General features: G+C 41.4%; 1 protein-coding gene and 1 non-coding gene across 3 annotated transcripts; both read left to right on the forward strand.

Annotated features, from left to right (window-relative positions):
• Positions 1-25,145: 25,145 nt before the first annotated feature.
• On the forward strand, positions 25,146-54,655 carry F9 (coagulation factor IX). Of its 2 annotated transcripts, XM_065900453.1 has the most exons (8): positions 25,146-25,252; positions 30,483-30,646; positions 30,849-30,873; positions 35,513-35,626; positions 41,979-42,107; positions 44,531-44,736; positions 52,058-52,172; positions 52,839-54,655. In XM_065900453.1, exons 1-8 carry the CDS (start codon positions 25,165-25,167, stop codon positions 53,384-53,386), a joined length of 1,389 nt encoding a protein of 462 aa, XP_065756525.1. In that variant the 5' UTR covers positions 25,146-25,164; the 3' UTR covers positions 53,387-54,655. The 2 variants fall into 2 exon arrangements, with proteins under 2 accessions (XP_065756525.1, XP_065756526.1); XM_065900454.1 differs by lacking the exon at positions 35,513-35,626 and having other exon boundaries at positions 25,165-25,252; positions 52,839-53,386.
• On the forward strand, positions 43,971-44,043 carry TRNAK-CUU (transfer RNA lysine (anticodon CUU)). The gene has a single exon. It is a non-coding gene; the product is annotated as a tRNA-Lys (tRNA).
• Positions 54,656-60,948: the final 6,293 nt, after the last annotated feature.

Raw genomic sequence — 60,948 nt, forward strand, 5'->3', positions numbered from 1 at the left:
GAAAAACTGAAACCATTTCCTCTAAGATCAAAACAAGACAAGGTTATCCACTCTCACCACTATGATTCAACATAGCTTTGGAAGTTTTAGCCACAGCAATCAAAGAAACACAAATAAAAGGAATCCATATCAGAAAAGAAGAAGTAAAACTGTCACTGTTTGCAGATGACATTATACTATACACAGAGAATCCTAAAGATGCTACCAAAAAACATCTAGAGCTAACCAATGGATCTGGTAAAGGAGCAGGGTACAAAATTAATGCACAGAAATCTCTTGCATTCCTATACACTAACGGTGAAAAATCTGAAAGAGAACTTAAGGAAACACTCCCATTTACCACTGCAACAAAAAGAATAAAATACCTAGGAATACACCTACCTAAGGAGACAAAAGACCTGTATGCAGAAAACTATAAGACACTGATGAAAGAAATTAAAGATGATACCAACAAATGGAGAGATATACCATGTTCTTGGATTGGAAGAATCAACATTGTGAAAATGAATCTACTACCCAAAGCAATCTACAGATTCAGTGCAATCCCTATCAAACTACCAATGGCATTTTTCACAGAACTAGAACAAAAATTTTCACAATTTGCATGGAAACATAAAAGACCCCAAATCGCCAAAGCAATCTTGAGAAAGAAAAACGGAGCTGGAGGAAGCAGGCTCCCTGACATCAGACTATACTATAAAGCTACAGTAATCAAGACAGTATGGTACTGGCACAAAAACAGAAAGATCAATGGAACATAGTAGAAAGCCCAGAGGTAAACCCACACACGTATGGTCCCCTTATTTTTGATAAAGGAGGCCAGAATATACAGTGGAGAAAAGACAGCCTCTTCAATAAGTGGTGCTGGGTAAACTGGACAGCTACATGTAAAAGAATGAAAGTAGAACACTCCCTAACACCATACCCAAAAATAAACCCAAAATGAATTAAAGACCTAAATGTGAGGCCAGATACTATAAAACTCTTAGAGGAAAACATAGGCAGAACACTCTATGAGATAAATCACAGCAAGATCCTTTTTGACCCACCTCCTAGAGAAATGGAAATAAAAACAAAAATAAACAAATGGGACCTAATGAAACTTCAAAGCTTTTGCACAGCAAAGGAAACCATAAACAAGACAAAAAGACAACCCTCAGAATGGGAGAAAATATTTGCAAACTAATCAACGGACAAAGGATTAATCTCCAAAATATATAAACAGCTCATGCAGCTCAATATTAAAAAAACAAACAACCTAATCCAAAAATGGGCAGAAGACCTAAACAGACATTTGTCCAAAGAAGACATACAGATGGCCAACAAACACATGAAAGAATGCTCAACATCACTAATCATTAGAGAAATGCAAATCAAAACTACAATGAGGTATCACTTCACACCGGTCAGAATGGCCAGCATCAAAAAATCTACAAACAATAAATGCTGGAGAGGGTGTGGACAAAAGGGAACACTCTTGCACTGTTGGTGGGAATGTAAATTTATACAGCCACTATGGAGAACAGTATGGAGGTTCCTTAAAAAACTAAAAGTAGAACTACCATACAAGCCAGCAATCCCACTACTGGGCATATACCCTGAGAAAACCATAATTCAAAAAGAGTCATGTATCACAATGTTCATTGCAGCTCTATTTACAATAGCCAGGACATGGAAGCAACCTAAGTGTCCATCGACAGATGAATGGATAAAGAATATGGGGCACATATATACAATGGAATATTACTCAGTCATAAAAGGAAACAAAATTGAGTTATTTGTAGTGAGGTGGATGGACCTAGAGACTGTCATACAGAGTGAAGTAAGTCAGAAGGAGAAAAACAAATACCGTATGCTAACACATATATATGGAATCTAAAAAAAAACAGAAAAAATAGTTCTGAAGAACCTAGGGACAGGACTGGAAGACGCAGACGTCGAGAATGGACTTGAGGACACGGGGAGGGGGAAGGGTAAGATGGGACGAAGTGAGAGAGTGGCATGGACATATATACACTACCAAATGTAAAATGGATGGCTAGTGGGAAAAAGCCGCATAGCACAGGGAGATCAGCTCGGTGCTTTGTAACACCTAGAGGGGTGGGATAGGGAGGATGGGAGGGAGACGCAAGAGGGAGGAGATATGGGGATATATGTATATGTGTAGCCGTTTCACTTTGTTATAAAGCAGAAACTAACACACCATTGTAAAGCAATTATACTCCAATAAAGATGTTAAAAAAAAAAAGAGTGCAAAAGCTGTATACTGAAAACTATAAGACATTTTGAAAGAAATTTTAAAAGACCTAAATAAATGGGAATGCATCCCATGTTCTTGGATTGGACAATTAATATTGTTGAAATGGCAATATTCCCCAAATTTATCTATAGATTCAATGCAATTCCTGTCAATAACAGCCAGTTTTTGTGCAACAATTGACAAGTTCATCCCAAAATTCATACGGAAATGCAAGGGACCTAGAATAACCACAACACTCACAAAAAAGAACAAAGATGGACGACTCATTCTTCTTGATTTCAAATTTTACTACAAAGCTACAAGAATTAAGACACTGTGATACTGACATATGGATAGACATATAGATCAATGGAACAGAATTGCGAGCTCAACCGTTTTGACAGTCTCTGGAAGTATTAAACATAGAATTACCATATAACCCACCAATCCCACTCCTAAGTGTATACCAAAAGAACTGAATACATATGCCCACATAAAGCCCTTACATGAATGTCCACAGCAGCATCACTCACGATAACCAAAAAGTGGAAACAACCCAAATGTCCATCACCTAATAAGTGGGTAAACAAAATATTGTATATACATACATTGGGATATTTTTCAGCCATAAAAAGGAATAAAGGATTGATAAATGCTACAACATGGATGACCTTATAAACATTATGCTAAGTGAAAGAGGCCAAACATGAAAGACCATATTTTATATGATTATGTTTATATAAAATGTTCCCATTAGGCAAACCCATAGATACAGAAAGAGGATTATATTTTCTAGGGTCTTGGGGTGAAAAAGAATTGGAAGAGACTAATGGATGCAAAGTTTCTTTTGGGGGTGATGAAAATGTTTTAAAATTAGTGGCAATGGTGTCACAACTCTGTGGATATGCTAAAAACCACTGAGTTGTACACTTATACACAAGAATATTATAGTATGTAAATTATATCTTAGTAAAGCTGTTCTAATTTTTTAAAGATAACTACAATACACTTATAGAAACACTTTTAAAAAATATAAAGACACAGAAAGGTCTAAATTAAAAGGATAGATAAAATACATCATTCAAACATTAACCAAAAGAAGTCTGGCATAACTACAGTAATATCAGGCAAAGTAAATTTTAAGGTAGTAAGCATTATTAGAGATAAAGAGCAACATTTTGTAGCGATAAAGAGGTCAATAACCAGGAGTGGAACTGCTGGGTCACATGGTAGTTCTATTTTTAGTTTTTTTGAGAAACCTCCATACTGTCTTCCACAGTGGCTGCACCAATTCACATTCCCACCAACAGTGCACAAGGGTTCCCTTTTCTCCGCACCCTCGCCAACACTTGTTATTTGTGGTCTTTTTGATGACAGCGATTCTGACAGGTGTGAGGTGATATTGCACTGTGGTTTTGATTTGCATTTCCTGATGATTAGATGTTCAGCATCTTTTCATGTGCCTGTTGGCCATCTGCATTTCTTCTTTGGAAAAATGTCTATTCAGGTGTTCTGCCCATTTTTCAATCAAGTCATTTTTTTTCTGATGTTGAGTAGTATGAACCGTTTATATACGTTGGATATTAATCCCTTATTGGTCATATCATTTACAAATATTGTCTCCCATTCAATAGGTTGTCTTTTTGTTTTGTCAATGGTTTCTTTTGCTGTGCAAAAGCTTTTAAGTTTAATTAGGTCTTATTTGTTTACCCAGCAATTCCACTCCTGGATATATATCTGAAAAAAACTAAAACATAAATTTGAAAAGACAAATACACTCCAATGTTCACAGCAGCATTATTTACCATTGCCAAAATTTGGGAGCAACCTAAGTGTCCATCAACAGATGAATGGATAAAGAAGATGTGGCATACACACACACACACACACACACACACACACACACACACAATGGAATATTACCCAGCCATAAAAAAAGAACAAAATAATGCTATTTGCAGCAACATGGACAGACTTGGAGGGCATTATGTTAAGTGAAATAAGTCAGAGAAAGACAAATACTGTATGATATCACTTATATGTGGAATCTAAAAACTACAACAAACTAGTGAATATAACAAAAAAGAAGCAGACTCACAGATGCAGAGAACAAACTAGTGGTTACCAGTGGGGAGAGGGGGGAGGGGCAATGTAGGAGTGGCGGAGTGGAAACCACAACCTACTGGGTGTAAGACAGGCTCAAGAATGTATTGTACAACAAGGGGAATATAGCCAATGTTTTGTAATAACTGTAAATGGAAAGTAACCTTTAAAATTGTATAAAATTTTTAAAAATTAAAAAATAAATAAAATTTTAAAAAAATTTAAAAGAGGTCAATACCTCTTCAATATCTTTATAATGATAAAGAGCTCAATACCATCAGTAAAAAGATATCACTATCCTAAAACTGTATACACATAATAATATAGCTTCTAAGTATATTATATATATCAAAAATCCTGAGAAAACTAAAGAGAAATAGCACAATCATAAAGGAATACTTAGCCATCAATATTTTTTAATTGAGGTATAGTTGATTTACATGTTAATTTCTGCTGTACAGAAAAGTGACTCAGTTATACATATATATATACATTCTTTTTTATATTATTTTCCCTTATGGTTTATCCCAGGATATTGAATATAGTTCCCTGTGCTATACAGTGGAACCTCACTGTCCATCTCCATCAATCTTCATAGCTAATAAAACAGGCAGACAAAACTATCAGTATATACATAAAAGTTCTGAAGAGCACAATTAACAAACTCGATGTAATATTCATTTATAGAGCTCTGCATCCAAAAAAGCCAGAATTCACATTTTTATCAAGGGCACATGGAGCAGTTATTAAAATCCACTATATGCTGAGCCATGAAAAAAAACCTCAACACACTATAAAATACTAAAACCATTCAGAATATGTTTTCTAACCAAAATAGAAATTAATAACAAAAATATAAATAGAAATTAATAACAGAAATAAAAAAATAATAGAAATTTAAAACAGGCAAAAACCCCAACTGAGCAGAAATTATATAATACAAACAAAATAAACATGGCCCATGCATGACTGTGGTTTAACCATCAATCAGTTCAAGTCTTTAAGCCTTTGCTCTGCTCCTTTGAGTCTGCTCTGTAACTATATGGTTCAAGGGTCAGCTTGAGACTTTCCTGGTGTTCATACACAGAATTAGGAGATCCCTTTCTCCAGCTCTCCCCTCTGGGAATTATACCTCACTCTCCAGTCATGGATGCCTGGATTTCTTTCCCTGGTTCTCCTAGCCAGAAAGCACCATTTCTTTTTTTTTTTTTTTTTTGCTGTACGCGGGCCTCTCACTGCTGTGGCCTCTCCCGCTGCGGAGCACAGGCTCCGGATGCGCAGGCTCAGCGGCCATGGCTCACGGGCCCAGCTGCTCTGCGGCACGTGGGATCTTCCTGGACTGGGGCACGAACCCGTGTCTCCTGCATTGGCAGGCGGATTCTTAACCACTGCGCCACCAGGGAAGCCCACCATTTCTTTTTTTATTTATTTTTATTTTGGGCTGCGTTGGATCTTCATTGCTGCGCGCGGGCTCTCTCCAGCTGCGGCAAGCGAAGGCCACTCCTCGCTGCAGTGCACAGGCCTCTCACTGCGGCGGCCTCTCCCGCTGCGGAGCACGGGCTCCAGGCATGCGGGCTCAGCGGTTGTGGCGCACGGGCCCAGCCGCTCCGTGGCCCTCGGGACCCTCCTGGACCAGGGCCCGAATCCGTGTCCCCTGTATCGGACGGTGGACTCCCAACCACTGTGCCACCAGGGAAGCCCCCAGAAAGCACCATTTCTATCAGAATTGAAGCCGCTTTTGCTGCCCTGTCTCACTGAACAACTGATGCCTGCCCTTGGGGCAAAGCCACAAAGACAAAAACAAATAGCACAAAACTGATGCCCATGCACATTGCTTCTGTGAATTTCAGCTCTTCTCCGCAGTTTGTCTGCCTATATTTTAAAATCAGAATCCTCAGGTAGCTGTTTTTTGTATTTTGTCAAGTAAATATTTACCTCTATAACTCCTCTATCGAGGGGTTATACCACTACTTCAGAAGTTACAGGTCCCACTCTGGGATTTTAATTTGCATTTATCTGATGACAGTGAAGCAGGATGACCATAGATTTCTCATCAGAAAATATGAAGACTATAAGACAGTGGAATAGCATACTGAAAGTGATAAAAGAAAAAAAGACAGGTCACCCACAATTCTATATCCAGTGAAAATATCCCTTAGGAATGAAGGTAAAATAAACAAATTTTTAGAAAAAGGAGAACTAAGAAGACACATTGCAGTGTTCTTTAGACTGAAGGGAAATAGTACTGGAAGGAAGCTTGGATCTTCAAGAACAAATGAGAAGCATTAGAAATGGTTTACTTCTTGGGGCTTCCCTGGTGGCGCAGTGGTTAAGAATCCGCCTGCCAATGCAGGAGACACGGGTTCGAGCCCTGGTCCGGGAAGATCCCACATGCCGCGGAGCAACTAAGCCCACACGCCACAACTACTGAGCCTGCACGCTAGAGCCCCCGAGCCACAACTACTGAAGGCCACTGCAATGAGACGCCCGCACGCCTTAACGAAGAGTAGTCCCCACTCACCGCAACTAGGGAAAGCCCACGCCCAGCAACGAAGACCCAATGCAGCCAAAAATTAAGTAAAGAAATAAATTTATTTAAAAAAAAGAAATGGCTTACTTCTTAAATTCTTTAAAACATATATGATTGTTTAAAGAAAAAGTATAATATTTTCTTGTCTGATTTTGAAAGTAGGTAGATGTAATACATAGGTAATTATAACATAAAGGATGAGAATGGGGATTAAGGGGACCTATATGGTTGAAAAGTTTCTACATTTTACATGAAATGGTATGATATTAATTCTAAATAGATTGGTAAAGTTTAGGAATTTATATTTTAATTGCTAGTACAACCACTAAAAGCTAACACATAACTATAGCTAAAAAGCCAATAGATAAAATAGAATACTAAAATACATTCAAATAATCAAAATGAAAGCAGAAAACAGGATAGGAACAACAACAAAAAAGAAACAAGAGACAAACAGGAAACAAAAAATAAAATGGCAAACCTAAATCCAACCATATCAATAGTTACATTAAACCGTAATGGTATAAGCATTTCAATTAAAGGAACAGATTCTCAGAATGGATAAAAAAGCAAAACTGAACCATATGCTGGCAACAAGAGACAACCTAAAAATAAAAACACTGACAGGTCAAAAGTAAATGACTGGGAAAAAAATATACCGTGTAAACAGTAAGCATAAGATGGCTGGAGGGACAGAGGTATAGTGACCATATATATCCTGTTTGCTTGGGAGGCGCTGGGTCCTAACCACTGGACCGCCAGGGAATTCCCCCCAAGTAACTATTAACCTAGAATTCTATAGCCTACAGAAATACTTCTTCTGAATCAATGCAAAACAGAGACAACTACAGGCAATTATAATATTAATAATAATTGCCATTATTAGCCTATACTTTTACTAAAAAGTATTTACTAATAAAGACTTATTTAAAGCCAAAAATATATACACCAGATGGAATATCTGAGGTGTAAAAAAGAATGAAGAATAAAGTAATAAAAATGTGGGCAAATATAAATGAACACTGACTAAAAAGCAATAATAATAATGTCTAGTGGTATTAAAAAGAGAAATGAGACATGATAGATTTTAATACCAGCCAATAAAATATATAAGCTTGAGGTGGGGAGGAGAGGACAAAATATGAGTTCCAAAATTCCTGCAGTATCTGGGAGTAGGAGAAAGGTTTTGACTCACTTTAGACTTTCATGTTATTTATCCATGTTATAATTTACAGGCTAACAGCTAAATAAATAGAAAGAGTATATAACTTTCTAAGTGGTAAAGAGAAAATAATAGAATGATTAAAAATAATTAACTGAAAGAAAGGCAAGGAAGAAAACAAAAAAAATAAATTTAATCCCAAATATATCTGTAAATACATTAAATATAAGTGGGCCAAATGTTCCAATAATAGACAAAGACAGTCAGATTGGGGTTTTTAAAAATCAGTAGTTTGGGGGTGGTGTTATTGCGATGAAGCTGAGATTCAAAAAGGTTAATTAACTTGCCCAAGTTCACCTAGCCATTAAGTGACTAAACTGAGATCTGAACCCAGGTTGTCTAACTAAAGTCCATGCTCTTTTCACTACTACACGCTGCCTCCTCATGCATCGATTTGGCTGTAATCACATGTGTAATGTTTGATTTTCTATACACTAAGTCACAGAGCCACAGCTTAACCTAGCATATGAAACTCCACTATTTGTCTTAAAAGCAACGATCAGTTGGTGGTCAGACTTTTTGGCCACCAGATGTCCTGATGCCCTGATGCATTTTTTCACACCTGAGAAACAGAACATAAAATTCTATTCATAAAATTTCATAACTCACAAGGTTCTCCCCTACAGGATAAAGAGCAGTTCACAAAACATTTTCACATCCATTCTTTCATTTAATCTTCTCACCACTAGCGTGAGGTATATAGCCATTATCACCCCCATTTTTATAGATGACGAAACTAGGATCCAGCAAGGTGAGGCATCTTACCCAAGGTCCCACACAATTAATAACAGATCTGCAACTTGAACCCATGTCTTCTGTCCCAACAGTCTGCCCTGAGTTCACTACTACACCGAAAGTTACGAGACCTGTCACTACATGGCATGTAAAAGAGAAGCTGTTCCAACTCACACAAGAGGTGTGAAGAAAAAGACAGTTGCTAGCTGTGATTAGACAAATCCATTTCTTCCTGTTGTCTCCATGATACCACAACACCTCCATCACAGCACAGAGATGGCTGAATACCTGTCTATGCAACATGACCTATAAGCAGTGCAAGTTCAGACAGGAGCCATACAGGACCTCTACAGTGAGCTAGTCGAGGGGAGAAGAAAGCTGTGAACAGGCAAAAGTTTGGTCTCTGAACAGAGTGGTGGACAGTCCACCACACATAGCCCAAAGGCTCATGGGGAGCTATGATTCTCAAGTACAGCCAGCCTCCATAGGCCAATGCAGCTGCAGCACACACCAGCACCTCAGAAGTAGAAACTGTGAGCACCTGAGATTATAAGGGCCAGGGCCAGGCTCCGGGGAAAGAGTGGGTAAAGGACTACAGACTGGTAGAAGATGGTTTAGAGGAGCATGGAGAACTTGTGGGCCAGGTGGAGGGAAATGAGGCAACAGCCCAGTCACATGGCCTGGTTGGATGGGTTCACCTCAGGCATAGTGGATATAAGCCTGGTAACAAAAGTAGGTCCAGACCTCACCTGATGGTAGGGATGGGACGACTTAATATCCTTTCTGCCTCATAGTGGACTGAGGCTGAGTCCATGGGCTGGAGGCTGGAGAAGGCAGAGGCTGACAATCAGAGCTGTCTTTGGGCAGAAAGAATGCTCAGAGGTTTACTGAACAGAAGGAAATAATATGGTTTCCCTGCAGAGTTTGATATATGGGGTTGGAACAATTCTGTGACCTACTGTTTTGCCCCTGTAACATAAACTCACCTCTAAAAACCAGTGCAATGACTTCTAAGACATTCCTCCATCGTTTCTTATGGCTGCTTCTCTTGGAGAAACGCAGGAGAGTGTTCTAGGGGACACCAACAGAGACAGAATGCTGGAGGCTTTGTCTCCCTGAGCGAGGCAAGACCCAGAGAGAAGTAAAAAGGATGAGATTAAATTCTGCCAGCGAAGCCTCTGGAGAGCATCCTTGGCATGAGATTCCCTTGCCCAGCTGCACAGGCCCACTCTTTGGGCTTTCACCTTCCAAGTACACTGCTTTGTCTTGCTAACCAAGAGGCCATTTGACAGCAATAATTATTTCCCAGGTATATTGCAGCACGCGGCTTATTTTGTGGATGGCTAAGCGAATTTGGGAGGATAAACCCAGCACCATTTTTTCTTCTTAGTAACTCAGTTGTTCCAATACCATTTTCAGTAATTGTTTTTTCAACCGCCAAATACAGGGTACTTTCATTTATTTTAGTATTCTTTGTATATTTAACCATCATTCCCATTCCATACACTTTGGTGAAGAAAAGTAACTATAGTTATCAACTGTTTCTATTCAAAAACTCTTCTTTATGAGTTGATTATAACTGCTTCCCTTTTACAGGCCTCACTGTTCAGGACTCTGAGTTATCTAGATCATGAAAGTGTAATGTGGGAATTTCTCAGGATCACACTTTGATGTATCCCCCTTTGAACTCTGAGCATGCTCTTGAGAGCTGTGTCTACATTAAATTCGGAAGCAACTTCTGATCCCATTTTGCAGCCAGAGATCAGAACTGGTGGTTGACAAAGACTTAGAGCATTTAATAACCCCAGATTTCCTCCAATTGATTATGCCACTCTATGGAAAAACTGAACAAATCAGTTTCAATAAAAGTTACTATGGTCCTTGGAGATTTGTGGTCGCAGCCAAAACTCTTTAGCAGGAACTCTGGATGGATCCATTTAAATTATGGCCTAGTGCATGGAGAGTATTATTTCTACAGTACAACATGTGGGTGAGGTACAGAAATAACCGCAGGAATTTGGTCTTACAGGGAGGCAAAAAGGTGGAGTGCAAAAAGCTTAGGTTTTGGAAATCATCCAAAACTAGATGCAAGTTTCTACTTCTGCTATGTCCTAACTGTGACTTTAAACAAGTTACCTCATCTCTCTGAGGCTCAGTCTCATCTGTAAATTGGGGAGAGCAAAAATACCAACTTTATACAGCCACCATGGAGAACAGTATGGAGGTTCCTTAAAAAAACTAAAAATAGAGCTACCATATGATCCTACAATCCCACTCCTGAGCATGTATCCAGGGAAAACCATAATTTGAAAAAATACATGCACCCCAATGTTCATAGCAGCACTATTTATAATAGCCAAGACATGGAAGCAACCTAAGTGTCCATCAACAGATGAATGGATAAAGAAGATGTGGTATCTATACACAATGGAATATTACTCAGCCATAAAAAGGAATGAAATAATGCCATTTGCAGCAACATGGATGGACCTAGAGATTATCATACTAAGTGAAGTAAGTCAGACAAAGACAAATATCATGTGATATCACTTACGCGTGGAATCTAAAAAAACGATACAAATGAACTTCTTTACAAAACAGAAATGGACTCATAGACATAGAAAACAAACTTGTGGTTACCAAAGGGGAAAGAGGGGGAGGGATAAATTAGGAGTTTGGGATTAACAGATACACACTACTATATATGAAATAGATCCTACTGTATAGCACAGGGAGCTATATTCAATATATTGTAATAACATAATGGAAGAGAATGTAAAAAAGAATATATTTATATATACATATAATTAAATCACTTTGCTGTATATCTGAAACTAACACAATATTGTAAATACTGTAAATATTTCAATAATTTTTTTTTAAAATACCAACTTTACAATGTTCTCAGATAAAAAGAGAATAAATCAGAACACTTGAGAAAAGACTCTGACGTATGGTTCACATTCAATAAATGAGCATCACTAATACAGTTAAAACTATCTTACTTATTCATAGGTCCTGCAGGGAGTTGTTCACACATCCTGTATTCCAGTCAACCTCAACTATTTGGAAAGCAGAATAGTAGTGGTGGTGGTGATGCTGGTTATAGCAGTTGCCCTTTATTGAGCTATATATGTTTACCACTCTGCTAAGTACCTTACATGTATTATCTTATTTAATCTTGACAACAACTCTAAGAGGTAGGTATCAACATAGAGGTTAACCCAAAGGGTTCTGAAATCAGAAAGTGCTGGATTTGAATTGTGGGACCCCCACTTAATATCTGTGTGGCCTTGGACAAGCTATAGAGCCTGTCTAACTATGGAGTGTCAATTTCCACATCTGTAAAACATATCATTCCTACTTCACGGGTTGCCAAGGTTTAAGGAGACAGCGTATATAAAGTTCCTGGCACATAAAAGGTGTTTAATGTTACACTTCCTTTAAATTTAATAAGAAAAGGACAAATGAGTGAGTTTGTATATTATCTCATCACTCCTTAAATCTGAAAATTAAACCAAGATTTGTAGGAAGCAATATAGTAGAGAAAAAATAATAAAAAACCAAGCCATCTTGGAAGAAGTGTTGGGGGGGGATGGAAAGAAAGCTGAAAGGAGGTTTTTATTTTAGCTTTTTCCAGTACTAGTCCTGAAAATAGTGCTATTTATATTTGAATTATGTGTTATTTCTCAATTTTACTCACTTGACAACTGCTTCAATAGTTCTTCATTGGGGTCATGGTTACTGGAAGAAAGCATATTGTGACATTTGAATAAACCATTTTTAGCGGCTCCATTTTGGCCAGATGGAGACAATGTAGATGTCAGGCAGAGTCAGAAATCAATCCAGTGGCTAACTCCATCTTAATGGTAACAAGCCACGACTGCCAATTCCCAGAGATTCTCTACCTGGCCTTTTCCCAGGAAGATGCAGGGTGCAGCCCTGTATAGAACTTTAACAAGCTGCCCCTGCCACAATCTGCCACATGTCCAGTGTGCACAAACTCATTTCCTCAACACTCCATCCTCCCTCACTCCATACCTTGTTCCTCACTCTGACTTCTTTCATCCACTGGCCCCTGACCATTCCAATTTCAAATCACCCCCTCAGCTGGACAGATAATCTAGTCCATCCAAACTTTCAGCCTTGGCTTCCCTCCTGGCCAAATGTTTCTATCATCTCTCCCTCTGGCACATGCTGATAACTCGTAGGGTAGTGCCCTTTTTGGACCAATCTGGTTCCACAGAAAAATTCTATCCACACACTGACCTTGCACACAGCTTTGCAAACCTCTCTGCCACAGCTTGTGCACAGCCCTGGCTTGACAGGGATGATTAAGAGAGGGAACCCAAGGGACTTCCCTGGTGGTCCAGTGGGTAAGACTCTGTGCTCCCAATGCAGGGGGCCCAGGTTCGATCCCTTGTCAGGGAACTAGATCCCACATGCAGGCTGCAACTAAGAAGCCCGCATGCCACAACAAAGAAGTCCTCACACCACAACTAAAGATCCCATGTGCTGCAACGAAGATCCCGTGTGCCACAACGAAGACCTGGCACAGCATAAACAAACAAACAAATAAATAAAACTTAAAATAAAAAAGAGAGAGGAAACCCAAGAATGATTCTCAGCAACCCAAGAATCATCCCCGCAAAAAGGCTGAACTTGAGGACAAACAGGATTCTTATGAAATAACCCTTCCTCCCAGGGCCCCTCCATCTCTGTTTTCCCTCCTCCTCCTGTGCTGTACCAGTTCTAGTTCCTTTTAAGAGCAATCCCCACCACCACCCAAACTTCATGCCTCCTCTCTAACTCTTATTGTCAACACCGAGCCATGTGGCCTGCTATTCCCATGAGCCAAGGCAGGTGACAGCCACAAAAGAACTACCTTTGAGTCACTACTGAACACACCATCTCTTCAGTAGGTTCAAATGGTTCAGCACAACACCTACCTTTCCATCCAAGAAAAATGCTTTGACTTCTACGGGCACAGCTACAAGGCTCACTTTGAGACTCCCGTAGCATTCAAACAAGTTATTTATACTCCTCCTTGCTACCAAAAGGATTTAAGGTAGCTTATTATATGATACGATATATTTTTATTTATTTTATTTCATGATAAAATTAAAAGTGTAAATAAGAAGGTAAAAGGTCAGGAAATCAAGGTAAGGTGAAAAAAATGGTAGAGGGCTTCCCTGGTGGAGCAGTGGTTAAGAATCACCTACCAATGCAGGGGACACGGGTTCGAGCCCTGGTCCAGGAAGATCCCATATGTGGCAGAGCAACTAAGTCCATGCACCACAACTACTGAGCCTGCACTCTAGAGCCCGCGAGCCACAACTACTGAGCCCGCACACCACAACTACTGAAGCCCGCATGCCTAGAGCCCATGCTCCGCAACAAGAGAAGCCACCACAATGAGAAGCCGGAGCACCACAACGAAGAGTAGCCCCCGCTCGCCGCAACTAGAGAAAGCCCGTGTGCAGCAACGAAGACCCAACGCAGCCAAAAATAAATAAATTAAATAAATAAATTTATATCTTAAAAAATGGTATAAAGGTAAAAACAGGGTTAGGAGTAAAGTTAATACACAAAACATCTACTGAAAGTACGGAACACTTGCATAAATTCAGCCCGTGTGAAGGAAGAAAAGCAGCGACATGGTGCCTCCAGGAAATAAGCCAAACAAGAGAAGCAGGTATTTCTGGTACTGAGACCAGACATTACATTACATGATCCACAAGCAACACGCTTCATAGCGCCGTTTCCTATAGGATCACTCGCTGTACGCTGATGACTTCAGGTCAAAGCACTTCTACAGGGAGCCAGAGAGATGGGAGCCGGGTAACCAGCTCTACCAAGGTCTGGCTTACAGAGAGGTTTTAGCATTCCTTTAGGAATGGATAGATGACATAACTTATAGGCCATTCTCCATAAATATGTTACCAACAACTGAGTTTTGGGTTTTGGCATCAGCAATTCCTAGGAAATGTTCCCTGACAAGTCACTGAAATGGAGCTCTTTTAGACAACCAGCTAAGCATGTGCTTTAGCAGTGAGTTCAGCTACAGTAAGTCAAATACTCATGTTAGTTATTTTAAAAACATAAAACAATCATGAAATGTCTAATCCAGGACAGTATAAATTTCTGGTATATAATTTAAAATAAATCACAAGTGTGGCTGATAAATAAATCATAAAGTTCCCCATGATGCCCTCCTCCGAGTAGCCACCTTCTTATATAATCCCTTCACCCTGAGTGTGGGTTGGACCTGTGACTTGTTTCTGAATAATACAAGGGGCCAAAGTGATGGGAGGTTGCGCCTGTGATTAGGTTTCATTGTAGAAGACTTCATTCTGTCAGCAGTTGGGCTTTAGAGACTCCTTACTATCTTGAAGAAGTAAGTAGCCATTTTGGGGAAACCCACAGAGCAAGAAACTATGAGCAGCCCCTAGGAGCTGAGGGCGGCCGACATAAAGCCAGGGGACCTTCTGTCCTCACATCCCAAAGGGAATGAACTTTGACAACCACCTGCATGAGCTGCTTGGAAGCAGATTCTTCCCCAGTTAAGTCTCCACATGCCTACACGGTCTGGCTGGGACCTGTTCCTGACTGTAACCTGGTAAGACCCTAAGCAGAGGATTCAGCTTAGGTATGCCTAGACTTCTGACCCACAAAAATGGTGAGATAGTAAATGTGTGTTGTTTTAAGCCATTAAGTTTGTGGCAATTTGTGGTGCAGAAAAAGGCACTCAATATAAAAAGATAGACTTGTTTTAAAATATGTGGCAAAATAGCAGTTCATTTCTTAATTATAAAACAGTTAAATGGTGGGGGCCACCTGCCAAAGATAAAACCTTTGGTTTTAGAATAAAATACAGAATATCTTTCTGGCTACCAATAGATATTAGGGCTAGCTGATGATTCAAGTCTCTCCTGGATTCTGCCAATTCAACCATTTCATCCACACTGGCTGTGTCCTTGCTGTGTGCAAAGCACTGTTACTGAGCTCTGGGAGAGCAAGAACAGGAAGAAAAGCCAAGATCCCATACCCGGGGGTGGGGGGGGGCGGGGGGCGGCTCACAAGGGGCTCCAGGAGAGCAAACATATACAAATGAAACAACTCAATGAGACAAATAATAGGCATTGTTAAGTGCATTTCCATTCAGCTTTAAGTGTTGTGGGATGCTTTTACATTTGATCGTGGATATGCCTGCTGTTCTGAGAGTTCACCTAAAAACAAAAAGAAGCGCCACCACACTGTGCCTGTTACCCGTCCCCCACCCGCTTTCCCCCTCTCCAACTCCGGACAAAGAGTAGGCTCATTCTTTCCTATCAATGATGCAAGCTCTGTCTACCCTCACACTGGTCCTGGAACAGAGGACACAGATATTCAGGGGAAAAGCTGAAGTTTGATGGACTTTTTCTCTTTCCTCAGTGCCACTGTATTTGAGTACAGAAGTGTTAGCAATTTTCTTAATTTAAGAAAATTATATGCTCATTACAAAAAAAAGAAAAGAATTATAAACGAGGAAAAAAGGAAAATAAAAACCTGTAATCGAGCCTCAGGAAAAAAACACTGAAAATTCTGGAGTAATCTACTGTGACTATAAGTGTGCATGCATGTGTTAACATCGTTTACACACACAGGAACACATACATGAGAATACAATCACACTACCGCGCTGCTGTTTTCTCCTCACGTAAGAATTGACAACATCTGTCCATGTCAAACACACTTCCCCATCATTGTTTTTTAAACCCTAACCCCAAGCTTTGTTTATTTTAAGCTTTGGTGAAAAGAAAACAAATATTCCAGTTTAAAAATCACTGTAAACCATATTATTTTTTAGATCTAGTTCACTTGTTTTCATAAGCTGACTGAGATATAATTCACATGCCATACTATTCACCAGTTTAAAGTGTACAATTTAAGTTTTTAATATATTCACAGAGTTGTGGAACCATCACTACAATCAATTTTTTGGAACATTTTTTATCACTACAATCAGTTTTAAAACATTTTGATCACCCTAAAAAGAAACCCTGTACCTATTAGTAGTAACTCTCCATTTTCCCTTTACCATAGCCCTCAGCAACCTGGATTTACCTATTCTCATTTCATATAAATAGCATCATATAATATGTGGTCTTTTTTTTTTCTTTTTGGCCACACCACATGGCATGTGGATCTTCCCCGACCAGGGATCGAACCCATGCCCCCTGTGCTGGAAGTGCAGAGTCTTAACCACTGGCCCACCAGGGAAGTCCTAATACATGGCCTTTTATGATTGGCTTCTGTCAGTTAGCTTAATGTTTTCAAGGTTCATCCATATTGTAGCATGTATGGATGCTATATTCATTCCTTTTCATGGCTGAATAATATTCCAGTGTGTGGATATACCACATTTTGCTTAGGCATTCATCTGCCAGTAGCATTTTTTGGCTATCATGAATAATGCTATTAACATTCATGTACAAATTTTTGTGTGGACATATATTTTCATTTCTCCTGAGTATATACCTAGGAGTAGAATTCTTGGGTCACATGGTAACTCTGTGTTTAACTTTTTAAGGAACAAAAAAATTGTTTTCCATAAAGGCTGTACCAAGAGCAATGTACGAGGGTCCCAATTTCTCCACATCCTCACCAAACTTATCTTCTGTTTTGTTGATTATACCCATCCTATTGGGTTTGAAGTTGTCTCTAATTGTTAATTTGATTTGTATTTCCCTAATGACTAATGAAGCTGAGCATCTTTTCATGTCCTTATTGGTCATTTGTATACATTCTCCAGAGAAATCTCTACTCAGATCTTCTGCCAATTTTTAATTGGGCTATTTGTGTTTTTTATGTTGAGCTGCAAGAGTTCTTTATATATCCTATTAAAAATCCCTTATCAGATATGATTGGCAATTTTTTTCTCCTATTCTGTGGGTTATACTTTCACTATTTTAATAGCACCTTTTGATGCAGAAGAGTTTTTAATTTTGATGAGATTCAATTTATTCTTTTTTTCCTTTGGTTGTTTGAGCTTTAGGTGTCATATTTAAGAAACCATTGCCTAATCCAAGATCATGAAGATTTACACCTATGTTTTCTTCTAAGAGTTTTATAGTTTTAGTTCTGTGGTCGATTTCTGAGTTAATTTTTGTGTATGATGTGAGGTAGGGATTCAACTTCATTCTTTTTCACATGGGTATCCAACTGTCCCAAAACCAATTCTTGAAAAGACTGTTCTTTGCCCCATCAAATTTTCTCAATACCCTTGTCAAAATCAATGACCATAAAATTGAGGATTTATCTATGGACACTCAATTCTAATTCATTGATATATATGGTAGGCTTAATACTGGCCCCCAAATATGCCCACATCCAGAAATGATGAATATGTTACCTTACATTTGGCAAAAAAGACTGCAGATGTGATTAAGGATCTTAAGATGTGGAGATTTTCCAGGATTAGTCAGTGTGCCCAATGTAATTACAAGAACCCTTATAAGAGAGAGGCAGTAGGATCACAGTCAGTAGGAGATACGATGATGGAAGCAAGAGCTTGGAGTAATATAAGGAAGGGGCTATGAGCCAGAAATTCAGGTGGCATCTAGAAGCTGAAAAAGACAGGGAAATGGACTGTTCTCTCCGAACTTCCATAAATAACCAGATCTGACAACACCCTGACTTTGACCCAGTGAGATCGATTTTGAACTTCTGACCCCTTCAGAAGCATAAGCTAATAAATTTTTTATTTTAAGCCATTGAATTTGTAGCAACGTGTTACAGCAGTAATAGGAAACGAATTCAATCTATCTATCCACGTGCCAGTACTACACTTTCTTGATTACTATGGCTTTGTAGCAATTTTATTTATTATTTATTATTATAGGCATAATGATGTACGGCTGAACTCTAGAACTTATTTTTCAGGCATAACTGAAACTTTATACCCATTGAACAACAATTCCCCACTGTTTTGGCTATTCTGGCAAGCTGTATCATGTTATAATTCAACATACCATTATTTAATTGCTACCATAATTCTTACTGTTGGATATTTGGGTTATTTTCAGTATTTCACTATTATAATAAGTGCAAAAACTATCGTTTGAGGTAAATTCTTTGTTCATTTATAATTATCAGCTTAATTTCTATGTCAAAAGAATGAATTTTTGAGGCTTTTGATAAGACCTATTAAATGACCTCCAGAACTCTGTACACACACAACAGTAAATGTGAGTACTCTTTCCCCACACTCTCATCAACCTTGTTATCAAATTTTAGACACAGATTAGACTATAAATTTAGATGTGAAAGATAAAGCTATAAAGTTAGTATAAAAAATATAAGAGAGGGGCTTCCCTGGTGGAGCAGTGGTTGAGGGTCCGCCTGCTGATGCAGGGGACATGGGTTCGTGCTCCGGTCTGGGGTGATCCCACGTGCCGCGGAGCGGCTGGGCCCGTGAGCCATGGCCACTGGGCCTGCGCGTCCAGAGCCTGTGCTCCACAACGGGAGAGGCGACAGCAGTGAGAGGCCCACGTACCACAAAAAATTAACTAATTAATTAATTAATTTATATATATATATATATATATATATATATATATATATGAGAATATTTTTTTGACCTAGGGGCAGGGAAATATTTCTCAAACAAAACTTTAAAAACACAGATTATAAAAGAAAAAACTGATGAATTTAATAAATTCAAATTGAGGATGTCTATTCAACAAAGTATAAGAAAATCACAAAGTTAGTTGACATATGACAGAATGGGAAAAATTAATTATTTACAATGTCTAAAACTGATAATGGATTAATATCTAGAATATTCAGGGAAAGCCTTCAAATTAACAACCCCAGAAGAAAAATGGGCAATGGTCATAAGCAGGCAATTTATAAAAGGGGAAATTCAGAAGTCTGAAAAGTATACAGAGACATGTTCTAACTCATAACAATAAGGCAAACATCAATTAAAACAAGATAGCACTTTAACTCTTTTAAATTATTAAAAATTATAAAGGGATAATTCCAAGAATTGGCATGAATGTGCAGATATAGAAATCTATACGCACTGCTGGTGGGAGTGTAGATTGGTGCAGCCAACCTGGAGAACAATCTGTCGGTGCTTAGACAAATCAGGAATAGGAATACCCTAAGACCCAGACATTCTGCTCCTGAATATATATCCTAAGTAAATTACCACATTATTCCATAAGGGTACTCAAAAGAAGGTGTCCACTGTGGCAATATCTGTGGAATCAGAGTGTTTTAAGCAATCTAGATGTCAATCACTGGGAGAAGAGCTAGGAAAAAATGTGGTACATATACACCAGGCAGCAGTTAGAAAAGCATTAGACTAGATGTGTGCATAGCAATAAAAATGGATATTAAAATGATGGGTTTGAAGTTAAAAATTAAAGAAACACAAAATATATAATATACTCCCATTCATATAAATTAAAACGTATGCAAACTGAACAAAGGTAGCAAGGTAATATGATGGGGAAAGAATAGTCTTATCAATCAATAGTGCTGGAGAAATCCATATTCATAAGAACAAAAAATTAACCTCAAATGTTAACCTCACTTCATATACAAGATTTATCCAAGATATATCACAGACTAAAACATAAAAGCTAAAACTATAAAGCTTTTATAATCTCAAATTAGTGTTCTCAAGACGGTATTTGTTTACCCTCCCAGAGGTACCAACAGTTCAAACAGAACTTCAAGAAGAAAGCAATGCTTAGCACAAACGAAAACACTAATGATGGAGTGTTAGTTTTCTACTGTCACATAACAAATTTCCACAACCACAGTGGCTTAAAACAATACCCATTTATTATGTCTCAGTTTGGTAAACAGAAGAGCAAGCGATCTCAAGTGAGATCACAGCTTAGTGTCTCCCAAGGCTGCAGTCAAGATGTCAGCCAGCTAGGCTCCTATCTGGGGGCTCTGGGGGATAACCCATTTTCAGACTCGTTAAGGTTGTTGATAGGATTAAATCCCATTTGGCTATAGGTCTGAAATCTTTGATTTCTTGCTGGCTCTCAGCCAGGAATGGCTCTCAGCCTCTAGAGACCACTCTTTCCACATGCCCCACCAACCTCCCATGCAACTTCAAAGCCACCAATGCTTCATCAAATCTGTCATGTACTTTGAACATCTCTGACTTCTCCTTTTGCTATCAGTTGGAGAAAACTCTCTGTTTTTAAAGGATATGCCTGACAGGCCCACCCAGATAGTCTCCATATCATAATATCAACTGACTTGGAACTTTAATTACCAAAATAATCCCACAAAGGATCTAAAAGTTAAATTGGAATTGGAATCACAGCCCAGAAAAATAGGCCAGGACCTGTGTGATAGGTCTAACAGAGTGACTGCCTGCTAAATAGGACCCAGAGTCTACTAACATAATAGACAAAATGTCCAGAATACAACTGAAAACCACTCATCATGCTAAGAACCAAAAAAAATCACAATTTGAATGAGAAAAGATGATCAAGCGACACTAATACTGAAATGAATCAGATGTTGGAATTATCTGAGAGGGATATTAAAGCTGGCATCATAAAAATGTTTCAATAATCAATTACAGATTATCTCAGAAAAAAATTTTAAAAGTAGAAAACCTCAGCAAAAATGTAAAAGCTATTTTTTAAAAAAGAAGAAAATGGAAAATATAAAGCTGAAAAGAATAACTTAAAAGAAAAACCCTCTCTGGAGAGGCTCAATAGCAGAGTGGAGATGACAGAAGATCAACTCAGTAAACTTAAAAGAGAACTCAACAGAAATCACCAAACAATAGTGAATTCACAGAATTTACTTAATAAGAGAGAAAATAGACTGATATAAATGAAAAGAGACTCAGAGACCTGTGGGACAATAAAATACATGCAACACTGGTGTCATTAGAATCCCAGACGGAGAGGAAAAAGAAAGTGGGGCCAAAGATATAATAGCTGAAAATTTCCCAATTTTGGCAAAACACACAAATTTACAGATTCAAGAAGCTGAGTGAACCCCAAACAGTATAATGCCAAAGGAATCCATGCCAAAGCATATCATAACTAAACTTGTGAAAACTAAAGACAAAGAAAAAAAACTTGATAGCTGCCAGAGAAATCTGACACAATACCTGTAGAGGAGGACCAATCTGAATGACAGATTTCTCATCTGAAAACATGGAGGCCAGAAGGAAGTGGTACATTTTTCAAGTACTGGGGGGAAAAAAACAGTCCAATACAAATTCTATATCCAGTAAAACTATCCTTCAAGCATGAATGGGAAACAGAGGCATTTTCAGACCTATCTTAAAAGAATGGCTAAGGGACGTTCTTCAATGAGAAGCAAATGATAAAAGAATTGGATAGGAAGATCTAGCAATGCAAAGAGAAGAATATGGATATATTCATTAGACTATCCTTCTCCTCATGAGTTTTATAAATGATAGTTGATAATTAAAACAAAAAATAGCACTATCTGGTTATCACAACAATGATATTTAAAAGTGGAGAAGGTTAATGGACCAAAATCAAAGTAAGGCTTCATATTTCACTTGAAGTGTTAAAATACTGATACCAGTAGACCGTGACAAGTCACATGTGTATATGGTAAAACCCAGAGCAAAAGCTACAATAATTATACAATAAGATACACTTTTTTCAAAACCCTATAAATAAATCAAGAGGGAATTCTAAAAATTTTTTCAAGTAACCCACCAACAGGCATGTAAAGAGAACAGAGAAATGAGAACAAGAGGAGGGAAAAAGAAACAAATAATAAAATGGCAGACTCTTATAAAGCAGAAACTAACACACCATTGTAAAGCAATTATACTCCAATAAAGATGTAAAAAAAATGGCAGACTAAGCCACTAACAGATTAATAGTTATCTTCAATATAAATGGTCTAAATACATACTTATCAGAATGTCTAAAATAAAAAACAGTGATAACACCAAACGCTTGCAAGGATGCAGAGAAACTAGACCACTCATCCATCGCAGTCGGAATGTAAAGTGGTACAGCCGTCTTGGAATATAGTTTGGCAGTTTATTTAAAAACCAAATATTCAACTCTCACATGACCCAGAAAATGCATTCCTGTGCATTTATCCCAGAGAAATTAAAAAGTTACATCCACATAGAAACCTGTACACGAATGTTGAAAGCACATTATTGCAATAGCAAAGAATTGGAAACAATCAAAATGTCCCTCAGTAAGTGAACAGTTAAACAAACTGGCATATCCATACTCCTCAGCGATAAAAAGCAACTACTAAAACACGTGGTAATCTAGATGGATCTCAAAGGCATTGTGCTGAATGAAGAGAGCCATTCTCAGAAGGTCACATACTCTATGATTCCATTTATATCACATTCTCACTATAGAGACCAAAAACTGATCAGTAGTGCCAGGGGTTAGGAATAATTGGAAGGAGGGGGAGGGGTGTGATTATAAAGTAGCAGCACAAGCGAGACCTTTGTGGTGACATAATTGTTAATTATAATTGCTCTGTATATTAATTATAGTGGTGGTCACATAAATCTATGCATGTGATAAAATCACTCAGAATTATACACATACAATAGACCAATGTCCACTACCTGGTTTTGATATTATATTACTATATTTATGTAAGATATAAACATTGTGAAAGGTATATGGGACTTCTCTGTATTGTTTTTGCAATTTCCCATAACTGTAATTATTTTAAAACAAAATTTTGAAAAATAAGATCCAAGAATTTTCCTAATTTTAATGCCACAGATCCAAGAATCTCAGTGAACCCCAAGAATACCTTGGCTCACTGTAGTCCAACTGCTGAAAAGAAATGATAAGAATATTCACTGCCTTCTCATCAGAAACAATGCATGCCAAAAGGCAACAGGATGACTTCTTTAATGTGCTGAAAGAAAAAAAATGTCAACCTAGAATTGTATATACAGCCAAATTACTTTTTTTAAATGAAGGTAAAATGGAGACATTTTCAAATAAACGAAAGTTGAGAAAATTCATCAAAAGATGACCTACGCTATCAAAATTATTAAAGAAAATTCTTCACAATAATGAAAAACTGTAACAGACTGAAATTTGGGTCCTCACAAAGAAATGAAGAAAATGTGACTAAATATAAAATCTTTCCCCATTTTTAAATTTCTTTGAAAGACTGTTGACTGCTTGAGGCAGAATAAGGTAATATAGGGTTTACTGGGAGATCAGGATGGACATATATACACTACCATGCATAAAATAGATAGCTAGGGGCTTCCCTGGTGGCGCAGTGGTTGAGAGTCCGCCTGCCGGTGCAGGGGACACGGGTTCGTGCCCCGGTCCGGAAAGATCCCACATGCCGCGGAGGGGCTGGGCCCGTGAGCCATGGCCACTGAGTCTGCGCGTCCGGAGCCTGTGCTCCGCAACAGGAGAGCTGTGGGAGTGAGAGGCCCGCGTACCGAAAGAAAAAAAAAAAAAAAGCTAGCTAGTGGGAACATGCTATAAAGCACAGATGGGTGGGATGGGAGGGGGAGGTCCAAGAGGGAGGGGATATAGGTATACATATAGCTGATTCACTTCATTGTACAGCAGAAACTAACACAACATTGTAAAGCAATCATACTCCAATAAAAAATTTTTTTTTAATTTAGAAATAAAATGTATCACAACAACAGCACAAAGAATGGTAGGTAAATGTTGGTATACTATTATGAGTTTTTTATATTACATGTGAAGTGGTATATCAATATGAACTATTACATAATAATATTTATAACATTTATTTTCTATACATAAGTATATATGCATATACATACATGTGTTCTGAGACAGGACCCGTATGTTTCACCACATGGGTACACAGCACAACAAAGTTTATAAGCTCCTTGTTACGAGGAGGAACATAAAGGATCCACCAGGTGACTCGAGATTATCAGCAGTGGAGACGTTTTAAGGTGGGTGACAAAATGACTTCATTCTTTCCATCTCTTCACCTTTCAACTATAAGACATTAATGCTCCCTGACAAGGATAAGATGGATCCTATGATGAATTTTGCTGCCACAGCAACTGCAGCCACATTATACCTCTCCCTATTCTAATGATGGGTCACTTCCTGTTTCAGCCTCAGATCAGCCACAGTGACAGAAGCCCATGGAATCAGAGGTGAAGTTTAACGATGGCCACTGCCTCCTCTCTTCATTTAACCCAAGAGGACATCGGAAACAGCCCAAAGACCCACTGAGGGAGATGGACATTGTTTCCCAGAAGTAAATACTGCTCAGCTTGTACTTTGGAACAATTGTCAACCTTGCTACTTGCACAATCTACTAGCAAAGGTTATGCGGTGCCTGAACATGATCATGGCAGAATCACCGGGCCTCGTCACCATCTGCCTTTTAGGATATCTACTCAGTGCTGAATGTACAGGTTTGTTTCCTTTATAAAGATACACTCAATGTGCTTGGCTTTTAGATATAGAAACGTCTGGGGCTGTCTTCTTCATTAAATAACGATTACAGGATTTGACCACAATGTTTAAGCTTCTACTAGTTAGCATGTGGGTTGTGAGTACTAGTTCTCTGGTGCTGGTGCTTCCTCATTTTTAAAACTAAATAGATTTACAATGTTTATAGTACATTTTTTAATGGACACTGTTGGGCTTATGATTTGACAATGTAATTCCTTGGAAAAGTCATCTCCTTGGTTAAAAAAATAAATAAAAGGGGGAAATGTTTTAACAAGGAAACAGCCAAATGTGGAGAAAAAATTAACTGTCATTTTGTGGGGTTTTAACTCATTATTTTGAAATCAAAATGGGAAACATTAAAGCAAAAACAATGGTTTTATTTACACACAAAGTTTGATTTTAAGACATGATGTGATTCAAAATTTTATAACTATTTAATGAGTCATGCCTCTAATTTTTAGTCTATAAAACTATATACCTTCAATTGAAAGTTTTAGTTAAAATACAAACCTTTCATTAGTAAGTTGTTATTTATCACTGAAGTTTTCCATGGGTGAGGAAGAAACTATTTTGTCTGATTCTAAACATCTCGGAGTTAATACAGGGGGAAACTCAGTACTCACTTGAGCTCTTAGGACAGCAAAGCAAGTACAAGAATTGATGGCAAGTAGGAACTTAGTTAAAGCAATTTATATCACTTGGTTTTTTTTCACAACTCTACTGACTTTATGCATTCCCCAGAGGCAGGCACATAGGGAAGAAATTACCCCATTTAGACAAACAGCATGTTCTCACAGGAAGCATTTATCACACTTACTTGTCAACCTATTATGATCAAATCTAGTAGCTGACAGTGGAGGATCAGGGGTGCCAACCCTAAGCATCCCCAGAAAGCAGACTGGCCCGAGGTTCCCACTCCAGACATGATGTCACACTGAAATGCAGAAATAATGGTGCGAGAATGCAGAGGTTAAATCAAGCCAGCAAACTGGCTAGAGTCAAACAATAAAGAAATTCAGCGTGAACACTCACAAAGTAGGACAGAATGCTAACTCTTTACACACATCTCATCAGTGTGAAGTCTAGGAGGACAAAGGATCCAAACCCTTCCTTCAAGATAAGTGCTGAGATGATGGAGTAAATTTTAAGAGGACTGCTGCCCCCTTGAAGACCTCAGATGTAGGAAAAAGGATAGATTCAGAGAAAAAAAGAAGGACTAGGATTTCAGAGCTTGGGAAATAATGACTAGAAGAGATGAGCCCAAAGGGAGGTTAAATATATGACCCTCAGACAATGGTGAGGAGAAAGGCAGTGTGATTCCAGAGTCACCTTAGTCAGAGATAATAGGTCCTTGAGCAGAGCACCAAGGCGCCTTCCCTAAGGACGGACAGTGTTGATGCAGTGCTCTCCTCTACCGTTGAACCACCACTGGCTTCTAAAAGCAGTTTCTATGAATGATTTTCTGAGATGTTGCATTTTCATGGCTGCTGCCCTTAGATATTATTGTATCAATTTAGAATTTTGAAATCAAATGTGTTCCATAAAACCAATTCAGTTTTGTAAAGCATATGGACCCAACCTGTCTTTCATTTAGAATGAATGAATGAAATAAATGAAAGACAGCTTCAGTCCACAGGCTTTACAAAACTTTACAAAACTAGGTGACTACTTCGGTGCCAGGTACTGTGGCAAGGTACTAGGGGCTTGGGGATAAACCAGATTCCCTCTTTGACCTAAAGCACCATGAGGTCAGCTGAGAGATTTCAATGTAACATGAGGAGATGTATACCAGCTGCTAAAGGGGCACAGAGAAAGGAACACATTAACTGGGGAGACACTGACAGACCATATTTTGAGCTGGGTCTTAAAAAATAATAGGGGGCTTCCCTGGTGGCACAGTGGTTGAGAGTCCGCCTGCCAATGCGGGGGACACGGGTTCGTGCCCCGGCCCGGGAAGATCCCACATGCTGCGGAGCGGCTGGGCCCGTGAGCCATGGCCGCTGAGCCTGAGCGTCCGGAGCCTGTGCTCTGCAAGGGGTGAGGCCACAGCAGTGAGAGGCTCGCGTACCGCAAAAAAAAAAAAAAAAAAAAAAAAAAGTAGGTACTCTCTCCTTAAATGACTGATCTAGGTCATCCTGTGAAGAGAGGATCACTCACGTGCAGAGATCCAGATCCACAAAGAATGTGAGGTCTTTCAGGAACTAAGTATGTTTTCAATGTTGAATATGACAGGTGAGGCAGGGTCGGGTCATCAGATAAGGAAGGCCCTAAATGAAGGAGTTTGGACAACGGAATGCAATGTGGAGTCATCAGAAGTGTAAACATGAATACCACTGATGGCTGACTCAGGCTGCTCAGCCTGGCAACATTCTCATGAACTGTGTGAGGAAGGGGCGGCCAGACAAGGGGAGACCAGTCTTGAGGCTACTGTAATCATCCAGAGAAGGCATGAGGGCCTGAACCTGGACATTAGCTGTACAGACAGAGAAGAGGGAATGGAATGCAAGTGACACTGAGGAAGTAGAAATTATATGACTTAACCACCTGGGTATGGAAGGGGAACGGGTTTAGAGGAAGTGGAAAGACCATGTCTTGAGCATTTAGGATACAGCACGGTGCCTAAGAGCATGGACTGTGCGGTCTGACTGCCAATGTCTAAATTCTGGCTCTGTCACTTTAATATGTCACTTGGGGCAAATCACTTAACCTCTCTGAACCTCCGTTTTTTTGATTTACGAAAATGAGACGACAGCACCTCTCTCATGGGACTGCCGTGAGAAGGGAATGAAATAATGGATGCAAAGCACCAAGCACATTGTCCAGCACATCAGAAGCATTAAATAAACATCAGCTGTTATCAGCCACATGACAATGGACAGTTACAAAGCTGGAAAGACAATCTGGAATTCCGAAGATATATCTGACTGGAGATGGATATTCGGAACTCACTGTCCTATAGACAGTAGTTACGACCACGTGTGTGAGGATCCAGGGAGTGAGCATGGATCTTGTGGCACCTAGTACAGTGCCTGGCAGTAGTGAGTGCTCAGAAAATTGTGTTGAGTCGGGGCTGGACTAGGGTGAGGCAAGCAGGGCATAAACATACTTGCACACACTGAGAGAGAGTGACTCCGTAGATTCTGTGCCCTAGGGGCCTTGTTTACCTCACCCCAGCCCTGGCCCTAGCAAGGATGTATGGAGTGAAGAGGGACAAGGCTGAAGCTGGAGGCTGGAGCCTGGGAGAACTCTGAACATATAAGGGGCAAGCAGAAGAAGGGGAATGAATGGATGCAAGTGGTGGATGAATAACAAGAATCAGAGCGAAGAGGAGAACCAGGAGAGAGTGATTTCATGAAAAGAGCACCCTGAAGAGGGAAAGATCAACAATTAGAAATGTTTCAGAGCAGGCAGGAAATACAGAAGCTCAAAATTACCCTTTAGGAGGCCATCGCTGATCCTGACAGTAGTCGTTTCATTACATGGATGGCGGTAAAGAAGAGAAAGAGCCACAGAAAAGTGCATTAAATAAAAAGGGAATTGAGAAAATTAGGGAGGCAGACCAGACAGAGGAGTAGAAAGGAAGAGAGAAAACCAACATACACCAGCCTGTACACATTATCTCACTGATCCTGTCAGCAATGCTGGGAGGTAGACAGTCTGATGATACTACTGTTATACCCATTTACCCTTGACAAAGTTAAGCTGCAGAGATTACGTGACCTGCCTGAGGTCTCACTGCCAATAGCTGGTAGACATGTGATTCAAATCCAGGTGTGTCTGCTCTGACTCCAAACCCCTATTTTTCCACTAGACCACACTGTAAATGGATACAGACACAGATGCTACTGTAGGAGCGCCCAGGGCCAAGCACATGAACTGGCAAGCAGAGAGGAGGGCCTGGTGGAGGCTGGAAGGTGTCGATATGCCATGGCACCCAATTGCAGCTTGTGGCTTTCTCCCAGGGCGCCTGGCTGCCTGGGAAGGGAAGGAAGAGGCAGCTGGCGGCACTGACCTAGTGGTTGGGATTGCAGGGTGTTGCAGCACTGAAGAAGGGGTGAAGGGAACTGAGAAGGTTGGCAAGGGAAGAGTTGAAGAGAAAAAGTCTAAGCTAACTTCAGGGGAAAAGTAAAGCCCAAGGGGACTTGAAGAGCAAGAGAAAAGTGAGAGGCTGTTAAGGGACTAGAAGGCTCCATAAAGTGAACAGCTGCAATGGAAATAAGGAACTTCGGTTTGTTTCTTTTCCTTTCTTTTTTTTTTTGGCGCTAATGAGAAAACAGTCCCAAAATGCCCTGGAGAGTTCACGTTATAAACACCTGGTCCTGTTGAGATGGTATCAGACAGTCTCTAGAAGAAAGGAATAACTCCAGGCAGCTTCTTGAGTTATTAGTTATAGATATAGATACTGTTATTAGTTATAGATATAGATACTACATCTACATACTACATACTACATCTATATCTGTCTATCTAGAGAGAAACACACACAGAGACAGAGAGTGAAACAGAAAGAAGAGACTGAGGTATGGAGAGTGGCGGGGAGGGGCTGGGGTGGAGAATTAGGTTAGGGACCTCAATCCCAGAGTTCAGGAGTGCGTTCCTAACAGGCTAGACAGTCAGAGCTAAAATAAACCACATCCTGAATCCCAGAGAAAGACTTATGTCACTGGCATTCCTAGAACACGTGCCAACTTAAGGTGCTGTGAGTCTGAAGGTTAAAAAAACATGAATGCTGTGGTTTTTCTTTAATATCTAGTGAGAGACAGCAGGGTTGCATTTAGGCTTCTGCTCTTCCAAGGGAAATGTGCTCCGAAGTCATTTGGGCAGCTGCGTCCTGTAAACACAGCCCAGCCAGCGTGACGGATCACCTTGCAAGGATCTGCAATTAGTTATTTTCAAATGATGACAAAGTGTGAAGTTAACTGCTTATCTCAGAACTTTCCTTTTCATCCAGAGTAAATTCAAATATGATTGAAAATCTGACCTTTCATTACCAGAGTTCTCTTGACTAAGAGTAAAATTGAATTTTAATTCCTAAATCTCCATGTGTATACAGTGCCATGAGAACATCATAGATTTTGGCTCCATGCCCCAAAGATAAATTGGCTTTGGGATTACTTGGATTAAAAAGAAAGCCTTTCTTAAGAGATGTATTTAATTTTCATGATGTTTTCTTTTTCTTTTAAATTTCAGTTTTTCTTGATCGTGAAAATGCCACCAAAATTCTGAATCGGCCAAAGAGGTATAATTCAGGTAAATTGGAAGAGTTTGTTCGAGGGAACCTTGAGAGAGAATGTATAGAAGAAAAGTGTAGTTTTGAAGAAGCCCGAGAAGTTTTTGAAAACACTGAGAAAACTGTGAGTATTTCCACATAACATCCTTCAGATGCAGAGCAAAGAATAGAAAACCTTTAAAAAGAAAAGGTGGGGGGACCATACTTCTCTTTGGAATTTTAAAATATCTATACATACACGTGTTTTACAAATGTTATAATAGAGAAGGAATCAAATCGAAAACATTTTAAATAGTACCATTAACTTGTCTTCTTTTTCGTTATAGACTGAATTTTGGAAGCAATATGTTGGTAAGCAATTCATTTTATCCTCTAGTATACGAAACATTTGAGAAGTATGTATTTTTTCTTCTGTGTAAACAGATAATATATTAAACTGTGTCAAAAGGGCTCAGAAAAATAAGTCCAACTCTTTTTACCCAAAATTGAACGGTGAGAGACTCCAGGTTTATGCCAGCGTGGGAGGTATCCTCTGGCAGATACGCTTACTTCTTCCTAGGGCTTCAAAAGGAACATCGTTCCACCCCAGGAATCTGGAAGGGAGAGACCAAAGAGAATTGCATCTGGGACTGAATGAGAGTTTGCCATCCTCAGCAGAGAATCAGAGAATGCTGACTGACTTACGTGTCTACTGCTTAAAAGTGCTCCTCCTTCTGGTGGCCTGCAAGGCCCTCCTGATTGCCCAGCCCCTCCCTCCCCGCTGCCCCTCTGACCTCCTCTCCTCCTCACACATCCTGGGCTGCTGCGGCTCCTTGCATGCTCTAGGAATGCTTGCATTTCAAAGTCTTAGACCTGATTTACTGTGGAAGGTTCCTCTGCCAGGTTCCCCTAGGCTCACTCACTCACCTCCTTCAGGTCTTTACCCAAATGTCACCCTCTCAATGAAGCCTGCCTTGATCATCTATTAATACTTCAACCTGCCCCCCCATAACCCCATCACTTTAGACACCGTATCCTGCTCTATTATTTTTCATAGCACTTTTCACCACTGAGGTATCATATAATGGTCTTACGTATACTATTTATGTCTCCCACCTCACTAGAATGCAAGCTTCATGTTGGCAGGGGTATTCAACTGTTTTGTTTATTGATGTAGTCCTAGTACCTCGAACAGTATCTGGTACAGAAGCACTGAGTAAATATTTGTTGAATGAATTGACCAAAAGGAGGAAAAGTCAAAACTTTAATGACAACTAAGTTTTAAAACTAATTTAAAATCCAGCAGCAGGATTTTGAGGCAGTGTAACTTTCCCAGCTTGATTTACCTAAGACCATTTGCATGGACAGAAACTAACCTGGACAGCCAATTCACTGAATTCCATCAGTTCTATTTTCCCAGATTCTATTCTGTAGACACTAATGGACTTATTCATACTCTTGTAACTCATAATTTCTCCACTTCGTTTTTAAATCATGAGGGAAGAAGAGGTCCATTCTGTTACATTTGCTTTATCTGCCTTTCCTCGTTCTTAGTAATGAATGCTACCACGCCAACTCTCTACTAAGGTATTGCCCTACAGTTAGTCCAAACAAGTCTTTTTATTCTCTATTTCTAATCTATTTAAAATTTTGAATCTTGTATTTTAAAGCAAATCAATTTCTACCTTTCCTCCCCAAATATTCCTGGCTGCATTTAAACTCTCATGGTCCCTTCATTGCCCACCCCCCCACCCAGTTGGCCCCCCACCTGTGAGTAGAGGTTCATCAGTACCTCTTAAACACCATATTTTGAAGTTGGCTCTCTACCTTCTAGGTCATAGGCTGTGTTGTTTACTGTAACTCAGGTAAAGATACCTGGAAAACATCAAGGGCATGATTCTGTTGTTGACCTGAAACAAACAGACTCCAGCAAAGATGGGTTTATTCAGGATCAGCAGAGAATTGCAATTCAGGGTCTACAACAACCATGAGCCACGTGCAAGTCCCTGCATGGTAGTGGACAGACAACTCCTTTAGAGAGGGGAAAAGGAAGTAAGGAGGGCTACAGTAAACAGAGTCCCTGGCTTTTCATTGGCTGAGTCCTTGCCAAGAAAGGAGCCTGTCTTCTTCCTGTTGGGCTCTGCTATTGTCATAGAGCATGAGAGCTCTGCCCTCCAGTCTCTTGACTCTTTCTTTTTTTAAATAAATTTATTTATTTATTTTTCGCTGCGTTGGGTCTTCGTTGCTTGCTGCAGGCGGGCTTTCTCCAGTTGCGGCGAGCGGGGGCTACTCTTCCTCGTGGTGCGCGGGCTTCTCACTGCGGTGGCTTCTCTTGTTGAGGAGCACGGGATCTAGGCGCGAGGGCTTCAGTAGTTGTGGCACATGGGCTCAGTAGTTGTGGCTCGCGGGCTCTAGAGCGCAGGCTCAGTAGTTGTGGCGCACCAGCTTAGTTGCCCCGCGGCATGTGGGATCTTCCCGGACCAGGGCTCGAACCCGTGTCCCTTGCACTGGCAGGCGGGTTCTAAACCACTGCGCCACCAGGGAAGTCCCTCTTGACTCTACTTAACTGAGGTTTCCGTTTATTAATTTTTTACACTGTCACTACTGCTTTGTCTGCTAAAAATAAAACAAAAACAAGAAAAGAGAAAAAGAAAACCCAACTCCACGGCTTCTTTTCACTCTGCAGTCGAGATTCCCAACCCCCCCCAAAATAGCCTATGCTGTTTCTCCCTGTATGGGCTTTCTCACATGGTAGGGTCGCAGGCCCCTCACTCCTGCCCTACTCTCTTCCATCATCTCACCAAGTAAGGAGCCTGGTGAAGAGGAAACATCACCCAACCACATTAACCAGCATCTGCTCAGCCCTTTACAGAGTGCCTGTCACCTTTAATCCTCACACCAACCCTGTGAGCAAAGCACTATGAACCTCATTTTACAGAAGAAGAAACTGAGATTTAGGGAGGTTAAATGACTTGTCAAAGGTCACCCAGCTAGGGAGTCACGGAGCCCAGAAGAGCAGCCAAATTCTCCACTGCCCAATCCCCACTTTCTCTATTACCCCTCCCAGCCTTCAAATCTAAATGCAGTTATTCATTAAACCACCACCTGGTAGGCTTAAACAGGAAGCTCTCACTTGGCAAGGTCTTGCCCCTTGTTGTCTTTGACCCCTACAGTCTGTGGCTTTGCTTCAGCCCGAAGTACACACAGACAAGCACCCAAAGGAGGACTAAATGCGGGGTGAAATGACACTCATTTTAAAGATATGTCTCAGCAAATGAGTTGCTGTGTAGCTGGCTGCAAGCCCAGAGCCTTTCAGTGAAACATCCTAAATAATTCAGCTCCGTTGGTCTGTAATATAAAGTGCAAATGTGGCTCGTTTTTTTAGACCAGTTCTGAACATCAATAATAATAAACCAGAGATAACATATTTTGGTTTTATAGAATTGGAACAAACTGAAGTATCTGTGCAAAAGCACACTGGATCAAGGGGCAGAGGGGGCAAGGTCTAATTTTTACAACAAGCAGTTTTCCAGAGAGGGACTATTCCTAAGAAAGGGGTGCTAACCCCCAGCCAGTGGGACCTAGACGCATGCTCCTGACAGCGAGCACGACAGACACTCTCCTGCTGTCCCTAGAGCAGGCAGGGGGCCACACACTAGATGTCACGGAGCTTGGCTCTAAAATATGAACGACCATTAGAAATTTCTCTGAAATTGCCCCCTTTCGTTCACTGTTTTATCCTTACACCAACTTTATCACTTACTCTTTTGTTACTCATACATTAAGCCTTGCTGATCTCGCTCCCAGTTTTCTTCAGGGCTCTCTCTCAGCTCGCAGTGCACACCAGCCTCCCTTCTGGCTCTATGCATCCCTTTCTCCTGAAGCTTCCTTAGAAGTATGGATGGAGGCAGAGCTCTCAGAAACCAGACTTAAAGGCTCCCTCCACATCCTGACCCTTCCCCTCTTACCTATTCCTTCCTGCTGTTTTCTGATGACCAGTATCCTCAAAGGCTCTCCAGAACTCTGCAAATGTAGAAACTTCGGGAAAGGTGGGAAGGAAACATAGCTAATCTATATATAAATAAAGCACATTTTCAGAACTTTTTCTTTTTTAATTCTTTGTATTGAAAGTTGTTTCTCACTTTACCAAACCATCTGGGACCTAATCACAGACAGTAGAATATCTTTCAGGAGTAAAGCATCTTTTGTACTGTTTGGAACGATCACTGCATACTCTGCTTAAAAGTGAAGTGATAGGGGCTTCCCTGGTGGCGCAGTGGTTGAGAGCCCGCCTGCCGATGCAGGGGACGCGGGTTCGTGCCCCGGTCCGGGAAGATCCCACATGCCGCGGAGCGGCTGGGCCCGTGAGCCATGGCCGCTGAGCCTGCGCGTCCGGAGCCTGTGCTCCGCAACGGGAGAGGCCACAACAGTGAGAGGCCCGCGTACCGCAAAAAAAAAAAAAAAAAGCGAAGTGATAAGATGAAGTGGATGCATGTGCGCCACGCCTAGGCTGCCAGGTCCCTGAGTGGAGTTGCTATCTGTTACCAAGCTCATGAGTGGAGTTGCTGTTACCTAGCTCAGCTTGCTCTACAAGACCTGTGACAGAGCAAGCCTTGTACAACACAGAGATGATTGTTGAAGCAATGTGATTTCATTGAGAATTAACTCCATCATCGTTCGATAAGGAAGGATTGAAAATTCTTCTCACACTCTGCTGATAGAGTACATCTCTATATTCAGATGTTCTTTTCCCTCTTCCTCCTCCCTTCAGTTACATAAACAATGTACATGCCTTCCTCGGGGCCATTTCCTAGGACAATGTTAGCCTAAGAACGTTTACTTGTTTTTAGAAACTTAGGAAGACAGGGACATCCCATAAGCAGCTGGTTTCCAGGTCAGCAGTCTTGCTCTGACCCTAAAATCAGGCTCCCCTCCCCATGAGTCTGTGCAGGGAAGACTAAGCCTTCTAGGCAATGGATCTGCTAATTCACCTTCTTAATCTATCTCGAAGATGGAGATCAGTGTGAGTCCAATCCATGTTTAAATGGTGGCCTGTGCAAGGATGACATTAATTCCTATGAATGCTGGTGTCAAGTTGGATTTGAAGGAAAAAACTGTGAATTAGGTAAGTAACTATCTTTGGATTACTCGTGGTTCAAAATTTCCCTTTGAAACCAGATGCAACTGGAAAATGCAATGTGTATGTATCATAATTTTCTCTTAAATTATGGTAAAGAACCATCTACATGAGATCTACACTCAACCAATTTTGAAGTGTACGATACAGTACTGCTAACTCTAGGCTCTATGCTGTACAGCAGACATCTAGACCTTACTCCTCTTGCGTACCTGAAACTTGATACCTGCTAAACAACAACTCCCCATTTTCCCCTCCCCCTGGCCCCTGGCAAGCACCATTGTATTCTCTGCTTCTATGTGTTGGACTCTTTTTAGACATCTCATATAAGTTGAATCATGCAGCATTTGTCCTTCTAGGACTGGCTTGTTTCATTTACCATAATGTCCTTCAGGCTCATCCATGTTGTTGATTATGACAGAATTTCCTTCTTTTTGAAGGCTGAATAATATTCCATTGTATAAAACATACTTTCAAAGCTTATAAACATTCATTTTATCTGCAGTCATAGTTTCCAGCGTGTGCTCGAGAAACTAGATGAAGAACAACAGTAAGATTTGGTAGCTGGTAGGAAGTGGTAATGATGTTCCATTAGCATATTCATCCTCAGTACAGCCACAGGTAGTCAGCACCATTATCCTCTCCATTCTACGCAAATGAGAAAAGGGCAGCTCAAACAGCTCAAAAATCGCGGAAGCAGCAAACAGTTGAGCCAGGACTTGAACTTCAGCTGGCTTGGCCAAAACCCATTCTTCTAACTGCTACCCACAAAACACAAAGAAAACTGACCCATGAAATTGTTAGAACTCGTGACTAAATTGCTATCAACAAAAGCAGTGGAAGTCAACTGAGTAACGAACTGGGGCATGGGAAGGCCTATTGTCCCATATACTAGGCACTTCTCCACGCACACGAACCACTTCACATAGGAAATTTGTTGACAAAAATCAAAACTCATTCCTGAATTTGACTATACTGATTACGCTGAAAGAATTACATAGAAAATCTAGGATCATTGTGCATCTTTTCTTTGCGTATCCTAGAATTTTTTTGTTCTGAGGTTTTGGCAACTGGAACAGTAAACCCCAAAGTCCTTTACCTACTTGTTTATTACCTCTGGATGCAGGATTACTGCATCTGATTGTGAAAAGCATACAGTGCTAATGACCGATTCTCTTTCTCCTCTGAAACTCCAGAAGAATAGAGATGCAGTCCTAGGGAAAGAATTTAACGCCACAGGCTACATGACTAAGGGCAAAGAGTAGAAAATTAGCAAGACTCTATTAAGGCGTTATGGCAACCCACCTGACACACAGATGAAAAGGGCATAAAACAAAATGAAACGCAGCAGCTGCACTTGTCCTATTGAGAAGGGAAAAAGTCATCTCTAATGCTGTTCAGAAATCCTTTCAGTGCTAAAGAGAAATCCATTGATCATCTTCCTTTGAGATCCAAAAGATAAAAAGGAATAGAAGATAGGAAAAAGAAAAGGTGGAAGGGCAAAAACATTTAAAAAAAAAAAAAAGAAAAAAGGAGATGCAGGTGGATGAACTGTACCCCAGGCTTGGACTCCCACTCCTGCAGGCTTCCCAGCATGGGGACAAACCGATGTCTGGGTTCCCTTTCCTATGGGTGTGTTCATTGGCTCAACACCTCTGAAGTGCTACTTTCATCTGAAAGGTTATAATTTCAAGTTCAGATTGACCTAGATAAATCCGATCCTGCTATTATGGAAACCTACAGAAACTGATGGAGTATCAGCTTAAATAATATAACTATTGGAGCTCAGGGAATGAAGGACTCAACTGGTCTCCGTTAAGAACGAAGGACATGTGGTAGCAAAGTATAACTGAAAACAGTGTTTAGTATTAAATATTCCCAAATGTCTTTAGTTTAAAAATAAAGACACTTTAAAAGAGGCAAAGAGCCCTGAGGAATGTAGCTATAAGCACAAAACTGCTATAACAGGTTTTGCTACGTGTGTGAGGCTACAGTCTACACAGCAAGAGTGCTAAGTCTACAACGGGCACCATCTCAGGCCTCTTGGGTTCCCCACGTTTTGGTTTGGTCAGGGCTCTGCAGTGACACTGCAGCCACCACTACACCTGGCCTCTAGGGTGTCTTGAGCTCCCCCAGCCCATCTGATCAAGGTTTAGAAAAATCCTCCCAGCTTGCTTAGTTCAGGAACAAAGTGGGAATTCTCTCAGAAAGCTCTTTATCTCAGACACTAGAGGAAAGCAAAAGCATATACAAACTCCCATTTAAGCTGTTGCTTCAAACTGAACTAAGAACTAATCTCAAAAGCCGCTAGAAAAACAACACAGTTTATGGAGTATCTGGGCCCCAAGTCCCTTGCTTCACCCTGTCTCGGAAAGGGAAGGAGATTTCCACTGTTAAATCCTTGTTGTTTTCCTCTTCTCTTGTTCATCAGGCTCCTCTCCAGGGGAGAGAGGTGCAAATATTCAGGGCACGCTTTCTAGTTAGAACAATTAATTGGCTATTGTGTCCCTTTGGCTGGAATAAAGACCACTGTATGTGCCCAGCTACACATCACATCTGAGTCCTTTTCAGATAAATCAAAGTCTATAAGAACTTGGTCATTCCTGTCCCTTCTAAAGAGTACAAGAGGCATTTCCCCACAGTAACAGAGGATGGAAAGAAAATCAAGCATATAAACACTTTTTTATTTTTTTCGTTTTGCTAACACGTCACAGACACTACTAATTTACTGCGTATTTCTGTGGAGTAGAAAAAAGAAAATATCTTGAGTTTAGCCGAACAACAACATATTCTGTGATACACTGGTTAAACAGAACATCTTTTGTCCAAGCTTTGGTTTTCCCATCCCTGAACATACCAGGGAAGATGAAGGCAGAGTAAAATGAAGCAGAACGCGATAACTTCGTAGTAGGCATGAGGGGAATTAGAAAGAGGTATCTGTGCTAGCTGACACGGAGGGAGAAGAACAGATGCGCTGACATGTCCTTCCACAGATATTCTAGGCACTGAGATCAGCCCCAGGACCAGGGAGAACCCACACCCAACACAGTGCCTGACGTCCGAGTGCTCAAGAAGCAATTGATGAATGAGGCCCACAGTGACTGTCCCTGAGGTCCAGGACTACAGACCTCTCAACTGGAACTCCTCGTGCTGTTATTCTCTTTCCAGACTCGAGTTCTTTACCTGAGGTCAAAAGGCTGCTGGTCGGACAGCAATATTTCCCACTGCGTGTGCAAACCAAGCCAGAGGACAGCAACAGCGGCAACACACTGGGCTGCAAAGAGCAATGACGAATGAGGAAAATGACAGAGAGGTCTAGTTACCTAGCCAAGGACGCCGCATCAGAATCGGGAAAAGCACCCTGACTTTACCCATTCCCGTTGTGCGTGGCCTGGACCAAAGTAGTCAGCACCTGCCACCCACCTCTGCGAACTTAGCACAATCTCATATTGACTGAACACTCCCTGCAGGTGGTATTTGATTTGGCTGAACAATCTGGTATTGCTTTGTAGCAACAAAATGCCTGCTAGTAACATGAGAAGAGCTCAGGGATGTAATCACCAATAGTGTAATCACCAACAGTGAGGAGAAAGGTCTTTAAAAAATAAATACATAAATAAAAAGGATCAAGTGCCACCTTTTTGGATCACGCACTTAGTGGATTATTGGTAGCGAAGGTTAAAGCTCAGGCTGGTTCCTTTGTCCACCTAGTAACAGTTGATTTGCCTCCCCTTATTTCTTGAAGTATCAGTAAGGAACATGAGCGAATCATTACATTAGCCTATGCTACCTATGTAAAATGTAATTAGAAAATTTAGATCTGTCACTCAAAAACCCATAATATACTCCAAAACCATATAGTCACTCGGTTAGCCTAGAATCCCCCGGGAAAAGAGAGTCTCTGACACAAGCTTATCTATTAGGGTGTGCAATTCTAGGGGGGCAAGAGTAAGGGATGGGGGAGTAAGGCAGTAAGGAAAGGAGAACCAAGAGTAAAAGGAGTCATCCATCCTCATCTGCAACTGACTGTTTGATCTCCGGGGACTGTTTTCCAAGAAGCCACGTGAGCTGGCCTCAGGAAAGTCAGCCTCGGAGGGGAGAAGAGGTGAAAGAATCTGTCCATCAGCACCCTTCTCCAGATGGTCAATACTTCAGCCTGTGGGGCTTTAACTCCCCTGCATCACCAGGCTGTACACGCTGGGGCCCCCTAGAGGTCACATGGCATCCCAGGCCTCAGCATCAACCCGGGAACGCCAAGCTAAGAGGCGAGAGGCACACAGTGCAGATCTGAGCCCAGGCCATTCAAGGCTGCACCTGGACGAGGCCAGCGGAAGTCCATGCAGAGCTGATCACCAGGGTGCTGGGGACGGACGTGGGTGAGGCTGGTGGGGACTAAGGTGGTGCACAAAGAGGTGGCTAACACAGTCGCTCATGTTCAAACTCTCCATGTTCTAACTGCACTGACAAGTGAGCATTTCTCTTGAAGGCTGTACTGCTGTTGAGCCTGTAGGTAAGGGGGAAGGTGCCTTCCATTCACTGTGTTCCTCTGCTGCTCTAGAGACAGAAATAGGCCCAAGGGCAGAGCCTGTTTCTCTTAACTCAGCAGGTCTCAGCCAGCAAGCCCTAAACCTGCTACTTCCTGTTATTGAGATCGCATCAGAGAAACAAAGGGAAAGCACGCAAATTAGAAAATGGAAAATAAGATGGCAGGAACAAGCCAAATATATCAGGAATCACAGTTAATGTGAATTGGGGTTAATGACAATTTTCAGTCTGGAGTTAAAAATCTAATTGCATGCTGTTGATAAAAGAGATACTAAAATAAAACTCTACCAGGAGGCTAAAATAAAAGGATGTGAAAACATTTGCCAGGTAAATGCTAACAAAAAGAAACTGGCAAAGCTATCTTAATATCAGGTAAAACGGAATCCCGACAAAAGGCATTGTATGAGACAAAGAAAGATATTTGATATTAATAAGGGAGATTGTATAGGAGAGTAAAGAAAATATGAGCCAGTAGAATGCTTACCATTGTCAACACATAGCGTTTCAGGCATTTAGCTCCCTTAAAGGACCCTATTTCATTCTCTTGTGTTGACACATAGTCGCGTCAGCCAGCTTCAAGTTTGCTTTGAAAAACTGGATTATATTAAAACCAGGCACTTCTATTCAGCAAAATATACTATTTAGGGTGAAAAGGTAAGTCAAGAGTGGGAGAAGATATCCGCAATACATATATCCAGTAACTGGAACTCTCATACGCTGATGGTGGGAATCCAAATTTGTACAATTATCTTAGAAGACTACTTGGCAGTATCTACTAAACCTGAACACATGGTCCAATCATTGCACTCATGAGTATATATCCAGTAAATATGCAAGCATATGTTACCAAAAGATATGTACAAGAATGTTCATTACAGCATTATACATAAGAGCCAAAAACTGGAAACTCAACTCAAATATTCACCCACAGTAAAATGGATGAATGAAGGTAGTAATATTCATACAATGGAATATACTACACAGCATGCAGATGAACTATAGCTATACAAAACAACATGGATGAAGCTCACAGACAAAATGTTAACTGAAAGACACAGAGGAGTACATATTGGGAGCTTCTCCTTATATAAACTTCGTGAACAGGCAAAACTAATGTCCTGTTAGAAGTCAGGGTAATGGTAACTTTGGGAAGGAGGAAATAGTGACCAGAAGGGGGAATCAGGAGAGCTTCTGGGGCGTTGATAACGTCCTATGTACTGATCTGTTTACTGTTTAAACAAGTGCAGTCACCTTGTGAAAACTTATTCCAAAATTCTGGGTACTTTTTGGAATATGTTATACTCTAATAAACAGCTTTTTTCATTGCACTCTATGACTTTGTGAAAGTAGTATATCTACAACTTCAGTTTTATGCCAAATCACATATATTGCTGCCACCATTTTTATGCCTTATTAAGAATTTTATCTTTTTTTTCCTACTCTTAGCTCAAGCTTAGCTTCACACACTTCTCTCCATGAATGCCCCCAGCTTATATCTGACCTGTACAGGAGTCAGTAGCTTCATGTACTTTTTAGAAATGCATGTTAAATGATGCTATTGCTGGGACTTGCCTGGCGGTCCAGTGGTTAAGACTTCCCCTTCCAACGCAGGGGGTGTGGGTCCGATCCCTCGTCAGGGAACTAAGACGCCGCATGTCTCGTGGCCAAAAAACCAAAACATAAAGCAGAAGCAATACTGTAACAAATTCAATAAAGACTTTAAAAATGGTCCACATCAAAGAAATCTTTAAAAAAAACACATGATGCTATTGCTGTTGGTTCTGCTTTCTTTCAGATGCGACATGCAGCATTAAGAATGGCAGATGCAAGCAGTTTTGTAAAAAGGGCGCTGATAACAAGGTGGTTTGTTCCTGTACTGCCGGATACCGACTTGCAGAAGACCAAAAGTCCTGCGAACCAGCAGGTCAAAATCTAAATAAGTTTTTTTTTAAGCTCGGCAGATACATTCTCCAAGTCCATATTTGAACTTCTCGCATTATAACTAACCTACATAATTTTATGCCCTACTTGTTTTACTTCCTTTTGAAATCATAGAAAAGACTAGTAGCTTGGACAAATTAATTTTTAAAAATGCATCATCATTTTAAATAGAAATTCTGCAACTGTCTTCAGTTTGAATTCTTTTCTGTCTGATTTTTTTCTCTGACCTTTATATCATGAAGCAATCGATTTGTGTGATTTCTGTATGCCTATTTGTAATTCCCCAAGTCAAATTAATGTAGTAATCCCATAACATAAAAGATACGTACGTGATTGACTGATAGGCTTCTAGTACAAGGATAGTGAATTTTTTTTTTTTTTTTTTTTTGCGGTACGCGGGCCTCTCACTGCTGTGGCCTCTCCCGCTGCAGAGCACAGGCTCCAGACGCGCAGGCCCAGCGGCCATGGCTCACGGGCCCAGCCGCTCCGCGGCATGTGGGATCCTCCCGGACCGGGGCACGAACCCGCGTCCCCTGCATCGGCAGGCGGACTCCCAACCACTGCGCCACCAGGGAAGCCCAAGGATAGTGAATTTTAAGCATGATCTGTCCGGTTGTGTCTGGCTTACTCCAAGAAAGTTATTTCCTATCCTTGGGTCTCAGCTGAGTTTACACGCTTGGCATCACAACAGTTCCGACAACCATCTGTTTTAAGTTGTATCAGGCTGATCAGCACAGTCAGTCTATACAGCAGTGGACAAAGCAATGTTTCCCACTCATGCCAACCGTGCCACCATGTTGACAGCTGACTGGTGTGTTCAGAGCATCTCCACTCCAAACTCATACTGCTCTTCTCTGAAAAAGAAGGCAGTAGAAACTTGGATTTTGAAAAAATCAGGTTCTGCGGGGCCAATTACATTTGATAAATGAGGGGTCTTTTTGAAGCAAACTAGATATAATTTCTTTTGCATTTCTAAAGCCTGATATCTTATTAAATTGGTACATTAAATCACGCACCATTCCTCTGTAACTGGGTTCGATACCTATCTCAGCAATGCAGCCGGCAGAGGAAATTAAAGGCAGCATCAGAAGCCAAGAGTCTCTAATGCTTCAGGGACCCGCCTGCCTCCTGTCCTTCTGCCTGGTTCTTGACATACACTGCTTCAAATTAGCCTACCTAGGGAGGAGTGTGTGCGTATACGTGTTTTAACCTTCGAAACCTAACTTCCAGTGTAGACAGATAGCATACATAGTAGCTAAACCCTTATAAGCCCTTCTCTGTTATAAGCGAGGAAAAAAAAAGGAGAACCACCTCCAACTATTAAGTGTTATATTTGAATATAGCCTTAGCTTTAGCAGAATAAATAGGCCAAACCTAAAATAAGCTTTTCTGCCTTTCAATAGTAATGGTCCCTTCTGTCTAGCTATTGTTGATGATTTATATTTATACATAAGTATTTTGAACTAATTTCTTGTTTTCCAAACCACATGCTGTCTTCACGATACTCTGCCGCAGCTGGTTGCTATAGAAATGTCTGTTATAAGGAATGTGGATAGAAGGAAAGTGAGAAATGAAATGTGAGGTGACTTTGCTGGACTACAAATTTCCATTCTGGTTGTCCCCAGTGTTTCAGTAGATGATTTCTTTTCCTTAGGAAATAAACCAACCCAAGGTAAAAGGTGGCCAGTGCCCAGGTAGATGTGGCTGTAATAATCGTATCAATAACTTATTTGGTTAATACTCAACAGCCAGGTAATTAAATCACGATGATCTCTCCCCAATGGATACCTAAAGTCCACCTTGGAATCTACAAGGCGTTCTGGTCTACAAAAGAAACCCTGGGAATTCCCTGGTGGTCCAGTGGTTAGGACTCTGCACTCTTACTGCTGAGGGCCCGGGTTCGATCCCTGGTCAGGGAACTAAAATCCCATAAGCCACGTGGTGCGGCCAAAAAAAAGAAAGAAAGAAAGAAAGAAGTCCTGTTAACAATAAGCAGCAGACATCCCATTTACCTAATTCTAAAATCAAAGTTACATGGCACCAGATTTCCCTTCAGGGACAGTACTTGAGGGTAAGACTTTTTAGCAAAGAAACTAAACAGAACGTCATTAGACTTTATAAAAGTCTTACAAAATTCAATTCTGGAACACCTCTTTTATTTCCATAAAGATGATGGATTCCTGAGCCAAATGTCCTTTTCATGAAGGGTTTGAAAACTTTCCATGAAAATAATTCAATTAATCTTTTAGTTTTAGACTATATTCATTGATTTGATTTTTTAAAAAATATCGACGGGCCTACTTCTCAGAAGTGACAAGGATGGGCCTCATTTTCGATTTTTGTAATACAAGTTCTGCTTGCCAATGAGAAATACCAGAACACAAATTTTTTTTTCCATTTGTCTAGTGCCATTTCCCTGTGGAAGAGTTTCCGTCTCAAACACTCGTATGAAGTTCACCCGTGCTGAGACTATTTTTTCCAATATGGACTATGAAAATTCTACTGAAGCTGAAATAATTTTCGATAACATCACTCAAAGCAACCAATCATCCAATGATGTCACTCGCATTGTTGGTGGAGAAGACGCCATAAGAGGTCAATTCCCTTGGCAGGTACTCTATATTTATGGTGTGTCAAAACCGGAGCCCAGTGGGCAAGGGCCAGGCCAGGTGGGAGGCTGAGGCTAGGACATCAGACAGACTTATTGGGATGAGGGAAGTATTTAGGCGAGTTTCAACACTAAGCCAGATGAGGAAGCCCCGACAGGTGAGTAGCCGGTGAGAGAGAAGTCCAGGGACAGCTACCATACAAGGTCAAGAAGAGTTTGGCGTCAAGGAAATAGCACAGCAGGATTTCAGACAAGCAACAGGGAGGTCTGGAAGCGAGGTCGCTGGTGCTGGGGTTCTGGGTATTACTTCAGCTTCAGCCCCTGGGAGAACTGGTGAGAGTCAGAAAGTCTCTAGGTCCAGAGGAACTGAATTATTTCGAAGGCATTTTTAAAAGGACTCAGGAAGGATTAAGACAAGAACTGGGTTACTGGAACCAGGGCATATGAGACAGGGGCTTGGTCAAAGGCTGTAGTTCTCAAAGTGTGGTAGCATCAGATTCACCTGGGAACTTGTGAGGAATGTAAATTTTCATGCTACGCCTCAGACCTACTGAATCAGCATCTCTGAGGGCGAGGCCAGCAGTCTGTGCACTAACAAGCCCTTCAGGTGATTCTGACGCACTCTACAATTTGAAACGCACTGGTCCAAAGGAAACAAACTTGTTATAGAAGCTAGGCTCCAAAACACCGAACAGTAGACTCGTGGTACCTAGTCCCACATTTCTCCAGGTGTGATCTGCAGACAACCCACATGAAAATCACCTGTGCACATTTTTGAGGTAACAGCCAAGGGCTAGATTTGATACCCATCATTTCAAATCGTTTCACGTCCTCCGTGCTGCACTTAGTGTACCTGTTGTCTCCTTCCTATGGAGCCCAGCTAAGATCATTAGGAATGTTCAAGATCACTCATCCACACCTGTGCACATACAGGTTCACTCGCTATTTCATCCATATGAAGTAAGATTACTGACTGTAGAGGTACCAAGCGCTAGGTTTTAGTTTTTTCCAAAAGTGAAGAGCTGTGCTACTTGCTAGGATACTTGAGAAAGACCCTGCCATACTTTCACACTGATGCCTTCCTCACCAGAGAACCGTCTCTCCACACCCACCTCCACCCAGTTTCTCACAAAAGGTTACTGGGTTTCAAAAATAGGAGACAAACTGAGTGTGCAAAAGTCACTTTTAGACAAAATAAGAAAGAAAACCAACCAGAATCTCTCCCCATTTGTGGATGAGTCAGCTCGACCATGTCACCATCAATCTGCAAGGTGGAAATGCTTGATCTGATTGCAGACAAGACTGCAACACACCTGCTGCAGCCCAGGCATCAAGAGAAAGCTAGCAACAAACAGCTGGGGTTTCAATGGCCAAACTAGATCTGTGGCTCTGACATAGGAAATACTGGTTAGCAATATCACCTAGCAAAAAAGTGATTCAAAATGCTGATGCGTCAATAAAAGGGGATGGGAAATAACGCGACCACGTGGGTGAAGCAATTCCACAAAGCAGCACAGACAGAGTTCACTTTCCTCTGGAGTAACAAACAGTTTGAACGAACTGGAAATGTCTAGTCTGTTAAAGAAAAGGTTTAGGTGAGCTGTTTGCGAGAGCTAAAGGGCCACAAGAGAAAGGGGACGACAACTTTTTCTTTGTAGACTTACGGGTGAAAGTTCCAGGCAGGCAGGTCGATACTGGCCCCAGTTAAGAAAGCCCTTTCCAACCACTTGGGTCGGCCGCGTGGGCTGGGCAGCTCGGGGAGGAGATTTGGTTCAACATATGTTCGTGGAATTGTTGACTCGAGCTGCTCTGTCACTGGGACAGCAGCAGCGGGACAACCCCATCCCGGAGAGCTTCGAGGGCTCGGGCTCCCCTGGTGGGAGATGAGACAGGACAGGCTAGGGACCGCAGCCACCCCGTGCAACTCTGAGACCCTAAGGAGCGAGCTTCACCTTTCGCGCAGCTTGTCCGCGGCCGCGTGCATTTCTTACCTTATTCTAGGGCTTTCGTCTCCGCTTCCTGGCTAGAGGAGAAGCCGCCGCCGCCACAGCCACAGCCGCGCCGGGTCAGCCACAGACGCTTCCCAGAAGCCCCTGCGCTTCCGGCCGCCTTAACCCCCGACCCCCAAGGCCAAAGGTGAAGGCAGACTTGCCTGACCTCTGACCTCACATCACAGTGACAGAACACCCCAGAAAGGAGCGGAGGGAGGTGTGAGGCCAGTTTCCTTCATTTTCCCTCCAGATGCCCAGCGCTGGGCTCAGAGCCCCTGGAGAACTCTGGGGACGGGAAGCAGGGACTCTGCAGGGCCACTTAGGAGCAGAGAGAGGAAGCGAGAGGGTTAACTCTTATATAGGAACAGAAAGGCTATTTCCTAGAGTCGGTATATCCTTAGCGGAGTGGGAAACTAAAACAGAACTCGGGGCTTCCCTGGTGGCGCAGTGGTTGAGAGTCTGCCTGCTGATGCAGGGGACGCGGGTTCGTGCCCCGGTCCGGGAAGATCCCACGTGCCGCGGAGCGGCTGGGCCCGTGAGCCATGGCCGCTGAGCCTGCGCGTCCGGAGCCTGTGCTCCGCATCGGGAGAGGCCACAACAGTGAGAGGCCCCGCGTACCGCAAAAAAAAAAAAAAAAAAAAAACAGAACTCGAATTTCATACAGCTACAAAGGGAAACAATGAAAAATGTGAACATTAGAGTTGGGAAATCGCAACACCTGTACCATGAGACCACCTTCATCAACAGCTTAATAGTGAGAGATTTGAGGAAGTAGCACTGTGTTTCGGCTTTCTGAAGCTTTTATTGGGTTTTGGTCCCACGCACTTGACCCTGCCAGCCCACAATTCTGAGCATGCGCAAGCCTGTCCCCAAGAGCTCTGTCCTCCTCTTCTGCTTTGAGTTAGGATCCGACTGGCCCTGTGTGTGAAGTACCAGATCTTTCTCTTTTGTTTTATCATGGGCCTCAGGCTCTGTATTAGCCATAATTATTGTACATTTAATAATTTGAAGATCATTCTATGAGATTGATAAAAACGGAATACAATGGAAACCGAGTAGTTAAGCTTTCCTTAATCCTTTATATTAGGCTGTATCTATGCAATTGCCTGTATTTAACCATTTTACCCAGCAAAATATGTCTTGAGAGGCAGTCTGTCTATTCCTTATTCTATTCTTGGCTTAAACAATCTTTAAAATGTCTTAGCATTTTCCCCAGTCTTGGCTTTCCTCAGCTTTGGGCTGAAGCTATCCTTAAAGGTACCCGAGCACTTGACCTATACAGCTACCTACACAGACCCAAACCTTTCATTTGATTAGGATACACCCCCATAGCAGACAACATGCAGTTACCATCTGTACGAACCAGAACTTCCTCTTTTTCTGCGGGGGGGGTGGGGGGGGGCGGGGGGGTTGGGAGGAAGATGCTACAGGAAGGTCCTAAGGCTATAGATATATCTTCACTTGGAAAGGTGATCCTCTATTTTTCCTAGCTCAGATGATACAGCTCCAATTAGCAGAAATGAAAACATAACATATGTAATCTCATCTGGCCTCACAAAACTATTTTGAACAGAACATTTAGACAATTATTCTCTAGGATGGTTTGATGAAGTTTCTTTCAATGACAAGTCTAGTTAACCATTAAAAGCCAAAAGTGAGCATCCCCTCTGTGCCCAGAAAAATGAAGTAGGGCCAAGGGCTGGGCGAATCACACCTGTGGGTATAATAAGCTGTGCATCATGTAGAAATGGTTTTGCTCTTCATATGAAAGAGAACAAGTGTGCAAAGAAAAAATGTTACTGTAAAGCTGGAGGTGGCTAGGTAGGGAGAGTGAGGGTTTACTGAAATCACAGGGAAAAGCCAAGTTTGAGTTAAAAGGTTAGGAAGGGAACAACAGGGCAGCAGCTATCACTCTAGGCTGGCATGGTCAGTGAAGAACGTCAGAACAGATATGTGAATGTGTGTTTTGCAGATGTGTGTGGGTGTCTGAAAGAGAAAACAGGCTCCTGTTAGGATGTGACAAACATGAAAATGTTTGACAGATCAGAACTCCGACATCCTTGCTCAGAGCATATGCTTTCCCATTTTTCCCAACATTCTCCAAAGTGATGTCATACAAGAACTTGTCCTTCGCCAAGCAGACAGCTCATACCCAAACAGCTAATATTTAGATAGCTGTGATCCTGAGGTAGCCAAGCAAACATTCCAAAACCAAGTTGCTTGTAATATCTTTAAATGCAAATGTATTTTAGGGCTTTTTCTCGGCAAAGATGTTTGCTAAAATTTCTAATACCAATCAGGAATGGGCAAAAAAACACACTTCGGGCTTAGAAGAACACAACTGTATTTCTCAGTCATGCACCAGAACATCGTAGATGCTCCGGGCAGCAAATCTTTGGCAGGAGTCAGACTAGCTACATCAGATTAGTCTCTGTGCCCAGGGCTGTGGCTATCATTCACTCTGGCCTAACTAGCCCATTAAGCTGAGAGATGTCCAATTCACCTCTCATATAGAGGAGAAGCACCACTATATCATTGCATGTGAATGCTTGACTCCAGTTACTTGAGCAAATGTATTCAGTTGTAATCATTAGGCCCAGTAAAGAACAGTGTTACGCAAATTTGCTTGGTGACGAAACTCACCTGAGGTCTGGGCCAGCTCCATGAGCTGGTGACCAAGTGCACTTGCACAGGGCCCTGTCTTCAAAAGGTTCCCGCATTTGTAGTTCAATGCTTTGCATTTGTGTTTTGTAACTCAAGTTCAATGAGACAATGGAGCATGCGTGTGCTGGGGACCTGGAACCTCAAGTCACCACACTCTTACCTCTCAGCACCACCCAGGGATGGATTCTTGACCTCCCTCTCCCCTGTCCTGTGGTGCCTTGGCTAGCTCTGTCTCCCCTTTCCACAGCTGCCCAGTGACCACTACCACCCCCAACCCCTGGCTCACTGGCAGATGCCACCTCCTCACCCTCAACAGCTACCATTGTCATCCTCCTTCGGCACAGGCACAGGGAGGGTTGAGGCTGAGTGCACAGACTCTATGCCATTTGGGGACAGGGCGTGGCCACATGGCATCTCAGGACCAGAAATGCCTCATAGCACATTTGGAGGGTGAATGGCTGGGGCAAACCTCTTGTCCACCTTCATTCCAGGACCTGAACATATCCTGGCAGGGAAGTTGAAATCCCTTGGGAGTCACTGCTTGCTGTTGTTTGCTACAGTGGACCAGTGGGAAAGACTGACTTACCCTTCCCCCTGCTGGGGCACAGGGCATCAGCACAGGGCTGGCGGAAGAGGGGACCTGACAGCTGAGGGCTGCGTTTGTGCTTGCGTGCTCGATTTCAGGCTGTAGTCCCTGGGCACCTGTGAGGATCTGTGCTCGCCCAGCGAATATCCCCCATACCCGAGGAAGCACAACTTTGAACAGTAAATTCAAAACACCATGATAGGTTGTGAGAGACCACAGAAGAAAAGAAAAAGTTTTGCATTTTAGTATCTTCTGTGACACTTTTTCCTCGCTTTTGAACAAGGGACCCTGCATTTTCATTTTGCAACAAGCCCTACAAATTATGTAGCCAGCCCTGCCCGGAGTGAGCACTTTTAAAACAGAAAGGTCACCAAGCCTTGGGAATTCTGAAACCGAATTTCTCAAATTTAATTATGCATAAGGATATTCTGGAGATCTTTATTTTCTCCCCTCCCAGCCACCAAATATTCTTATTAAGTCTGGGTGGGCTTCCAAAGCTGCATTTTACAAGCATCCCAGATGATTCTACAGCAGTCAGCCCACCAAGCACACTCGGAGAAATACTGGGTGCTTAGAAGCCTAGACTCTGAAGTCAGGCTGACTAGGGTTTGCATCACAGCCTCACCACGAACTAACCTTAACTAACTAACTGCATATCTAAACCTCAGTTTGCTCATCTGTATATGGATATGTTACTGTCACTCCACAAAGTACATAAAACACTTAGCACAGTGATTATCCATAGTAAGCAATCGATACAGGTTCAAAAAAAAATTAAGATTGTTAAACCTGGGCAATGGGTACACTGGTGTTTATTATATTGTGTGAGTTTTCCTGTATTTTTACTTTTCAACATAAGAAGCAACAGCTAGAATGAGAGGGAAACCTGAGTATGGAAAAGAGGGTCAGAGCCTTGCAGTGAGTCAGGCCCATAGGTCTCCAGGTAGGAGGCTAGTGCTTTGGTGTCTAGGATTTAGCAAGTGTTCCATAAACTGAATTCAGGACAAAAAGAATCTTCACTAGAATATGCCCCCAAGGACCTTCTCAGACTCACACTTGAAAGGAGTGACCACACCCCTTCCCTAGTTTATTATGAATGGGTTTATGCCTGGGGCTATGTGTGCTTTAGTAAAAGGTCAGCAGTTCACAAGGGCTAGTCAGGGCCCACAAAGGGTTTACCAAATGTTAGTGTGCCCTCTAGTGTTCACACTTCTCAGATGGATCAAGGCCCTTGCATATACAAGAAGTGAAATTCTCCAACTTGATCTAGACATTGAGGTGGTAAAAATATTCATGAACCACTCTGGCTATACAATGAATGTACAGATGAAAGAATGGATTGGCCTCTTATCTAATAATGTCCAGGGTCAAAGCAGCACCCAAACACTTTTGTCTGCTTTGTCCCCAAATCAAACATAGCTTAATAGACCTTTTAGGACAGAGGCAGCTTACGGATCCAGTTGGGGGAGGAGAATAGAGTTGGGGAAGACCGGAAGGAGTGGGCGAGTTCTTCTGTGGCTCACTGCCTGGATGGCCATAGCACAGCCCTTAGGGATGCCATAGGTCTCATTTCATATCATTCTGGTTTAGAAAGGGCTTGAAAAGACGTCCTGGAAAAATCTATAGTTTTTCTCTTTCAAATGATCTGTAGCAAGGATATTTCCTCGTGCAGGGACAGGAGACTCGGTAATAACTATTGATCCCCAGGAGTCAAATAAGTGCGTTTCTGAATGTACCTGCCATATCCCCGTGAAGCAATTCGTGCTATCAGAGAACCTGACTCACCTGGAAAAGGAATCCAAGGGCCCTGAATCATCAAAAGAAGCCATTTCCTCACGGTTGCCTCATCTAGCGCTCCCCCTGGCTATCACTGTTCATTCTGTTCAAGAGTTTCAGAAATGGCTTTTTTGATTGTGCTCCAGAAACACTAATTCATCTTCAAAGCTGACACTTTCCAGAAACACTCCACTTCTGCCAGCACCTAGAAGCCAATATTTTGCCCACTCCTCTAAACAGCACACATGGGTTTTTTTGTTCTGGATCAAATATATTATGTAGTAAGATTCATAATTTTGTTTCCACAGGTCCTTTTGAGTGATGAAATTGATGGGTTCTGTGGAGGTTCCATCATTAATGAAAAATGGGTTGTAACTGCAGCCCACTGTCTCAAACCTGGTGTTAAAATTACTGTTGTCGCAGGTAAATAAAGAATGATAGACGTCTGCAACATCCCTAGATCTTCTGCATGACTGCTAGATCATACTTTACTAAGGTTTAATAAGCTCATTGCTAAATAAGTTGAACTAGTGGTAGGGGGGCCATCTTTTCAAAATCCAATGTGTTCCATCCTCCAAGTCCCCCATCGTTCTTTTGGCGGACCTTTCATGTCAGTGCAGTACAATTAATCTATTGATGTGTCCGTTTCCCCACCAGACTGCGCCTTCCCAAAAGCCGTGTCATATCACTGATTCTTGTATCCTTGCACCTGGCACAAGCTGCAACCTGCCCTCAGTTAACATTGAATGAATGACCAAATAAATGTATTATCTGTGCTCAAAAAAGCGGCCAAAATCTTTGAAATTGGGAACGTCTAGGATAATTCATAACAAGTCGATTCATTATCACCTGTGAACCATGTAAGACTTGTAACAGCATGGGTGAACAGCTCCATCTATCCGATGGTCCTGAATGGCTTTTTGGTCTGAAAAGTATGCATCGACCCTCATTACATTTTACCAAAATCGTAACAATATAAGATCTTTGACACTTGACTGCCAGGTACTTCAATGATGCTAGGTGGACACTTGGAAAACGTGTTTCTTTGTGGGAAAGACTGTGATTGAAAAAGAAATTTCTTTTCAATAGGTGAGCATAACACCGAGGAGACAGAACCTACAGAGCAAAAGCGAAACGTGATCCGTGCTATTCCTCACCACAGCTACAACGCATCTGTTAATAAGTACAGCCATGACATTGCCCTTCTGGAACTGGATGAACCCTTAATGCTAAATAGCTACGTAACCCCTATTTGCATTGCTGACAGGGAATACACGAACATCTTCCTCAAATTTGGATATGGTTATGTGAGTGGCTGGGGGAGAGTCTTCAACAGAGGGAGATCGGCTTCAATTCTTCAGTACCTGAAAGTTCCACTTGTTGACCGAGCTACATGCCTCCGATCCACAAAGTTCACCATCTATAATCACATGTTCTGTGCCGGCTTCCATGAGGGAGGTAAAGATTCATGCCAAGGAGACAGTGGGGGACCCCATGTTACCGAAGTGGAAGGTACCAGTTTCTTAACTGGAATTATTAGCTGGGGCGAAGAGTGTGCAGTGAAAGGGAAATATGGAATATATACCAAGGTATCCCGGTATGTCAACTGGATTAGGGAAAAAACAAAGCTCACTTAAAGAAAAATGTATTTCCAAGGCCGATATATTTGGGATTGAACATGGACAAGGTCCTTTACTCACTAATCACTTTCCCATCTCTTTAGATTTGAATATATACATTCTATGAATACTGCTTTTTCTCTTTACCGGAAGAAGTCTAACTAGAATTCATATTTTACTAGAATAAGTAGATTAGAAAATGTAATCACTAGAGAAATATACTGTGGTGGGAAGTTGTGCCCATTCCTCCAGGTCCAGCCCTTGACAGAACTGTGAAGTTAAGTTCTTCATCCTGTGCATCAGGCATTATGTTTCTCCACTGAGGCGACTCCCTGCTTCTCCGTCCTTAGCAGCAGTCCATGTGCCAGATCTTTCTCACCTCTCCCATCAAAACGTTAAAATTTATTAGATCCGTATCCAGGATATTTGGTCTGGTCCATCACAAGGCCAGCACCACACTCATACAGGAAGAACACAGGAGCAGCCGACAGGTTAAAACTCATGGAAAACCCTACTTTTTTTTCCGGTACCCTTATTCCTGCATCCTTTGTCCTTGCCAACTCCTCATCCCCAAATCAGTTCTGCTCTTTCTCTCTCCCTCTCTCCCCTTTTCCTTACATAGGCATTAAAGGAGGAAAGGGGAACATCATACTGTTTTCCTGCTGTGCACAATTATATATACCCATCAAACCCAGACTTGCTCTCAGTTTGGTCTTGGACTTGCTTTTCATCACATAGGGATGAAGTAAGGTGCCTGAACTTGGAGGAAAAGTTCCTCTCAGACAGTCACATTATTAAAATACATACATAATGGAAGGAACGACCCATCAGAATAGTTTCCCAAGGGCTTTAATTGTGTTGTTATGGAGGTTTGACTAGACATGCTTCCATGAAGGCAAACCGGCATGTCATTGTACCCTAGAAAGCTGACATCAACCCAGGTGTTTTGTCCCCTGTCAGAACAGTCAGTTTGCAACTAGAGCTAATAGTCTTCAAGAAAGAATTTGTTGGTGTGTCTCCAGTGTTGTCCAGGGCTAAGGAAGAAGTTGCCCAGACCAGAGAAGATAGGCGTCATGCCTCCTCAACTGGTGTATCACCACAGTGAAGAGGGATGCACTCATTCCAATGAGCCAACCAACTCCCTTTTTCTGGTTCGTGCTCCCCAAGCCACTTTTTGATTATAATTAGGCCTTCTATATTGTATTTTCTAGAGGGTTACTGACCAATCAATACTTCGATCTGTTAGACTATTTCCCTTTGTGAGTTAAACTGGTGTTCTGATTCAGACCTTGGCTTTTCACGAATTTGGGTGATGTGAATCATTTACCCTGCATGTGATTACATGTGGAACTACTGACATCATGTTTTGGACCACTTTGACCCCACCAAGCTGCTGCTGCTCCTGCCCTCATCTCACCTCCACCAGGCCTTACACTTGCTGATTTCTTTCAAGTTACTCTAGTTAATCCCTTTTTCCTTTAGTCTTTCAAACATAAGTATCAATAAATGTAGTTTTCAATTTCTCAAAGTGTTTCTTGTTGAATCATTCCCAGAGAGAGCTCCCAAACCCTACATTCAGCAGGACACTCAGAAGAATGTGTCCAAGTGCCATATGACACAGCAGAGATTTGATGGTCTGCCGTCACCCAGCTTTCATGGGAGGCAGCATGTGTGTGTCCTGGTGAGGACAGTGGTCTGGATCCACACGGGAGGATTGAGTCTAAACAGCTGTGAATATGCCCTTGGATAAGTCACTCCACATTTTATGCTTTGATTTCTCCATTGTGCAATAAGGGAGTTTGACAGGATGCTCTCCAAAGGCCCTTGTTGACCCTGTGGTAGTCGGTGGGTTCGTGTTCTTCCATTCCTTTATTCAACAAATATTCAAGGAGTGATTACTGTATGCCAAACACCAAGAGTGTTCATTACAATTTAAGTTCACATTTACATATTTTGTGAGTTAACTAAAATAATGTATGTGAATTGCCTTGTCAGTGCCTACTACACTACTACACAGTAGTTGCTCAGTAAATGTTAGCTGAATCTGAACCCATGTTTATCCCACAACAGGAATTAGTCTTGTATTGAGTATCAGGGGAAGAGGACATACTTAAATAAAAATAATGCCTGGGATTGAGGTTTCATGAACAAACAAAAGAAATCAGTTCAGCTATTGTTGGCTAAAGGAGAGAGAGGAGACACTGCAATGGTCCGCCTTAGGGTAAGGAGGGTACTGATTCATGCATGGAAACACATTACTTCAAATTTGAGTGAGGAAAGGTCTGTAGGCCCAGGGCTCTGCAATTGATAAAAGGGAGCCACTCTGGCCTTGTTGCCATGGAGACCACCCCTTACAAAGGCAGCCATGGGGGCATGGCCTTATACCTCCTGTGATTGGTCTTCCCTGTGGCAGAGGGAGGAGCTCCTGGGCCCATCAGTCTGAAATCCACAGCCTTTTTCCCCATAGGCTCAAAAATGACTGGATTCATTAGGACCCACGTGTGGCATGTTGCCACCACTAAACATATGGGGCCTTTAAGCCCACCTAAGAGCCAGCGGCTTTGGATCCAGGCCCTCGCTAGATTCTACCTAGAGCATTTGCAGTCGCCATATAAGAATCATTAACGCTTTCAAAAATCGCTGTAGCTACTTAACCTAAATTGGCTGAAATATGCTGCTGCAACAATATTGAGAGTGACAGATTAAAATAGAACTCCTGCTGAGTGAAGAAAAGTGTGTTAATTTAGTGCGGTCATTTCAACTTGCTGTTTAAGTGTGACTGTTTTGGGTTCTTTTGAATATTAGTTGCTAAATGCTGACAGGAGCAAAGTGTCCAATTTTCTCTGCCAAGGGAGAAAGAAAGGTTTTCTCCCCAACTTTCCTGTACCATGACAGACCAGTTCGCAAAATTGCTTAATTATAATTTCTAAACCACTTCTGAAGGTTTACAGTCCAATCTAAGAATGTCTGAGCTGCAAAGGCCCTTAGACACCATCCGAACTCCTCTACCCATTTAACAGATGAGGAAATTGAGGCCAAGATAATGCCAGGCCCAAAGTAACACAATGTCAAGAGCCAGGACTAGAACTCAGGTATCCCACTCCACACTGTGAAAGTACGGTGCTTTCAATTAGAGCCCTGTCTATATTTTTAGGGCCGCCGGGGCATTCTGCATTGGTGGCGATCCTTTCGGCAAACCTGGGAGTGAAAACTGCCTGAAATTCTTACTAGTGATGCTCTAATTGACAAACAGGTGACCAAATCAAGAAGACCAACAGGTAGCGGGGAAGGCAGAGTGGCGGTCGAATAGCAAACTGGAACCGCAGTCCTGGGCTCAGGGCAGCACATGTGGAATGAACCTGCGGTGCTGGTGCCTGGCTTTTAGCCCAGCTGTGAGCACTGGGCCTTCCAGATGTGACATTTGACTTCTAGAGCAAGTTCATCAGTGTCATCTGGCACACAGTCATCCCGGCAACATTTCAACTTGATTCATTGCAGCTGCGCAGGGTAAAACAGGCAGCACGCCGAGACAGCAGCCTACCCCAGGAACTGCTGTTTGAGAGTTGAAGGAATGCTTCAAAGGCCCGCTGAATCTGGGATGCTAACAATGCCGCCCAGCCCTGGGTGTTGGGAAAACAGACCTCAGCAGCTGACAGGCCTGTCTGAGCAAAGCGCTCAGGAATTAGGGCTCTTTTTGAATCTGAGGCTGATGCCATTTAGAAACCCCAGGGTTTAAAAAAAATGCTAGGATCAGTGGATTAATACAAAATTAAAACTTGGGGGAAAAAATCTCATGGTTAAAGCCACAAAAATCATGTTCTGGAAACTATGGAGTCACAGCAGGCAAAAGACTATGGGACCCCTGCCCTTTCCAACCAATCCAGGTACACAGATCACTCATTTTCTCCAAGAGTACTTTCAAGGCAGACCTCTTCCACCGTGTCCGTGGAGTTATGGCTTGCCTTGAGATTTCCAGAGTTAATCTCAACCTCTTGTATGGAGAAAGGTATCAGAAGGGAAGAACAGCAAGCAGACACCTTCTTATAGATAAAGAGGCAACGGCTTCTGGAAGACAGCCAAGACCCCCTCACAGAACGAGAGTACTATTTCGAACTCCTGGCCAGATCATTTCACCTCGGAAGGAGACTGACCGCTTTTTTGCCCCCTGAACCCCACCCCCACCCTACCCCCAAGAGTTACCTCTTGATTGGAGAAGGATGGAAATAGGAATATTTCCTATATTTTGAACCCGTGTCCCCTGCATTGGCAGGCGGATTCTTAACCACTGTGCCACCAGGGAAGCCCTACTGCAAGCATTTCTAGAAGTATAAGAGTGACAGCATGCAGGGCTTCCCTGGCGGCGCAGTGGTTAAGAATCCGCCTGCCAATGCAGGGGACACGGGTTCGAGCCCTGGTCCGGGAAGATCCCACATGCCGCGGAGCAACTAAGCCCGTGGCGCCACAACTACTGAGCCTGCGCTCTAGAGCTCACGAGCCACAACTACTGAAGCCTGCGTACTCTAGGGCCCGCGTCCCACAACTACTGAGCCAGTGTGCTGCAACTACTGAAGCCCGCACGCCTAGCGCCGGTGCTCCACAACAAGAGAAGCCACCACAATGAGAAGACCGCACACCGCAACGAAGACCCAATGCAGCCAAAAATAAATAAATTTATTAATAAATCTATTTTTTTAAGTTTAAAAAAAAAAGAAATGCTGCAGTAGATAGCTTCTCCAGATCAATAACCGTGTAGTGGCTTAGGTGCTGACCTCACAAAGTTAAGGGGTCTCACGATTTACACATGACATGCTTTAGTGAAGATCTATATATAAAAATCTATTTTCCTCTTGGAATATATTACAAAAATAAACATGCATTTTCATGATATTAAAACTCAGCTCTGAAAGTAAGTAGCCAGGTCTCTGAGAAACTCAGTGCATGCTTGTTGAATGAACCAATGGGTGAATGAAATGGAAGAAAAACAAGCCATTACTGACTACCTCAGGGCAAAACACAGTTATCTAGGGTAGGAATGAGATATTCAACCTGAACACATAGGGAATATGCCATAGAAAGGAAGAGAGACAAATACAAATACATTCATGTCCTTCCAAGGATTATGAGAGGAGTTATTACTAATTTCTAGGAAATGTAAAAAAGAATCACCCATAAGACCATTGTTTTAGCCTTTTCCTCTCCTGTTAACATGTTTTGCTTTTGTGTTTGTGTTCTCCAGAAGCCATATTTACCTCTCTTACCTGTGCTTTGTATCCTTATTTAGGTAGGTATTTTATTGTTGTACCTTGGTTTTATAGTCAGCTCTTGGCTTTCATTTGGATTTCAAAGTTTTATATCTGAATCAAACTGCTGTTCTTCGCCACAGGGATTTAATTTCTCTCAATATGCCTCCCATATTTTTCATTGCCCACACTCTCTTCCATATGTTGTTTTAGATGATTGTGCTTGAGATCACAATCTACTTTTTTACTTTAGAAAATGTAAATTTGGGTAATTGATACAGCTAAAAGCATAGCTACACATTACCTAATGGTGGGTTATAATTCGGAAATCTTAGCGCATAAGGAATAAGGAATTTTACTGAACACTTACTATGGGCCTAGCACTGTGTCTGCTTCATAAGATAAAATCAGCCATGTGCCGGAACTGGCTTATACCAACTCACAAATGTGAATTTTGCACATCTCTTTCCAACGTCCAGTTCAGTGACTTCATGTCAGTAGCTTGAAATCCACCATGATAGGGGTATTTACACAACAGATACTGACAAATACTACAAATACTTTTTTTAAGAGAGCCAGTTGTTCAACATACCAATTGACACAATCTAATTATTCGATTTTAAAAATTCATCATTTTTACAGTCCTGCTACTCAATTATTGCTGAGTGAGCACTAAATACACTGTGAATTAAAATATAAAAGTTGTTTAAGGAAGCAGAATATTTATGACCTAGAAATATTTAAAAATCAGACCTTTAAAGTTGTTCTCAGGTGGCAACAAGTAGTTATTTTGTTGCAAAGTAAAACAATTTTTTTTTCAACTTTTCTTTTTTTTTTGGCTGTGTCACGCAGCATACCAGATCTTAGTTCCCCAACCAGGGATCGAACCTGTGCCCCTTGCAGTGGAAGCACAGAGTCTTAACCACTGGACCGCCAGGGAAGTCCCATAACATTTCTTAAGTGCAAATATTTCTCCTATACAACACATTTACAATCACGCATTGTGAAGTCAATGAAGGATTATTCTATGGTAGTTTTCTGCTGGTATGTTAGTTCATAGTAATTTCTTAAGATATTTATGAAGACTGCATAAAAGAGTTCGTGACAGTTATTTTCAGCTAGCAAGTAAGATTTAAAAAAAAAAATCCCACAAGGATGTATGGAAGGTAAGTTTGGTGTAGATTTTCACTATACTTCAATCATCAGGGGACAAGACGTTATAATCCACTTTTCCAGTACTGAATTAAAGTAAGCAGAATGTTTTACAGCATGAAATGTTTCAGACATAAAAATAGAGAGAGGATAATATTCAATATCATAAACTCCCTCTGTCTCTGTCTCTGTGTCTTCCCGCCCCCCACCCCATCTTCAGAGGTAGGTAGCTACCATCCTTAGTTTGGTGTTCATCATTAGCCAGCATATGCATATTTTACTCTAAATTATCCATTAAAAGTATAGAGTTTTGCACTTTTTAAAACTATACAAATGCTATCATCTTGCATCTATCTTGCAAGATTCATTGACGTTGACAGGTGAAGCCTGAGATCATTCATTTTAACTTCTAAATAGTATTTTATTGTATGATATTTCATCATCTAGTTATCTATTCTTCTGTTCATGGTCATTAATGTTGTCTCCAAATTTTTTACTCTTCCAAACAATGCTGTTATAAACATTCTGGCACATAGGTCTCCTTGAGCACATGTGTGAGTGTTTCTCTGGGGGAGACACTTAGAAGTGGAATTGCTAAGCCATACAGTATTCACTTCAACTTTATTTGCTATTAGCAAATTGTTCATCAAAGGGTTGTACCAATTTATGCACCAGTAGCACCATGTAAGAGTTCTTGCTTCATATTTTCTTCTAACACTTGGTATTTTTAGAAATACAGGCAGATTTTAAAGCTACTAATACTCATGTAAAATGGCTGTTTTGCATTGAATTCAGGTATTTTGAAACTAGTTCTAAATGTATAGGTATAGCTCTGTGTCTTCTCTAAGGTCAGTAAAGAGACCACTTTAGCTTCTAACATGAGATTCCAAAACATCCACTAGGATTTTTCCCTTTTAAGTCATTTTTGTCATGGTTGAAAAGTAACAGTTCACTTAGTTACTAAAATTTTATTTGTTCTCATAGCTTGCCATGTAAAAGAGCACATTCACTACCAAACTGAGATAAAAAGGAAATATTGACTTAGATAACTCTCAGCACGTCGAGCTCTCTTCATGCTTCAAATCTTTCTGACTTTCACTCCAGCCTGGTTTTATTTGTTTGGTTATTTTTGGAGTAATTGAGTTAGTGAGTCTATCTCAGAAATACTTAGATGAAATGTATCTTTGA

The sequence above is a fragment of the Phocoena phocoena genome, chromosome X, assembly GCF_963924675.1.
Source record: "Phocoena phocoena chromosome X, mPhoPho1.1, whole genome shotgun sequence".
Lineage (NCBI taxonomy): Eukaryota > Metazoa > Chordata > Mammalia > Artiodactyla > Phocoenidae > Phocoena > Phocoena phocoena.

Excerpts from the sequence above, each read along its gene's own strand:
- F9 (XM_065900453.1), top strand. The coding sequence starts at position 25,165 with ATGCGGTGCCTGAACATGATCATGGCAGAATCACCGGGCCTCGTCACC. Across the intron at positions 25,253-30,482 it reads ACTCAGTGCTGAATGTACAG|TTTTTCTTGATCGTGAAAAT; the intron begins GTTTGTTTCCTT and ends TTTAAATTTCAG. Across the intron at positions 35,627-41,978 it reads AGGAAAAAACTGTGAATTAG|ATGCGACATGCAGCATTAAG; the intron begins GTAAGTAACTAT and ends GCTTTCTTTCAG.